Below are 72,089 nucleotides of genomic sequence, written 5' to 3' on the forward strand. Positions count from 1 at the left end.
CCTCAGAAAGCACTCCTGCTGAGAGCTAAGGGAGAAATCCTTCGATTCCATCATTTTGGTATCTTGCTTTACCATCTTCATTTCCATTTTTTGTTTGATAAATTAAATAGATAAAAGCTAACATCTCCTGCTTGGAGATGGCTAATCTTGCAAAATGTTTATTCATTAGGATTTGCAGTTTGTCTTCCCATTTTGGGCAGTTGGCACTAGTTTGAGAAGCTTGCAAAAAAAATCAGATAGCTTCTTTGTTTAGAGTGGAAGAATAATCCAGCTCTAATGGGTCACAGAGGACCCAGTATCCACTTCAGAGGAAGAAAATTATGAGTAGGTGAGTACGTTTTACATCTCTCTCTCTCTAGTTTCTGGGAAGTGCTCTGTTTCTAAATGACCCTTATTTCCCATCTGGGCTTGCTGGAGCTAAGGCCAAAGATATGGCTGCATTATGAACTACGTTTAACAGCTTTCACTGCTCTCCTGGTTCTCGTCGTGAGACTGGCAAGAAAATACACGGCAGCAGCGTGCTTCTGTCACCAAGCAGAGGCAGGTGCCCTGGAATCCTGACTGCTCTTGCCCTCTGACACTAGGACTGTAAAATGGGCATCCTAACCAAGCATAACCTGCTTTCTAAACAACACTTCTCTCTGAGTTCTCTGTTCTGAAAGAGTTAATTTGCTGCCTCAAAGGGGATGGCCTTTGTCCGGGATTGTTCTCTTCAGAAGTTGCCACATGCTGGAGAAGACAGACTCGTTAACTTTGCCCTGGCACTGATTTCCTGAAGCCTCAAATTAATTTTCTTGCTTGCTTTGAGAAATATCCTGTTTAAAATCCATGGCCCTAAAGAAAAATAGCTCATAAACTCAGGACCTTTGTAGTATATAGCGAATGCTAAATTATTTTAAAAACACATGATACACTATTTCTAGGCATGAGTTTCTGCAAATGAGAAGCTCAAATATATTTAATAAGGAAATTAATTATGATGTACAGAAGTAGGCTCATCATCATAAGGTGATGACTTTTTTCTTTAAAAGGTGGTATTTTGGAAAACAAGAAAAGGTTTGGCTTCCCAGTGCCAAAGGAATAGACACATCAGGAATATTGTTTGGCCAAACGGCTGCTTTATTAACATATCTGGGAGTTACATACCTGAAACATATCAAGAACTCATCTAGAACTGATCTTTTTAGTTCTATTTGTTTTACTTGAGGGAGACACAGATTTTAATCTTCCTTCTCAGTGATATTTGACAGAGTGTTGGCATCAGCTGTCACTCTATCATGCTGGCCTTTCATAGAATCAGTGGGATTGGAAAAGACCCCAGAGATCATGCGATGGTTATCCTAGCGCTGACAAGTTCCCTCTGGTGCTTACCCATAAACACTCAACCTTACTGCCACCATCACTGAATTCCAGACAGTCAAGACAGTCCCTGCCATACAGGACTACCCCACTGGCTCTGCCTCCTTGCCCTATCCCTTCTGAAGAATTTATCCATTGTAGCACTTCAGCTTTGTGGCTTGTCTCACCAAGTCTCTGTGATGGCAGCTATGTCCCAGTTTTCCTGCTGCAGCGTGGCTTCCACTTTCTTCTTTTTGTTGCTCATGCTGTGTGCATTAGTGTAGATGCATTTCAGTTGGTTAACAGTTCTGCTCCTCCTTTTTCAGAGGGATAAGCTATAATCCCTGCATGACCATTCTCCAGTGCTTCTGTGGTTTCTTGCACATCAATAACCCTTATATCCTTGCTGCCACATGGATCTCCATCCCCTACCTCTACTGAGGTAACAGACTGACTTTGCTGCTGTGTCCCTTATCCTTCCCTTGTAAGGGACTCACAAGGGGAAAAAGGTGATGGACACTTTTATCAACAGCATTGGGAAAATCAGTCACAGGCCACATAATCTCTAGGATTTAGCTTGCTTTCAGTCTGATTTTAATGTCAGGTCACTTTTCACAGTTGGCCTCAAAGCACCTTTATTATCCAGTACAAATGTAGCAAGGATTCAGTCTCCATTCTGAACATTTACTTTAACTGAAGAACGGAATATATGAAAAGTTATGCAAAAAAAGGTATCTTTAGTAGCAGAGTTACTCAAAATCACCATTTTCTTAGAAAAATTGGGAGAGAGAACCCATTGAATTCCTATTCCTCAGATTGCCTGCTGATATAAGCTCCTGCTGAGAGGCTGATGTTGGCAGCAACATCCACCTGACCTGACCCTACTGAATTTTTGGAGAGATTTTGTACACAATGTTGAAACATTCTCCATTAGTAGAATGAAATATTAGACTTTATTAAGACAAAAGTAACTGGTCTGCCATTTTCAGTGTGAGTGCTGTAAGGCAATGCTGTGATTCAATAAGAACACCAAGATTTCTCATTTGTGCTGTGATAAGTTTTAATAGAGAAAACATCAGAAACATACACCCTGATTTTTTTATCTGGCTGATACTAGGCTTTTTCCAATTAAGTCTATAAAAGGGCTGTGTAAATGTTAAGGCCTATCCGACTTCGCAAGCTGAGTTTCAGCTTATGTCTGACCAAAACATCTGGGACAAAGATATACTTAAATTTTAGGTAGGAAGTCCTGAGAGAACTTCTGAAAATACTTATGTAGATAAAGAATGAGGAAGGATGGGCATTTCTGAAGATACTGAGGGGTCAGTCTTGGCAATTCCACTGAATGTGATGTGAAGAAAACCAATGCAGGGCTTTTAAAATGCAAGCTGTCCAGCCCCTCAAGGAGGAAGGACTTCATGGGGAACAACTGATATTGGGTGCCAAGGGATGGATACCATGCCTTTACATTTTGAGCAAGGAAGCTATGAATCTCATAGAGTCATCAGACTTAAGGAATGGATTTTTTAAGTAAAAGGATAAATCTTGCAGAAGTCATGATAAATATTACATCATAATGTGATAGACCCCGTGCATCAGAGAAATGCATATTTTTCCACCCCAAGTCCTAGTCATGCTAATATGTTTTTTATCTGCTAAAGTGACAATTCAGAGACAATTCAGACAATTTCAAGACCTGAAATATTATTTAATCTTAGTGAGACCATTTGTAATTTTGACTACTAGTACAGATAAAGCAAGAAGGAATCCCTCGTTAGAGGGAGAACAATATTCTACAATAGCTTCTGTTCTCTTTCCTAATAGCACTGCAATAGTGTTCATGGGAGAGTAATTAATATTCTATGCAGTAAAATGATAAAATGTTAGTAACTGAAAAAAAAAACCAAAAACTTTTCAGTATTGAAAAAAAGAAGACCCAGACTTAGTTCTGAGGCAAAACTGAATATCCTGGAAATCCAGTTCACATTTTTTGTTTTGAGGCTCTCTAGGAACCTTCCATACTAACTTGTTGCATCTCTTTCTATGCAGTATCTGATGAAACTGTAGGACGTTTTGTGAAAGTGTGATAGCAGGTCACTGGTGAGCATGCAGGTGAGGAGGTACAGATAATTAGGCTGCCAAACTCAGCAGTGAGTCACTTACTGAAACTAAAACTTTCTGCTGTCTGGACCACTGGAATCTCTATGAGTGGGTAGCAGCCACCTTGCTATGATTAAGTGGTGGAGCTTTCTGTCCAGCAGGAAGAATTCACCACTGGGTGCTAAATGTTGTATTATTAGTGTTTTATAAACAGCTGTTGGAATTATCCTGTGTAAAGGACTGGAGAAGACTGTTTTCAAGCTCCGTGACAGGTTGCTGAGAACTTGGTGGCTTAGCAACAGATACCACATTTTCTTAGACCTAAATAAGAAACAAGACTTGTTATGGGTTTTGGAAAAAAAATGCCTATAGTAACCTCAGCAAGAAGCCAGTTACTACCAGAATGGTTTTATCTGTAGGAATCTGAAGACATGCTCAGTTATCAAAAGTTCAATGTCTTCTGTTAAACAGAATTATGTGTGGTGTGAGGCAAAAGCAAATTCAGCAAGCTTGCTTTATTTTCATATTAATTCAACCAAAATCAAAAGTACGATCCCTAATGCCCTTACTGGGAACAGTAAGATCCCTCATGTCACTGAGCTAAGAGTTTATAGTTATTTATTATCTGGCTTTTTGAAAGCCAAGGATATTTTTGTGTTGTGGCATACTGTACATTATTTGAATTAAGAGTAGTCCAGCTGTTCAAGAATGGCAAGGAAGTGTGTGACAACCACAGGAAGATTACGCAGAGGAAGGTAACTCTGCAGAGTTATCTCCACAGATGTGGTTTAAATTATTTTATAGAGGAATCAAAGGTAGGCTATTATTTTTTCTGAAACCAGCAAATCAGAACATGCATGCCTGGGTAAGATTTGACCCTCAGGATTAAGTCTACCATTGCAAAGAGAAGATCAGTGCTATCATACGCAGCCATGTGTACGTGTATGTTTAAGAATGATTATACAGATATAGAAGATGATGTGTACTTTATTGCCCTTCTAAATGCCCTCCCAGAAGCTTTTCTCAACACTGTCAAACATTAAAGACTTTTGTTTGAATGTGTGGAATTTGCTTTGTATTGCCTTGGAAAGGAATACATCTTTCACTACCACAACCTTCTGTAACCCTCCTGCCCTCTTCACTCCCACACCCCCACACAAAGACACTCCTTAATTGTATTACTGTTAGGCTGACCTCCAACCCCTACTAAAATGAGGACAAGGCTAGTTTTGTGTTTCATGGGATAACAATTTATGAGCAATTAAAAATGAAGAGACACAAAGCATTCATCACAGTCTCAGCTAGACAGGCAGCTGAGGTCAAAGGTTCTAGCAATGAAGTGTGCACAATATATTTTTATTTCTGTTTTCACTAAGAAGGAAACGGGTTAGCTAAAAATTATGGCATGCAGCTTCCAGTTCAAAATAGGTGCACTTAATCTTTCAAGACAGTCCATGCTTGGGCAGATAGGTTATGACAGCACACACACACGCATGCACACAGAGACACACTTCCAGTATCTCAGAACATATTCAAAACATATTATTGGCAAACTCAAACACACAGTTGCTTAAAATGTGAATCACTGAGTACCCTGACTGCTTATCCAGTAGTTACAATTTTTGCATGGAAAATATCTTTTCCTTTGATCCTCAAAAATAAGGTAGGATTTGATACCTTTTGTCTGTATTTCAGGCTGCATGTGGGAGCTCAAGGAAGCTTCATGTGTTAACATTCCCAGAACTACTGTAGATAATTTACATAAATATTGAAATTAAAGTTTCCATGTTAGTATTGTTGTCATGATACTTCTGCATCTCCACGACCACAGTAATATCCTGTGGAGATGTTTTGTTTTATTTCCATTTTTTGTTTTTTTAAGATAGACAATGCAGTTCCAAACCTGTCACTGATTGCTGATTTAGGATCTGTGTCTCAGTCTGGCACAAGCAAAAGTATTGGTGAATCATCTCTTACATTATGCCATAAATCTGGCTCAGTGTGATTTGCAATGTGTCATATTTCCAGCCTGGATCCAAGCTAAAAGCTGAGAGTGAACATTTATGAATTGTCATCCCAAAAGGGCTCGATATGCTTGTTTTATCAAAGCACCTGAATGGCAGTGCCAACAAGAACAAAGTGAAGCGCTGCCTGATGGGTTCAATTTTGCTAGAGCTCTGAATGAACATGGGCATATATATACATGTACAGTTCTTGTGGGATTACTGTAATTGAAAGTTCACTTACACAAATAGGAACATTTCTAGCCTTCTGGAGTAATTTTCTATTAGAAGAGAAAATGTAAGTTAAAAATGTATTTCATTTGCATCAGAATCACACCCATTTACAAGTGGATAAATAATGTAAACTACCAAAGGAGGGCTAGGATCTTTGTACTTTATTTTTGTTGACTAAAGTGGCACTAGTTTATTCAATAAGGAATACCTTTGAGTAAAAAAAAAAGTGATTTGTGTGAAGCATGACATTTTCTGAATTAAGCCAAATGATAAAAGTAAAAAGAGTTGGTAGTGATTTGACTACAGAATATGATGCATTTGTTAAATGAGAGGGTTTTTTCACTAGGAATGAAAGCAAGCCAGTAAATAGTTCTTCAAGAAAAGAGGGAAAAGTTAAAAAGTCAATGATACTTTTAGTCACTGTTGGTGGCTAGGAAAAAAAAAGAAAGCTTAATAAGAAGGCAAGATGAAGGACTCAGTGGATTGTGTCAGAAGGATCTATTTTATTTGTGCAATGTTGAGAGCATTCTTCAACAAAAGAGACGATTCTGTCAAAGACTAGTCAGAACATAGCCATGACAATAGAAAGATGTTTTAAGCATGATAAGTACCTATCATGCAAATATAGTCTAATCAGGTTAAGTGCTACCCTGTATGCTAGGCTTAAACTAAACAGGGGCATACACACTAAAAGCTGATGGGAGCTGCTCTCGTGCTTCTCATGACAGTCAGTTAACACATTAGCTACGTTTGGGACTCATTCTGCAACAGAGCAGTGGCTCTCTTTAAACATCTCCAAGTCACTCACACAGACAGTGGAGAAAATTGAGTATGAGTCTTTGGGAGAGAATTAACTATCAATTTTTAGTTTTTTTTTTTTTTTCATATTAAAGGACAGTAGTGCATATACTTGTTTTCTTCTGTCTGAGTAGGAGCAACGCAAAAGGAGATTGTAGTCTTCCAGGACTTATAAAAAGCTGTATCAGACAGGTGGATTATGTGAGATAAAATACAGAAATTATTGTAAGAATACTGATTTATTTATATAGTATATATAATATAAATATATACAATTTATATAAGAGTATATATATATAGTGAAGAATCATTGCTGTTAAAATGTGCAGTGGAATATGAAATTTTTACTTTCATCTTGAGTGGTGGAAGCATAAACAGAGCATGCAGTCTTTTTATGAGAGATCGCAAACCTGATATTAATGATAATCTAAAATAATGAGTTAAAGAATACAATTTTTGTGTGGCAAATTCCATAAAAATTTCAAAATAAAAAAAGCAGTTTTAATAAAATATTTCTATTTTTTATCATATGTCTGTGGAATAACAGAACAGGGGAAGAAAAGAGAATATAGCCAGGCCTTTGTGGATCCCTAAGATTATACAAAGAAACCTTTCTTACAGCATGTTTTATCATTATTTCGTGGATAGTTCTTGTGTTTGGCCTCAGGAGTTTGTTGTAGAGTTACGTGCACCTGGCAGATATCCCCTGTCCAGCAAGGTGCCTGAATGGCTCAGGAAGCTGAGACCTAATCTTTCCAAAGGATAGTAGGGATACCTCTTTCCACCAAAGGTGGCTCAACTCCTGACCAGAAGAATTTCTGGGATTTGTAATGCAAAATGGGAATTAGGATGTTTGGGATTAGATTGCATTGGATGCTTGTGGAGCTCTGTTATGGTTGTGTCCTCTTCTCTGTCACCTTTGTAATTGCCTTCTTTAGCTCAGTGAGGTTATGTTAAGGTTAAAGTCCAGAGTCTGCATGTTTCATCTTCTTTTCTAGGCACAGAATAAAGATCCCTCATATTCTCTGTTCTTCTACTTATGAATACTTTCATGTGTTATTCAATGACTGGACTGGGAGGAACAGTTTGTTGTTTTACTGGCATGGTGTCTGGAAGTTTATCACTCCCCAGTGTGAGTGTTCAAGAACTTTTTTGCCAGTCTGAGAATAGGTTGCTGATTCTTTCTTCTTGCACAGCAAAATTCGCCTTTGGTGTTGTACCAGATTGCAAGTTGCAGTGGTTATGAGGAAATCTGTTACATGCACTGCCTTTAGTCAGTTTATTTCCTGTTCTTTTGGAAACTACAAGGAGAGCTTGGGGTGGGAGATGATTTGGTCAGCTTGGTGATGGAGGTCCCACTTCCAACTGACTTCAAGTTACTAAGTGAGGAGCAGAGCAGGCAGTGTGGTGGTGAGGTGTCAGTGATGGGTTGTACTGCCTTGATTGGATTCTGAGGCACTCTGCCACATATGGTCTCATGTTTGGTGCTGTTGCTTTTTTGGTGATGGTGCAAAATTGATCTGCCCCAGGCAAATATTGACAAAGGAATAGACACCTTGATTGCTGCAAGTAAGCAAAAAGATTTTTTTTTCCTTGATCACTAATAACAAGGAAGTATTTTCAGGTAGTATGTGTGTGGTTGGATTTCTATCCCCAGGTACTTATTCTTTTTGTAGCCATGTACCCAGTCAAATATTCTTCTGATGACCACATCCTGCTTCTGTCAGGGATCAAAGTCAACAAAGGGAGTATTTTCCTGAAGATCACTGCAGCTAGATTTGGCCCCTTGTTCTGCTAAGGAATGACTGTGAAGGATGGGGGGAGGAGGGACTAGGAAAAGACAGGGGGTGCATTCTGCAGTTCTCCTGGCTAAAAGAGAGATGCACACATGCTCCTGTGAAGACATCTGATATCCTCTGGAGAGAGATCCCTGGGAAACCTCTGATGTGATTATTTATACTGAGATCATCAGGACAGTGTTGGAGAGTATCAAGAGGTCACAGGATATTAGTTAAAGCATCACCACATTTTTGGGGGATTAATTCCGACATTATGCTTTCTAATGTGGAACACTTCTTATTTAATTGAGTTAATAAATTCAATCAAATGTTAACATTTGGTCTGCAAAATAGGGAATCAAGTCTCAAAAGCATCTTGATAAATGACTAGAATCTTAAATAGGTGACTTCATAAATTATAGATGCAGATATTTACAAACACATCCACATACACAGTGGTATGAATGTGCCCTTTACTAAATGAAATGCAGCACACCTGAAGCCTGAATTATCTCTTTGGTGGACCTTGGAGATATGCTTTTGGACAATGCTGGATGACAACTATTTGGGCAGCTTATGTACTTGTCACAAATCTTGGCTACATCTGTTTCACCTTGGGCTTGGCTCAGGCCACTTCACACATTTGCAAGGTCTGGACACAACACCCCTGACCCATTTTCCTTCAAACAAGAGGCTTTTGATGTAATCTAAGGCTACATATTTTGTTGGTAGTATTAGAGTTTACACTGTGAAGAACTGTGAAGTCAGGAATATTAAAATGTTTGTAGAACTGACAAGCAGAAAGCTGAGTGTAAAACAGAAAATAACATCCAAACCCTTCAAAATAGCACACTCTTCCACTACTTTTATATGGAAAAGAGTTTTGTTCTGCATCTCCTCCTTGACTGCTTGATTGCTGGTCCAGTATTACAGTAGCAGTGTGTCTCTCAAGGCTGAGATCTGAAACAGAGAACAGACAATACTTGAAAGGAATGGGACCTTCAGCAGGAGCTTCCTGGGAGCTGAGGATGTTTGGATATCAGCTGGCTAGTTTTGAAAAATCCTGCCCTAAATATTTACAAAAAGTATGGAACATTTCACACTTCTCTTCTGTCCCTCTTTGTGGTCTTGATGAAAAGCATCACAAGAAGAAGTGCCCTGGTCCTGACTGGTTTCCAAGTCTCATTAAGTACAATGGGTTTGCAAGTGCTTCCCTACATACCGGCTGCACTACATCATCCCTTGCATTCCTGGGGCTGAAAGCTGCAGAAGGCAACCAACGGGGAAGGGATAAAGAGTACACTTTTTGAGACTCTCTTTTCCCAGCTTCTATTCTTTGCTCCAACCAAAGGAACAAAATTGCAAAGCCATTACCTCATTTCTGAAGAGTTTGGATGGCAGCTCGCTGCTCTGTTTTGAACTTGGGAAATTTTTCAGTTGCATGGAAAAGTGGAAATTTTGTAACTGATTTTTGTTTATTTGTTTGTTTCATAAGAGTCACATTTTGCCACAAAATAAACATGAAATGGTAGTGAGTTGGAAGTTGAAATGCGAGAGTTTGCAGGGGCTTGTTTCCCAGAATTTGATTACAGGCATATGTCTCCCCTGAGGCTTGTGAGATTTTAGTAATTAATTTTTTCTAGAATTTAGCTTGTGCTCTCTCTTTTTTTTGCATTCCACACCTCTTTTTTTTTTTCTGAATACCACCTGATTTCAGTAAGGACGACATCATCTTTGGGATTTTGTGTGGCTTTCTCATAAATCCTCTGCTTTAATTTGTTTTCTTCAGTACAAAATGTACTAAAAAAATCAATGCTAAGAGCAGGATCATACGGAGAAGCATTAATTGCTCAAGTGATATAACAAAGTTTCCCACACACATAATTACAAATGGAGTACTTTGTTTGCACATTATCAAATTAATTTAGTCATTGTAATGAAAAAAATTTCCTTGAACAAGGAACCTCAGAATATCAGGTAAATGTCAGTACATGCCATTAAATCATAATTAAATAAACAGATATTCATCAGAATTGGTGCTTGGAGATGGTCTAGGCTTTGTATCCATTTTATACAGGATACTCCTTTTGTGGCTACCCAGGCTGAGCAATCATATGTGGTTCTGCTGGCTGGTACCACAGCAAAGCAAATCATCTTGCAATGCAAGCCAAAATATAAGATGACTTCTTCATCAATTTGGTATCTTTTTTTTTGGCTGAGTGTTAATGGCAGCCCTGCCCTGACTTGCACAGTGCATTGTGTGTGCAGAAGCTCCTGTGCCTTTGCACACGTGTGGTTTTGGGTGCTGCTGACCTGGCCCAACTTTTATCCTTACTTTTGATGCTTTGCAAGCATGTTGGCTGGACTTACCCATCTTCACAGCCTCCTGCCCAAGGAATGTAAGACTCCCGTACCTCAGTGTTTGTGATTTTATTTGGACCATGACTCCCTGTTCTAGCCCATCCCTCTCTTTCTATGCACTAAAAGATGCAATGGCCCTCAAATGTAATGTGATCCTTGGCCCTCAGCAGGTAATTATGTCTTTATGATTAGATATAAAAAATATTTACAGAGCCTACTGAAATCTCCTGATGTGCTGTTACATTGCATCTGCCCTTTTTCACATTTTATACCAGCTAATTAAATTTTTTCTCTATTCCATCTATATCATGCCATAAATTAAATGTTGTGTAACATGTACTTAATGCTTTGCTTCCTGATAGCAATATGGTATAGTTTGCCAAGCACTATCTAATTGCATGTGTGAAATCCAGAATTACGTACTTTTAAAAAAAAGGATGAGAGTCTACTGAGGCAGAAGGCCTGATACAAGGTCTGTGTATCAGTCTTCAAATCAGCTTATTGGTAGGACTTTTAACATTATAGAAGTCTTAAGCTGAGTTATTAAAATGAAATACTATAATACTTCTACCTATATGGAGGTACAATAATGAATTGTGCTGAAGACATTGATATCTAAATGCTTTTCATAGATTAAGAGATGTATTATAGGAATATAGAAGAGGAAATCACATTTTATCAAAAGGGTAGTGTACTGATTACAAATGTCAGTTGGATAGAGGAGAGAGAAAAATATTTGTGAAAACATTTTTCAATGGAAAATCAATGACTGAAAGCCTAAAACACCAGAAATCTGAAATAATACCTACTTGTCCTTCAGTTTTTACAAAAATTCAGTTTCCATGATGTAAACTGTTGTAAAGCTCATGAGCTGCCATTACAAGGAAATGTTCCTTTAGCTTTGGTAGCAAATCCAGGGACATGTTTCCTTCAATGACTGACATTAGCCACCCCTAAAAAGTGAATACAAAGAGAGTATAATTCTTGCTGTCTGCAATAAAAATAGCACCATCTCTTTGTGAGTTATGTCAAATCTTTAGTATAACTTTCTTCTCACAGAGGCCTTGATCTATTAAGGAAATTCAGAATGTAATGAATTCAGGAGGAGAAAGTAATCTAATATTAATGAAATTGCTCCCATATTTTTTAAAGTTCAGAGATGGGCTAAAGTGGCACTGGAACCAAAAAAATCTTCATTCAGGGGCAAAGTATAAAACCAAAATATAGTATCTCTTGTGAAAATTGAGTGTGTTTAAAACTAGAAAAATTGTTTCTTCACATATGCATTTGAGCTGTGTTTATGCATAGCAAGCAGCGTTGACTCCTTGAAGATGAATGGCAGCTAGATAGACTGATTCCTATATCACTGCTTCCTATATCATGGTGTTGAGCTGTCCTCTGTTAATGCTTACTGCAGAAGTATCTCATACAAGAGGATAACACAATATCTAAAAGGCACCTCCATATAAATGGTGCACACCATCACATAGGCCATTAATAACATATGAGCCCCCCAGTACTTCATCTTCACTCTTTTGGAGAGTAACCCTTATAAAAAATGCCAACAACATATTCTTTTTTCAATACACTTCTCAATTTTTCTCACATCTGGTGCTAAACTCTTGCTGCTCCATTTATGAAAGCATAGGAAGAATCTGTATATGCGGGGAGACATTAACAGTTCATAGCTGTAAATGGTGCAGATCGATGTATTCCTCATTACTAGAACAAGTGCACTAGTTTTTGCTACCACTGCGAAAGGTGTCCTGGGATACCACAGTGCAGAAACACAAGGGCCAGTCTTTTGGTTGTAACCAAATGTATAATTTTTAGCTGTCATTACTGAACATAACTCTTCACAAAGCATATTTTCCTCTGAATCATGACTGACCTTCAAGACTGTCAATGCACCCTTTCAGCCACAAAAGCCCTTTTGTCTCAGTGTGTTTTGTGTGTCTGTGTGTCTGTGTGTGTGTGTGTGCACGTCCATTCTGCCCATTTCCTCCTTATGGTGAAAAACAACTGCTTGAGTTTTTCTTGGTTTTGTTTGAGAATCACAATTTGATCAAAGGAGATTAAATAAATCAGCAAGTGATAATACAAAGCCATTAATACAACTTTTCTGCTCAAGTGGTTTGGCATCCTTTATCTTCTGGCTTAAACAATTACAGGCTTCCAAACAAATTACAGTGCAGAACATTATAGGATTTATGAAATTTGGCAGCTATCACTTAAAAAAGGGGAAGAAAAAGAAGGAAGAAAAGTTCATCACTATCCATTATGGAAATCTCCAGAAAGTTCCTCAGAACAGAAAGAACAGGGTATTGGTAAAGCCTTGCAGAAGGTTTTAGCATCTTGACTTCTAATTTGTATATTTTTGTTCATTTTTCATGCTTCATAAACAAGCATATGGAAAATACTGTGCAGATCTTATGCCAGCAAAATGTCTTCCGTACTATTTAATTTACAGCACCAATGCCTTAATTATATTAACTAATACACAGCTTGTAAATAGGGTGACAGTTGTCTGATGAAAACCCTGCTGTGGATTCCATCTTTTGCCAGAAAGAACTCTAGTTCTTGTTGCTGAAACAGGTCATAATAGGGAAAAACATGGGGATGAGTAATGGATGGGAATGGAAGAAGTGAAGGTGGCACCAGTGATGTGGACAGTGGGATTGAGTTTAGCCTCAGCAAAATTGCTGGTAACACCATGCTCTGTGAGGCAATTGCCACTTTGGAGGGAAGGGGTGCCATCCGGACAGACTCTGACATGCTTGAGAGGAGCGTCTGTGTGAACCCTATGAAGTTCAACAATGTGAAATTTAAGGTCCTGCACTTGAGTTGTGGCAATCCCAGATGCACCTGCATGTTGCGTGGAGAAGTGACTGAGTGTCCCATAGTGGAGATGTACTTTGGGGTGATGGTTAAAGAAAAACTCAACATGAGCCAGCAGTGTGCACTCACAGCCCAGAAAGCCAATGGTGTCCTGGGCTGCATCAAAAGGAGTGCGGCCAGCAGCGTTAGGGAGGTGATTCTCTCACTCTGCTCTGTGAGATCCACCCAGAGCACCAAGCACAGTTCTGGTGCCCTCAAGGATAAGAAGGACATGTAACTGTTGGAGCAAGTCCAGAGAAGGCCTTGAAGTTGACAAGAGGACTGGAGCACCTCCCCTCTGAAGAGAGGTTGAGAAAGATGGGACTGTTCAGCCTGGACAAGAGATGGTTGCATGGAGACCTCATGGCAACATTCCAGTATCTGAAGGGGCCAACAGGGAAGCCAGAGAGGGACTCTGTATCTGTCTTTGTTGTGATAGGACGAGGAGAAATGGGTACAAACCAAAAGAGGGGAAATTTAAGTTATCTATTAGGAAGAAATTCTTAACTGTGAGGGTGGTGAGACGCTGAACCCCAAGGAGGTTGGGGATCCCCCAACACTGGCATCGTTCAAAGCAAGGGAAGGCGAAGAGCTATATGATCTAGTGGGAGGTATTCCTGTCCAAGGCAGTGGGAGGTGAGACTAGATGATCATTAAGGTCTATTCCAACCCTTTAACATTCTATGATTCTATGATTCAAGGCTCAGCTTTAAACTGCTTTTATTATTCCAGTTAGGGCTATATGCTGTGTAGGCACTATGTATTGCTGAGTGTACACTGGTTGTGCCAGAAGTGAGAGGTGGGAGTCAACAAGATGACAGCTAATTCAGGGAAAGCATGGGCTGGCATGACACAGGTTCAGCCCCACAGACTCTCCATTGCTATCAGTCTCTATTGAAGCAAAAAATGCCCAACACTGTTTGAAGCTATCTGGTCATCCATTCTGTTCTGTCTCAATCAAACTCCTAGGTGTTAGTCTCACTTTTCCCCCACCTGTGATTAATGAAGTGATCATATTCTCTAAAGATTTATTCCCTTTTCTGAAAAAAGAAAAAAAATAAATTGGTGGCATTTTTTAAACAGAACCTTTAGATTTGATCAATGTCTACAAATGTTATAAGAATACTGTAGGCAAAGCAACAGTTTTGGAATTGACTTCCCCCCCCCCGCCCCCCCACATTCATCTAATTCCTCCATGGGGCAAGTCCCAAAAAGAAAACTAAAATCCAGGCTGAGGTGAATGAAAAAACCAACTAGCTGCAACCTGGTGACCAGCACTGAAACTGATTCAGCACAGTCCCTCCAGTACTTTCCCTTGGGGGAAAATGCCTTGAATTCTTGCTGTGTTGTACACACACATGCAGACACACGTGTATGCATTAATATGCACATCCCTACAGACACACATGCTTACAGACATACATAAATGTTTGCTTCTCTAAATATTGCTAAAGAGCTGCTACAGTAAAGTAATGGGATTCATGACTGAGTAGCATAATCTTAATTTGGCTAGATTTAATCTGGTTAATTAAGGTTAGCTCAAGTGAAGACAGGCTTGCCTGTATTTCAGCATGGCACATACTCCAGTGTGTGCCACAGGAAACGACAGACCTTCAGTGGGAATTTATGTTAATTTGGAGTGAAGTGTGCTTAACCATGTATTGAATACTACTACACATGCAAACTAAATTGAAGGCAATATGAGTAATGGTATCCATGTGACTTTCTATCCACACTGCTCTTCTATATATTCTGATATCATCCATGAGAGTATTATGAGGCTGAGTGGATATAAAGTCTTATAAAATACCATGTATTTGTTAAAACATATTTGCCAGATATTTGTTAGAAGAACAATAGTGTGTTCTTTTAGTGCTGAGGTTTACATTAAATAATATAGACCTACCAAAAACACTGGGAATGTCTGTATACCCTGAGTAGTCCATGTTTACTGAAGACTGCTCATGAATCTCCTACTCTGCTTTGTCAACAATTCTTGTTGTGGTCTGCCTTACACTCTGCATTTCCTACTGACCACAGAGGGCTGCTGAGGTACAATAGATCAATTTGCCAGGTCTGTCTAGACTCAAAACTTCTTCCAGAATGCCCAAGCCAGATTTTGGTGAAACATCAAATATGAGCACAATGCCAGTGGATTTCCTTTCTTTGCCACTCCAGCACAGAGTCTTTCTGCTGGCCTATTGGTGGGGAAGATAAGAATCGATGGGGTGTGCCAGATAGCTTTTATGCTCCTGAAAAAAAGTATCCTGTCCTCTCTAGCAAATGCTGGATCCAAATTATTCTGTTCTAGATGGTCGAAGTTATAATCTTAACTTGACACATGGCAAACACTCTGAAACACAGACTGCTGGAGCCAAAAATAGACATCTGGGAATCTGGGGAAAAAAAAAAAAAAAAAAAGAGAGAGAGAGATAACTAGACATGTGCAAGTGGTTTTAAGAAAAATGCTAATAAAAGAAACAGAAACGTGATGATTGCTTCTCCTGGAGGATTGTAGAAATCAATCCCAAGCCTCAAAAAAGGTGCAAAATGTTTGAGAAAGAGGATGAAATAGATGATATGTGACATGACAGAATTTTTAGCAAATCTAAAACTTGAAAGAACTAAACCCTCACAAGGCGATATTCAGCTTTCTCTCAGTTTACACTGCAGATTTTACCATTCCTTCTTTTGTACATCAGGAATTGGGTTCATGGCTTGCTTCAGACTTGATGCTGAGGGTAGGGAATTTTATGACATAGAGGCCTGTCATGCAAGAGAACATGGGTGATGGCCAAATTTGTGGCAGCTGGAGAGAGTCACAATGACTTAGAGTAAGGGTTTGCTCTCAAACTATTGCCACAGTTATGTGTTTGTTCAGCTAGGACAGTACTTTAGGAGATCTCTGTTCTTGCAAATAAAGCATGTGCAGCATAGAGTTCCCTCCATTGTTTTCTGAAGATTGACGTGGACAAGTGCAGGAAGTTACTTTTGTTTCTCAGTCATGTTTTGGTGTATCCTGTGTGATGTAAATTAGCACTAGTTAGCATACAGAATTGAAATAAAAGACCTATCTCCCCCCACGTCAATAAAACTTCATACCTGTAATATCTTCATGCATGAGAGACAATGACCAAAATTTTCAAGGCAAGGGAGTAAGATTAAGCTTCTTAAAACATACCCAGACCCATTAATAGGAAGTGCTGGTGAATACACCCAGTTTCTGTTAACTTCACAGAAAGTAAAGCTGAGGATTGGCTTTATTTAAAAAATGTATCAGCTATCATTTCAGATTGCCTAGTCAGACACAGCTTGTGGCTACAGGTTTCATGGCTCTTAATAATCTGTTGCAGGAAAAAGGGCAAAAGAACAGGAAGCAAATAAAGGTGCAGAAGAAAAGGGAGAGAGATATGAAGGGATTGGACAAGAGTGAAAAGCATGCAGAAAAGGGGGAATTGCAGGATGGAGACCATGAATGGAGGAGAGAAGGGAGAAAGATAAGAAGAGCACAAGCACAGACGATGAAAGAAAAAGCTGGCGTAAAATGGATGGGCTGCAATAAGTACAAGAGAAAGAAATGACTGGAGAAAACCCACCCAGGGACTCTTTCCAGTCATGGACAACACAAAGCACTGACCCAAGGGGAGACGATTTTGAGTCTGGCTGCGAGGCAGATCTGTGGGCCTCTGCATGGGATTTTGAAGAAGGGACCTTGCTGATTTTCCTGAAAAGTGGGTCACCATGGATTTTAAATGTGGAAGAGTATATATGAAAAGGCATTTTTTATCCCTGTCAGAATACAAAAATTGGAAGAGGACTTGAAATGTACCATTCTGTATAAGGTGTCAGATAGCAGACAGACAGAGAACAATTAAGACTGCACAAGGCTCTCCATCAGCAGCGTACAATGGGAATAGGATTTTCTTTTTCCCCAGATGTCAGCCCAGCCACTCAGGCGAGACGAAGAGAATTTCTTCCACTTAAGAAATCCTTTGTTCAGGAAAGAGCTGTTCAGGCCTCTGTTCTCTCCCCAGCCAAATTGTATGTTGTTTTCATGAGAAGACTTCACTTTCTGAGGGCATCGGTAACCAAACTGCTCCTGGACAAAGTGCAAAGTGCAGCAAGTCCAGAGTATCCTTGGAGTCTGACAGGAAGGCTAAAGAATTAATGGAAGCATTTTAAAATGCAAAAAGGTTGTTATTTATTCTTGCAAAATTTGCCATAGTGATTTTTTTTCCTGTGAACCTTGTAGGTGCAGAACTCATGTTTGTTTTCTGCAGGGTGGATGTTTGGTCCTGTTTGTGTTTTTGTTGAATTGTGGTGACTGTATTCTCAGTACAAGAAAAGTGCATGTAAATCTGTATAAAACCTGTCTAGATTCTTGTGGAAGTGTAGATAATTCCTAAGAAGGCTGTTTAACTTGACCATGAATATCCACCATCTTACTAATTCAGTTGCACCTTCCCTTTTCTCCTGGTGTGCAGTACTGCCTATTTAAAAAACAAAACCCAAAACCTGTTCAATAAAGAAGGGAATGAGACATCCCCACTTCCAGAATTTATTTAGCCTTTTTTCACTGAGATTAAAATCACTGGATTCAGCAGAAATTACTTGTCTGATTTTTTTCTCTTGTGCCATGAATACATATGTGCACATACCTGCAAAAATGCTGGAATGTACATGCACACAGACACAGATGGAAACTTGGAATGCAGATTTTATCACCCAGCTAATGACAGCTTTATGTATAAAACATTTAAAGACTCATAAAATTATTACCACAAATGTGTGACTTCCCAGCTTGTGTACATTACTTGAAATTTCTTCTTCATAAGGGTAAAATTAATCCTTTTGTATGCAGAGATACTGCAATCAGCTATCTTTCCATTTTCCTTTTTTTTTTTTTTTCACTCTGGCTATGTATAGTGTCAGTATTTATGTGCCGTGCTCTGTTGGCTCTCACAGACCAGACTAGGAGTCTCACAATTGGGTTTGATACTGGATCCTACTCAATGGAAGGAAAGAAGCCTGTGTGTCATCATTTCATGAAACCATGTAACTAAAATGCACATTCAGGTCTCTATATCATAGTATAAGTACAGAAATGCTTGGGAGTACATTCTGTCAGTACTATCTCCCTTATTGGGTTACTGATTACTGGTAACACACTTTATACAAATCTACATCTTAAGATCGCTTGGAAATTTCACCTCCTGCATACAGTGACTATTCACTTGTTAATGGGTGTTTCTCACCAGGATCTCATTACAGCTGTGCCCCATTTTTTGCCCTCCTGTCCAGTTCATTTTCAAGTGTAGTGTTATATGCTGGTTCAAATTGGTGTGCTTTTAAAGGGTTTAGTTTGTTGATACCCAGAGAAAACACCTCTCTCTTCATGTGTGACCAGAGGCTGAGATCAGCAGAAGGGGATGAAAACTGTAACTTGCTTCCCTAACTGTCCCATCAGAATGTGGGCTGCCTGGCTGATAGGTCATAGAACAAACTTTGGGTTTTTTTTTAAGGGGAAAATAAAGCATGGGCATTAGTGATTGATAAGGGGGTGAGTGGAAGTTATTAGTTTTTTGATATTATCTCTGATTTAGTGCTTCATTTTTGAGTGTGTATTTAAGCATCACATGACTGCATTCATAAATACATCAAGAGGATTCTAGAAAAAATTAGCAATTAAGCAATTACAACAGAACAGAACTTGCGTCTGCAAATGCTTTTTGCTGCACATATTTGACATTGTTTTGCTGGTGCCCTGTGCTTTGTAGTCTGGATATTTTTACACATCCTGAATCTGCCTCTTTCTAATCCTTCCTTATTTTCATCAGTTTATTGCAAATAAAGTTTTGTATTGCAACAGGAAAAACCCCTCACATTCTGCATTGCCTTCTTTTTTTCCTAACCAGACTACTTTTCCCATTGCACCTTATTATGAAAAGCTGTGAAATGCACATAGGGCAGGATCAAAAGTCCAGGTTTTAGCAGAAGACATATTACCATAATTTTTCATCGACAATTAGGAATTAATGCTAGATTAAAAACAACCCAAAAGAACACAACTGAAAAAGGAGAAGAAAAGCCAGAAAAGAATATCAAATGTTTTGTATTCTCTCAGTTATCTGCTACCACATTTGTACTGCATATTTACTAACGCCAGAGCTGCACTACCCAGTGCTTCTCATTTTAAAACAATCATTTATGGGTGTTAAAGTATGCCTGTGAAAGCAGAAGTGTACTATGTCAATCAAAGCTAATCACTGGTACAGGCAAAGTGCTTTTGTTGGCCTCCATGCTCTAAGCCGCGCTTCCACATCTGTGTTTGAAGAGATTAGAGAGGTGCTTCATACAAGAACTGTATTAGTTAAAGCTGATCGACAGTATTTGGAATAAATCATGAAAAAGTTGAGTGCCAGAAAGAAAAAGCATGGTGAGTGAGTTTGAAATGGACTAGGACTAAATTTGACTCCTTCCCATCCTTCCCAACCTTCGTCCCCCAGATGTACATGTATAAATAGCTACACACTTGTTCTTTTGAGGGCAACAGTGGTTATCCTCCTCCAGCCACTTTACAACTGATGTGCAGCTGCAGAGCCAAATTTACCCGAACTTGTTTTTACTGAGGTACATACTGTTTATTGGCCGAGGCATTGATATCATATCTGATGTATTTATAAAAGTCAGGACTGGCAAGGGATGGGAAAATGGGTGTTAAAGGAGAAGAAGAGCTCATGCAAACTGCTGTGGCTTGGAGTTCTGCAGCTCCCCCCACCTCCATTTCCAGCAGCACTCTTGCCTCATGAATGCCATACACTTTCAAATAAATTATGAGTGACAAGTATTTGAACCAATAAAGAGGGCACCATATTTTATATGCAGTAAATTTAATTCCAGATTGTGTTTCACCTCAGCAGTGTGACATGTTTATTGCTGCTGAAAGATGAAAGCACCAGGAGTTAGAGACAAGCGTCAGCAGTTCTACTGGGCACCCGCAAAATGAAGATTTGACAGACTGGTGGCTGAGCCCGTGAAATGAAATGCCAGATCAAATTTTACCCAAAAGGGGTCAGATGTACTGTCATGCCCCCAGACTCTCAATACCAACTGAATAAATGACTCTGGTTCAACAAGCTACCGAGGAAGGTGGTGTGCAATCCATAATTCACTGCTAGAGGGCTATGATGCCTTTCAAAACGCACCGATGATTGGTAGTGCCAGAGCTGGCTTTGAGGATATAATGCAATGAAGTTACTCTGTTGATGCTGAGAGGTTTTGAAAAGTACTATTAAGCATCTTCCAAAATCTGTTGCTTGGTCTGCCTTTGTCCCATAGTTGGTCCTGCAACTGCCTGCATTAACAGTGAAAATCAAGGAATAAGCCTCTAAATCTGCTTAATAAGACATGCATGCATTTGGGACATTTCTTTCTGTTGGGGTAGCCCAAATCCAAGGAGAAATATTTTTGTCAATCAGCTGTAAAATGATGTTTGTGTCGCATCCCTTTGGAGGCTGAAAATAATAGAGAAGCATCATATTTGTTCATTTCTAGCCAAGCTTTGCCACCTTTCATCACATGCAGCAGCACTTATGTGAGTTATCCCACTGGGACTTCATAGAAACTATTTGTTTGAGGGTTACTTAACATAAGTAAAGCTGGCAGAACTGGATCTGATATTTGCATACAACAAATTATATTAAGGGCAACTTGTATGCAGATTTAATTGCACAATGCAGGAAAGACATTTAGAGAATCTTTTGGTTTTAGTTAGATATGCTCACTATAGACATGCTGGTCAGCAAAATAGTCTCTGCTGACTCTTTAAAAAGTCTCAGATCAAATATCATTCATTGCCAATGGCCACAAATGCTAAAACATTTCTATCAGTGATGCCACCAGCCACAGCGCTTCCAAGATTCAGATAACAGCAGAGTGTCAAATCTGAGGGTCAGTAAGCAAAACTTGCTGCTTCTTAAATCCATCCTGTACCTGCTGGTAAGACAAGACATATTTCAAACTGCTGCTGCTTAGAAGTAGTTATAATGTTTTTTCTTCCCATAACAGAAGATGGCTGTTCCAGATGTTTACCTCATTCCTGGTTATAAATCCCCTAGTCTCCAGACTGAAGCTAGTCACCAGCAGTTTATACTTATTTGTTCTTGTGTCAATCTTTTCAAAATAGCTTTAAACCTCTGTAAATAACTTTTCACTCTCTGAGATATGTTCCAGACTGATGTGTATATAGCCAGTCATCTGGGCTTTGTTTTGCTGAGTTTACTGAGATCTTAGATTTTCTTCTAATATGACAGATCGTGAGGTCCCTGACTATCACAGTATTTTCCTGCCACTACTCCAAATACACCAGTAATTGTATATACACTGAAATTGGAGTTAAAATGAACAGAGGTTGAGTAGATGTTTGAAAAGTATTCCAGGTAAGGAATATAAAAATATAGAAAGGTTTGAGCCTCTATCAGAAAGATATTGCTTCATCATCCTCATTTTGCACCTGCCCTTCTCATGCCAATCCCATGCAGTACCTTGTACACAGTGTACCACCAGTACTTGGAAGGGCAACATTTCTGACATGTGAAACATCTTTCTGGTTTCCAACTGGGTGAACACCCAGATGTGATTTAATGTTTCTGGTATTTGTTTAAAGTAACTGACTGCCTTTTCTGTGGATATTCCTGGGTGATGCAGGGTGCTCGTTCCAAGTATTCCCAGCTGCCATCTCCTGTTGCTCCTATGCACCCATAAAGGAGACTCTGGAGAAGGTATTGATAGTGTTTTAGTTGGTCCAGACTCTTAACATAAGTGGAAATGATTAGGCCTAGAGGACCCCAGGGGGCTCCAGGGTACACATATACAGGGTACACATAGCTGAGCCTCAGCAGAATGTTGGCAGCCTTAAGGAGACAAGTGCCAAGTGAGGAACTTGGCACAAGTGCTGCTAAGTCTGATCACCCTCCAAGTCCATTTCTCAAACCAATCAAAGCCAAGAGATTAAATGACACATTTGAAGAGAAAGAAGCAGGTGTGATTTCCCCATCACTCCAGTGAGGTCCTTTGCTACTGTTCTGCATTCTGTCTTCAAGTCACTTGGTGCTTGCTCGAGTCTGCCTTCATCCTCAGGTTGTCTGATCTCCTCATCCCTGTTCTAAGTGTCAGGGATGTGAAAATCTCTGTGGGGGTCCTGCAGAACGAGGCTCAGCAGTACTTCACATCATCTCCAGAAGCTGGAGTCCTTAAGTGGATAGCAGAGCTGAGGACAGAGTTAAGGCAGGAGCAGAATGTTTGCATAAACAAGGTAATGTGCTACAAGGAATGTTAGGCAATGCAGCCTCCATTTGAGGAGGGCATCTTCTCATGTTTCTTGAAGATCAGTTTAACTTCTGTTAGTCTTGTCAGTCCTTTTAAATGATGCCAGTTTGACTCTTCAAGAGTTATCATTTTGAATAAACAATATGGGTTTTATTAGTTTATAGTTTGTTAAACCAAATTTTATTTTAATCCAGCTGTAATAAAGTTAATGAACTACAATAATTGCTACAATAAAATCCCATGCAGTGCATTGCACATAGAGTACAAATACCACTAACCCTTGGGCAGTGCTAACAATGTGCAGATATTCCAAAAAAACACTTCAGCATCTTTCCTCCAAGAAAATAAAACAAAAAACCAACAAAACAAAACAAAGCAAGAAAAAACCAACAAAACCCCCCAAGCCCCCTCAAAAACCCAAAAAACAAACCAACCAAAACAAATTAAAAAAAACCCCAAATCCAAAAAAAAACCCCAAAAAATCAAGTTTATTTAGAAATATAACAGATGACGTTGTGTCAGGACCTCGTGTTAATTAAGGTACAAACTTTGTGACAATGGCTTGGCAAGTCCTGACTGGGCATGTGCCAGGCCTATGAAGCAATCTTCTAGAGCCATGGTTTATTTTATGCCTCTGGTAGATATATATATACATTACACAAGTAAATGTGCATTTAGCTGCATCAACTAATGAAATTGCTCATGCTCTGTTCTGCAAGAACTGTAACACAGGGAGCAAGCATGTATTTCCATTGGGCTCTTTTCTTTCATTGACTGTTATGATTTTATCATTTTCAATATGTAGGTATTGTAGAAGCAATACTTCATTGAATGTCACCCAAAATCTCTTAAATTAAAGGCCTGAGAAAAAAAGCCAAATATTGATCTAACTCCTTATGCAATATTGTATTACAGGATTTGGGTTTTTTTTCCCCATTTGATAGTTAAGGCATCATAGAAGCTTTTCCCCAGAAAATCTAAAGGTTTTACTCTGAAGGACTTTCTGTAGCAGAATTCCCAATGAGAACAGCAAGAAGAGGCATGAAAAATATATTAATACAGACAAGCTCTGTGTTTTGCTTTGGCATCAATAGCAAAATATTTTTAATTTTTTTTGGTATAGACTCAAAGCAGGTATAGTAATTCTTTTACTCATAAAAGAATAAAATTTTTTTTTTTCATAAAAATATGATCTAGCAAAGAGAACTCATATGCACAGGGTTTTAAAAAAAATTATTTATGAGCAGTTGTTTCTACCTAATTGGATTCTTTATCTATCTTTGGTTTTTATTCATCTTTTTGGGAAATGGCTGCAAGGTGATTGAGGGTAGGTTAGATTTTAGGAAGAAATTCTTTACTGTGAGGGCAGTGAGGCACTGGAACACTTACCCAGGGGTGTTATGAACTCCCCATCCTTGGGGAGGTTCAGGGCCAGATCGATGGGGCCCTGTGCACTCTGATCTAGTGAAAGGGTCCCTGCCCGTGGCATGGGCAATGGAGCTAGGTGATCTTTAAGAAGCATTCCAGGCCTAATCATTCGATGATTCTATGATGATTCTATGAGCTGTTTGGATTTTTTAAAATATTGAAAAATATTAACAGACTTTCTAAATATCAGTTAATATTTAATATTAACAGAATCATATTGGAAAATATTAATCCTGAGATGTATCCAGAAGACAGAAATACTTTTATCTGATGTCCATCAAGTTGGAACTTTTTTTTCTTACTATAATTTTCCAACTTACTTTTATTCCCATTGTAATTGAAAATATACTGAAAATAAATGAATTCTGTTCTTCTAATTATTTTGAGCCATTCCTTAAGTTGATCAAGGCTCCTGAAATCCTCTAGATGAACAGATCTTACCGGTTTATTCAAATAAAACCTTCCTTTGAACTTCCTTTTCCACAAATAAGAAACCTATGAAATTTAGCTTTTTCTCCTTCTGTATTTCAAGCACCTCTAAAAGACAGAAATATATTTTTATAGATATGACAGAATTTTGTGTGTGACCCACTCTGGTTATAAATCATATTTCTTACAACAAATGGCTAATAACTAAAACATATATAAGTACTTAATTGTAAGCCTGTTTGTAGATCAAATATCGACAAGGCTATCTAGATATCGTAGACTATGTTCTCATTTGCAGAATTGGACCCTAACACTTGTTATAGTCTAGATCAGTTCACTCCAGGGATTAACAGAGCATCTTACTCTGCCAGACCCTCAACTAAGAATAAGCTGAAATAGGTTCAGCCCCACACAATCTTGATGAATAGTTCAGACTGTATAAAGTTTACGTTATTTTAATATACATCAGGCTTTGGGGAGGGAAAGGTATTGAAGTAGAGCATGAAGAAAATGGGTTCAGTGTCTACTCAGACAGACTTTCTTTGTCAATTCGGGTAAGTCCCTCAGTTTTTCAGCGCCTCAGTTCTCCCTCCATAAACTGAAGAATTAATATTAGCTCTTTTATCTGCCTTGTCTATTCATACAGAAGAACCCTTGGAGCAAGGATTGTCTCTTGCTATATGTATTGCATTATTGAAGTGACATTGCATCCCTTCCCTTCATTTCTCTTTATGTTCATCTCAGTTAGCCTTTAAGGTTCTAAAAGTATGCACTATTTTATTAATTTTTGTAAAGTGGTTAGTCCAATATAAATGAGAAATGATAAAAAATAAAAGCACGTAATAAATCATATTTAGCAATGAAAATACTTTAGGACTGCAATTGATGGTAATTTCAACATTTCCCCAGTCCCTCTCTGTAAAATTATCTCAATTTAAACTCTTCTGACAAACATTTTTTCTTCATTCTAAGCTTTATTTCAGATAATATTTGCTCAATAACCTCAGCTAATAAAAGTACTTTGATCAGAGCACTTATTTTTTAAACCATTTAAATTGTACTCATTCTTTTTGCAGGACAGATCCTCATCTGGAGTAAATAAAAATAATTTCAAAGTCATTTTGTCAAAGTGTGACGCTCTGAAGAGCCTTACTGACCTGCAGGTACTAAATTATGCTGCTCAGATCTCCTGTCTTGCTTTACACCATGGAAATATCTTGGCCCAGTCCCTCTCTGTTATCATAAGAGCAGAACACAACACTGTTTTTCCTCCAGTTTCAAAAGGATTTATCTTCTAAAAAATGTTCTCAGCTATTTGTCCTTTTAAAGTTTTATTTTCTTGCATTCTTAGAAGTTTCAGTTTCGTTTGAACATTTACTTTGTTAATTGAGCAATTGACATTTTGAAGAGAGGGTGCTCTCCCATTAAAATGTTGTCTAGAACCTAATTCTACATCAAAATCTCAATTTTTGCCTACATTTCGCAGAAAAGAATGCATCAAACCTTTGTGTGTGTTAAGCTAGGTGTTAAGGAATGCACAGGTGACATACAGTGATGGAGAATATATTTATTTCCAAATATTCCTTCCTGATAACAAACAAAATCTTACCTGTCTGCATAACCTCTGAGTGGCTTTAGAAGATTAGGACATATTAGCATGTGTTTTCTCTCTGTCAAGAGTGCAGTCACACCCTTTGAATTGTGTAAGTGGCACGGAGGACAGCTCTGATCCCGTGCACTCTTGGTCACTGTAGCTGGACTTGCTTATGAGGAGACCTTCTGCCCAGGAAGACCCATCGGCCCATGCAGGCTGCCTGTGCTTCTGGGGATGGAGACTGAGATATTTGTGTTAGCTTATTGAAAATCTTTTGGTTTCCAAATCTCACAAATAGTTAAGGAAGAATAGTAGCTGTAGAAAATGGTAAGTGGCCACACAGAACACAACTGGGAAGAATATTCCTGAGTGTTTTGTGAAGGAACTTTAAAAGGAAGAGAATCATTATTCCTAACCCATCTTTGAATTTAAATTGCACACTTAAGCAAACTTTGAATTGTACCACACAATAAGCATAACAAGTAAACCTATGCTTTTAATAGTTAATCATCTGATGCATGACAAGTATCATTCTGAATTCTGTGTGAACTGATTCACAAAAATCATTCAATAAATTAATGTAGTTTTGCAATATTATCAGCAAAATAGGCAAGCAGCCAAATGTCTAATGACAAATTGAAGGGTTTTGAGATTTGTCTGTCTCTATGCAATATTGAAATTGTTTTCAAAACAGAAGCACCCTGGAAAAAATTGAGCAACACCACGTGAACCATAGCACTATTATGAAAATTCAATAAATAAATAATGTGACTTATATGCAAATAAATTTATCCATCCTTCAACTTTGCCATCCAAAAAAAAAAAAAAAAAAAAAAATTAGTGGCCCACTTTGACTCCCAGTAAAATAAATGACAACATTTCCTTTGGCTCTTAGAGAAATGGATTTTCTTCTGTAGCCAGCATTTATTCAGATCTGGTGTACTCTTTATGCAATATAAATACCACATTTGAAAAGCCTAAAGAGGAGCCACTCTGAGGATAGGGTAGTAATCTGTCAAAGCAGTGGTTATTGTCTGGAGCATTACCTGTCTTGCAGGTGCTATTCCCCATCATTTATCTTCCAGCCCCGATCTGATGGATTGGGGATTATTGCTCTTTTGGCAATCAGATCCTGAACATGTCTCCTATTTAACTCTGGGCTGTAAAAAAAGGAAAATTAAAAACCATTATGAGACCTCCATATAATTAATCTTCAGATGGCTTGAAGATCAAGCATGTAATGTCCTCAGTATACTGTCTACTATAACAAGTAACAGGAGGGATAAAAAAAGACGACATATCAATACACTTTATCCAAGGGAAGAAATTCCAGTTGTAGCATTAAATATAAATACAATAGTGTGTTGGCATAATGTAGTAAGGTTCTGTACTATTAAAGGCTTTGTTCTAAAGCATATCTGTGTACACAATGAGATGATGAACACAGTGCATCACATAGCTAAATTTAATATATGCAGGGGTATGATGTTTGCAATGCATGCATTTCAGCAGGTCCCATTAGTGCGCCTTTCCCCTCCAGTGAAAACAGAATGAACCACAGCCCCTTCTGGTTTGCATAAAGCAAACAAAATTAGATTTGCTTTGCTGAATTGAAACCCGCTTGGGATTGTGAGCCTCTCTCGGGGACAAATTACTTCAAACAATCCCTTTGTACCATAACAAAATCAAAAAATTCAGGCCAATCAACATGGCTCAAAACCCTTAACACAAGAATTAATAATACAACCTAGTCTATTTTTATTGCTTCTGAGCTACAGATCCTTGTTTTAATATAATTACACTTATTTGTGGTCCACATGTTAAATAAGCTTGCATATGTTAACTAATGTGACATAAAACAACTTTTGTAATTTCACTATTGCTACCAGTTTTGTTCCCCCTAGAGTAACATCCCTAACACAGGACAAGCTAAACTTTAATTGCATTAAATTAAATAGATTTTTTTTGTCCTACATAGATATAATAATAGACATTTCTGAAGTTAAGTAGGTAAAAAATATTTCATTTAAGTTTCACTTTAAGTCATATTTCCTGATGGGTTTCCAAATCTAACCCTTCCTCCAAAGAAATTATTTTTGTTTTCTGTAGCAGAGAAAGCTCATTTAAGGTGGCACAGGGTTTTTACCACTTCTGTAATGACTTGTTAAAGGTATTAACATAATAACTTTACTCTTAGTGGTGTTAATTTATTATTAGTCATGAGCACAATAACTTGCATGCCACATTTCACTCCAAATTATGCTGATTTTTACAATATTTCCTGACCTTTTTTTTAGACTACAATGTTTTGAGCATTGTGCCTACTTAAGCTGAAACACACTGTAAAGGGAGGCAGAGAGTTTATTTGCTTTCTTCATCAGACACACCCAAAAGAAACCATGGGGAAGTATGTTTGTCATTTCTGTTTTCATCAATATTTTATACATTGCTCCAGACAGTATTATTTCTTAGCATTCTTCAAACTTCAACCTTGGTGTTGCACAATATTATTTTAAATACAACAAAATAATGGCAAACATAACCAGCTCTGATTTTCCATCCTAACATAATACAAGATTATGGACAAAAAAGCAGGAGGTCACTTTTATTACTTTCTAATAAGACTTTACCTTATATGAGGCTATAAGCAATATATCAAGATGTCACTTTGTGCCTCCTAATATGACATAGTGGTGATGGAAGGAACCAAGGAGTTAGCAGAATTTTCTGAAGTATTCTCCCCAGAAGCATGTTTCTGCAATGCACAGTCTCAAGCACTTGGGAAGGAAAACGCTGACATAGGGCAGAATTATACCCTGACTCATAGTCCATGTAACCCAACTGATGGATGCATAACGTATCAATCACGACAGCTCTCCTCCTGGAATATATACTTTCTTCACAGAAAACAAAACCAACTTTTTTCCCAATTCAACCTGAAAAAATAAGTCTGGAGATACACAGAAGAAATAAGAGGTTCAGAAAAAGAAAAGCAAAGCAAAAAGTGCATTTTTGTTATAGCCACAGGAATTTCAGAATTAATATTTGCATTTAAAAATGGTGTCAAAAAATTAAGAAACAAAACAACAACTTAACTGTGTTTCATAGTGTCACAGTGCATGCAGATATGACCATCAGAAAATACACTTCAAATCTCAGTAAAACTGACAATGATTCCTAAAGATGGTTTTGCATATTCTGTTTTTGCTCTCTCTTGTTGCTAGAAGATGGACTTAGCTGGACTGCATGTCCCTAATTAAGTCTTTTTTGCTGCTGTGAATTCCTTAGGAGTATAATCAACTCATTAACAACTATTTTCCTCAAGCTTTTAAGAGTTGTTTTATTTGCAGCTCATCTCCTTCCTTATCTTGCTCCAGATAGACATGAAGTTTTGCAATAATATCTAAATATCATTTTATATTGGAAGGAACATGTGTCCAGAGGAAAATCACATGTTTATATGCCAGGCATTGGGAGTCAATACAAAGCATCATTGACTAGAGAGAAATGATATCTGATGGGACAGAAAAAGCAGCAATAGAGACTGATCAAGCTCCATGTTTTAGACAGAGTTTGGGACTCAAAGCAGACAAAGAAAACAGGCTTGCCTAATGCAATCCTTGTTTTAAAGGGGTTAGTCCCAGCACAATCAATTTAATTTTTGGGCACTTGTAGGTTTGTTGGCCTAATTCCACAGGAGATTCAGAAGCTTCTGCAAAATTAAATTCTACTTGGTTTACCAAGATGAGTATGTCAAAAAAACCCAGAGGCAATGAGATGGCCACTCCAGCAAGAGCAGCAGCCATGAGTGGAGGAACTGTGGCAGAGGAACTACTGAGGGAGCCTTCAGCACGAAGGGGAAGTGGGCTAACTTCACTCCCTGCCCAACTGAGAATTGATCACTTGATTCAAAGCCTAGTATTCAGTATACAAAACCATTACATATTTCCTGGTATGTTCCTTGACTGCTGATTTCTCTCTGGTGCTATTCTGTGTCAGATAAGATCCTGGAACACGGGCAGCTCTATGCTATAGTCCATAAAAACCTCAGAGTTAAGATGTTTTTTGTTAAAGTACTCTCTGAGTGCAATTGTGTGGAAGTGTGAATGAGCAGTGCCTCTGTTTAAATACCAGTAAAAACAATGTCTGTGGAAACTTATTGTGTGGTATAACAATTTGATATGTTGTCATGTGCTAAATGTTCTTATTTGTACACTACTGCTCTCTTAAACCTCTGTTGCACCTTGCAGCCACTGCATGTCACTATCAAGACAGAGCAATAGAGGAAGATTTCAGAAAGATTTACTAACTTCTAGTGGAGATGGATGCCACCATCAACCAGATAAAAGCTGCCCCCATACGTATATAGTCATTTATTGTTTAAACCCCAAGCAGCTGAAGTGCACACAAGAGTTCACAGTCCACTCTGTGCTACGCAATTTAGATTGTCTAGGGTTTTTCATGCATTTGTTATGTATTTAAGTGTGTGTTAAACCATTAGGTCCCAAGAAAATCATAGTCATTCATGATTCATTGAGTCATTCATATCTGAAAGTTGTGCCCTAGTGCCAGTGTGTTTTCTTGGGTTGAGATATGTTCCTCCTACAAAATATATAAAGTATTATCCATGGGCAATTACCCGCTTCTACCCATATTTCAGGGGAAGCACTTTTAGCAGTATAAATTATTCATATTATATAAAGCAGCATACAAGTGGTGTACTCTGTCAGAAACTCAGCCTTTTTTGTCATGGGTTTTTTTGATTTTTTTAGTTTAATCTGATGGCAAAATTCTCTTTAAATCCACATGATAGCAGTTTGCTTTGGTATTCTTAAGTATGTAGATTCCCAACTAGTATAAAGGAAAATACCTATGTCAGTATAGCAGATTAATGTAATTAAAATCTATAGAGCAGATCTGAGAGGAAATTTTGGCCTTGCAGGAATATATCACTCTTTCAAAGGAAAGCAAAGTTAGTTAAATTCTATAAGTAAATCAATTATTGATACTAATAAACTGTAGAATCTGGAAAGGCTTCTTGTCTCCATGTTTTGGTGCGTCCCCTCCTGCTGTGGTCTGGCTCCATGCTCAGACCTAGGGCTGCAACATCTCTTCCCCTCATTTTCCATTGCTCTGGGGAGAAAAGCAGGACCTGATCTGGAAGGGGGGTTGATTCCTGCCATGAAGAGAGAAATAGGAATCAGGACCCTGCCTCTGTTAGTTCACACCTGCTGCACAAACACAATGACAAGATCAATGTAAGTTGTGGCTTCTCTTTGTACCATGTTGGGCAAATATAGATTAAAAACATCCCCACTGCGAAATACTTATGCTCACACCCTACACAGTAAACAATATGATGATATTTGATTGTCCCCAGAAGATGGATTATATTTTGTCACCTTCTACCAAAATTTACCTTTTCACAGTCATTTTGATATGAATTGCTTGAAGAAGTGTTCATGGTGATCCATAACAGTACTTTTCTAGGGAAGTTAGGCATCACCCATGTAAGCACTGTTCTAACAATCATATTAATTCACTGGCTTTATACGAAAACCTTGATACTGATCTTATAAATAGTTCCTGTTAATGCATTTTGGGTGAAATGCTGCCAGGTTTTAGTGATGCAAATTAAGATGACTGTAAAATTGTTACTTAGCGATTTTGTTAAATGTAAATTCGCAGTGTTGGATAGTGTCATTCTGTTTCTTGCCGTATGTTCAAGCTAACAGGCAGAACCATGCTCATTTGTATAATGTTAATATCTTCTTGCTTAACTTTTATAACATTCTGCACAAATTAACTTAAGATCCTAATAATCAGGCCAGCTATTAAAGAATTGTGTGATGTGTTCCAAAATGAAGTGTGTAACGCCTATTGGGTTCACACAATAATTACAGGCTGACTGCCGTCTGCTCTTCTCATCACAGTGACACCTGCTAACAAATATGTTGCTAACTGTGTTTGCAGCATTACAAATAGGTGGGCGCTCATTGGCTGCTATGGGGCCAGGGTGCCTGGCCTGTGTCCTTACCAGTGGAAGGTGATTTAGTGAGTCTGCTTCGATGATCTGCTTTTCGCAGTGTGAGACTGTATTTTGCACCCTAGAGTTCGCAGGTAAGGTGTCACAGTGCAGATAGTCCTCTTTTCACCTCTCCCTTTTCCTGCTATAGTATCCTTTTGTGGCTATAGGGTCTTTCAGTTCATTGGCATTTCTGCTAAAAAAAGTATGAATAATTTGGGAAGCTGGAGGCCAAAGTGTTGCTTTTGTGTGTGTCTGTATGCACGAGCATGTCTGTGTGTGTATGTGAGGCAGAGACAGTAAAAGGAAGATATTCTCCTTTTCCATTGCCAGTTTTATGTATACACTATTCAGCTATATGTGGAATGATGTGCAATAAAATATTAGACATATCTTTGCAGAAATAACAGCACTCCCTTTCTGGAAACATGCTAATGACCTAAACTGTGTACTCTTAGACAATGAAAACGATAATTGTAAAAAAATGGTGAAATGTATTCATGACACAGAAAAAGTGTGATGCCTCATTTCATATAATGCTCTGGCCTTTATCCTGCTGCAAACAGACTAAGATTTGGATTCATGTAATGTTGATTTGGGGAAGTGGACTATTCTGATACAAATTTGTCCTCTCCTTTAGTTATCTGTTTATGAGGTCTAGTTTAAATTCCAAATACAAAACCATAACCCAAAAGGTAACACTACCTTCATTAAGCAACAGCTTCATGTTCCTTGCTACACCTTAAAGGGTCAGTGATTAAATAACCCCAATGCAGATACTCATTAATTCTTACTTCTTCTACTGGACTACTAGAAAAAACAAACTTTCTCAAAATCAGTATTTTAGGACTGAAGTATGGACTGACCCAAAATGTGCGACATATGAAAACTAAATTTGCAGAATGAAAATTGAATGCACACTTATACATAGGATGGAAATGTGTTGTTTTATTAAGGGAGGAACAGTGTGATGTCAGGATGAAGACATTCTTAAAAATGATGAAAAGTTGTTTCCAGTGCTTTCATTTTTTTAGGCAGCCTTCTAAAAATGAGAAAGCTGAAATGAAAACGCAAGCTTAGACAAACTGAACATTAAATAAGCTACCAAGGTGTCCAAAAGGGGAACCTATGAAAACATGATAAGTATTCTTTCATGAAACTACAATGTCCTTATACTCTAAGTTTGGTGATTAGGGTACAAAGTGGTCTGAAGAAACAGGTGAGATCTGACTTCAAAAATATCTGCTCACAAAATCTGATGTAGATGGTTTGTTTTCCCAACTCATAATGGATTGGAAAAAGAGCTGAGAAAAAAGAGGTTGATTTATGAACAGTTTGAACTCAAAAGTAACTTTCAGTTTAGCTATTCAAGACCTTCAAGATTTGTCTTGCCTATAACTAGAAGCCTGAACTTTTGTAGTGTGAACACTTAAAAGCATAGTTCAAGTTATTTTGATGCAAAAGTTGCCCTCCTCCTGACTCCACTATAAATGAATCTTAAATTTCAGCTAAATTCTGAATGTTAGAGCGAAGAGGAAAAAAAAAAAATCTCTATATTCACTTTCACCTACAATGGCCAGTTTTTGTGCTATTGTTTGCAGCAAACTTTCTGGAGGATAAATTAAGTCTGTTATTACAGTCCTGCAGCCTACTGTTTTCAGATGATGGTCTTCTAATAAAGGAGTGTCTGGGGAGTCTGACATCTATGGACACTCTGAAAATGATGAAGATTGAACAGAATTGTGATGTCCTTCAGCCTAAGTATTCTCTATTAGTTTGAACTATTTGAGCTCCTTCCACTGTTTCAAAAATTAATTTTTTCCTATGTATATTTTATACTTCAAAAAGGTTTAACATCACTGCAATTGTGTAAAAAAAATTAAATGCCAAAGAGCACCAAAGGCATTTTCTCTTGCCTTCCAAATAAGGGTTTTATAAAATGATCAGAAATGTGTAAAATCCTCCACATGTTCACTCTTGTGAAAGGCCTTTCACAGAGCAGATGTAAACAAGTCCTAGAAGCACAGCTTCCTCGTCAAACAGGTGTCATGGATCTTCTGAACCTCTGAACTTTCCACCAATTTCTTCCATCCATTTCCGGATATTTTCTGATATTTTGTAGTCTGTCCTACATCTTGCCATGCAAAAGTGAATCTGGAAAACGAAAAGGTTTAATTTTAAAAGGCAACAATTTTGAAAGGCGTAAATATCTAAAATACTCCTAAATCTAGTCCCACTCAGGACCAGTACTTACTTTCTAAGAGTCAATCATCTTAACATCCATAAGGTAAGGTGGAAATGACAGATGGTGGCATGCTTCACTCTAATTTTAGGATTGCAGATAGCTTGCCTGCTCAGCCTCTCTTCTGGCTTGGACTGGACCAGGAACAGCTATACCCACAGCCATTGTGTCCACAAGTTTAAAAGACTTTCATGGAACTTGGTGTTAGTAGAGGCTTACCCTCAATACCCAGAGATGCATAAAATCCCTTGGATGTAGAAAAGGCTTGGTGCTGATCCTGATATATATGCTATATTTTATTAAGGAGTATTTTTCATCTGTTTGAACTGCATAAGTGAACTTTCTAAGATAGTAAATGACTCTCTTACGGCACCTCACTTTATGAATATTCTAATTTAACCAGGCTGATTTGTAATTTTTCTATTTTATTACTGAACGATTTAAGATCAAGCACATCAAGTGTGAAAACTAAAACCTAACTAAACAGTTTGAGATTTAGAAAATTCATGATGGATTTTTAAAACCAAGTGAACAATTGGTTTATTAATCCTATCATTTGTTTTTGATTCATATACTTTTTCTAAAAGAGAATTCTTAAAGGATTTAAATTTTATAATATTCAAAGGACAGAAATATTCAGGATTGAAGTGATTTAAATTCACACTCAACAGGAGACTGAATGACACAGGGATTGCTGTTGGATTGTGCAGTCTATCACCTCTGTGGCACTGGGCCTATCCATCTTTCTAGGTGCATAGATATGTCCACAATAGCAGAATCTGTTAGTCCAAATGAAATACAGAACAGATTGTATTATGTAATGGCTAATCGGAGGTGTATGGCAGTCAAAATTAAGAAAACATGCATCAACACTTGCCAGCAGTTTTCACGAGTTAGAATGTGAGACAGCACAGCGATTTCGTATCGTCATCGTAGCTGAAGGGACAAAACTGATGTCAGACTTCACGGTCGGAAGATGTGAGTAAGTGTTGGCTGGTTAATGCAAACAACTCTGGGGCATGACTCGGTGGTCCAACATTTGGTGTCCAGAACAAACAGCTCCCCTTCCCTCTTCTTCAGGGACACTAATTGGCAAGCTCAGCCAAGGGTTGAATGAGCACCGAGGCTGGAAAGTGTACTCCTCTCTGGAGGTGCCACAAGCAGGTCAGGGCTGAGACATGTTGACAAGATAGCTTATGGAAAATTGCACTGCCTTCAAGATATATGTAATTTGGATAAATTGAGGAGCTCAGTCTCATATGATGCCAATCCAGCTTCTACAAGTTTGAAATAAATTTTAGAAGATAAAAATACATTCCAATAAGTTACAGTAAAGTGCCAAGTTAATGCTATATAAACCATTTACATTTTTAAGCTACCTAAATGCAGAGAATATCTTGAGGACTTTTCCTTTATCTTCATTTTGAAGTACAGTAAATATTACTTTCTTCAGAATATATTATTCTTTCATAATTACAGGTATAGTATTGTCTTTTTGAATAATAGCATGTTTGTTGACAATGGCCCTGTACATGCTAATCAGTTATTTCACTTCAGCTACTGTTCCTAAAATTACTTGGGTTTCAGTGATCTCTCTTTATGCAATTGATTCTGATAAAATCAAGATAAGGCAACTATTTCTGGATCAGGTTTTGAAGGCTTCATATTGTAAGAGTTAATTTAAATAAGATGTGTCTTTTTCTGAAGAGTCTTATAGATGCAATTTATCACTTAAAAAAATCAGATTTACTCAGGTAAATCAGGTTTGGGCTTTTTTCCATCAAGAGTTTTGAAGGGTTATTTTACACAGAAAATGAAAAATAATGTCCTCTATTCTATTGAAGCATTTAACTGAATGTGTCTCTCAAACCTGTTATCCTTGTGCTTAGCATCCTGATTTCACAATCTTGCAATTAAATCATGACCTTTCCTGCACGACACAGTTGTTGTCTTTAATAATATTTTTTTTAAAGACTCATGGCTCAAATGTCATCTCAAGTCTTATTTTCTATTCCTTGTCTGTAATTTGGAAAATAAGAATAGAACCCAGAAAAGGTTATCCATTATCAGTTATATCCTTTAGCTCAGAAGCACCACGTGTTGGCAAGAAGCTGACAATTCACCAGATCTTTTCCACCTCCAGCTTCCAAAGTACATTAAGCAATAGAAAGACTCTCTCTCTAATTAATGGTGTAGATGTGTGTCAGATATACTGCACTGCAAAAAATGTTCCAGCCCATCATATCCTTTTCTGATCTGGGGTTTTGTATGCTTAACACTTTAAGAAAATATTTATCTGACTCAGCTTTTTTTTCCCTAACCATGCATGAAGACCAAATTGCAGCTGTATCGGAGGGATCTCCTAATAATCAGTGCCATATAGTCACAGCAGTCTTTCTCCTTGCTTAGTCCTCTGGGGAAATTACAGTGTACTTTTTGGGAGCTTATTTTTTTTCTGGTACTGAATCTGTGATATTGATTAGGACTTGATGGGATGGGCAAAAAAAAAAAAAAGACTTTTAGGGAACTGTGGTTCCCCTTTATTTGTGCCTTGCTGGCTAAACTTGAAATGGTATAATTAGCAACACTAAATACTTGGTCTTATAAAAAAATGTTCCCCTGATTAAAACATTACTCATACACTTGTGTAGGGAAAGTCACAGTCTTTCATCCTTTTCATGCTCATTTAAATCTCATATTCTCCTCCAAATCATCTGCTGTCCTTAAGATATCAAGATGTTTAGTTTAGCTGAAAAAAATATGGAATTCATATGACCACTCAAATCATTCATCCTTTGATGAGAAGGAAATATCCTGAAATTAGGCTCTCTCAAAAATGTCTCTATTACCATGACATATAGTTTTAGATAAAGATACTTGTTAATCTTGTCACACTTTTGGTTTAGAAGACATAGAACCTGGGTGTATGCTAAAAGCATGTAAGGTACCAAGAGGCTGAAAGTTTATATATGCACTATTAAATATATGCAGAGATTTTGGAAGCAGACAAATCTTAGACACAGATTTGCTCTTAATTAAGCTTGGTCTGTTGGAATGAGTCCAGAGGAAGGGCCCAAAAATAACAGGGGGATGGAAAGCCTTTCCTGTGAGGAAAGGCTGAGAGAGTTAGAATTTTTCAGCCTGTAGAAGGGAAGGCTCCGGGAGGACAATATTGCAGCCGTTCAGTACTTAAAGATGGCTTACAAGAAAGATAGGGACAAACATTTTATCAGAGGGATAATGTCTTTAAACTAAAAGGAGGTTGATTTAGATTAGACGTGAGGAAGAAAGTTTTTACTCAGTGGCGAACCTCTGGAGCAGGATGCCCAGCAAAAAGATAGATACCCCTGAAGGGTACTTATCTGAATGAATATACTGAAGGTCAGGTTGACAAGGCTCTGAACAACCTGATCTAGTTGAACATGTCCCTGATTATTGTAGGGGGTTGGATTAGATAACCTTTAAAGGTCCCTTCAAACCCAAACTCCCCAGTGGACTGGGTCAAGTTCAATTATTTCTTGCAAAAAGCAAAGTCTTAATATTGCCAATGACATCCTCTTGCAGGATCCAGCCTTTTTTGGGCCATAATTATATACCTATTATAAACTCAGTCTTAACACAATAAATGCTGCATGATCTTGAGCACTAAGCTACTCATAAATAAATCAAGATTAGAAGAAAATGAATGGGGGAAAATAAGCAGTTAAATGAACAACTCATCACACAAGACCACAAACAGCTCATGCAACCAAAATGCAGACCTGTGTACATGTTAGAATACAGACTTTGCATATTTTGAGTCTTTCTGTAAGTCCATTTTGTAGAAAAATAAAAAGGACCTACAAAATTAGTAAAGCAGAGCACAGAAACCACATTGGTGAAGGTCATCAGGAACAGGTGTGCTGGTAACATCACTTTGTGGCACGAATATTGAGAGTCATACTTGTATTGACAGTCATCGCTGGCCTCATGGTCTTACTACATACTTGTGTGTGTACCTCACAAATACATATCCTTGCCATTTAGCCAGAGGCAGGTACCTTCTAGGGATGTAAATCCCTGTATGTTGTAACAGTGGATGTAAAAAGGCAAAGCAGCCTCAGTTTCCTGGTGGTGTTGTCTATACAAGCTTGGGTTAGAGGACCCTAAACCAGTGGGGGCAGAAAGGCAACAAGGGATCTATCTACCCCAAAGCATTTCAGGGAACTTTAAATATCACAAGACAGTCTGTTCCTCCAGCAGTGGGCCACCTTGATCCCTCGGTATGCAGCTACCTCACAAGAAGGCAGGCAATAAAATGTTTGTCTAATTAACAACTCCAGGAGACCTCATGCAGAAGTTCTTATCCTGAAGCAATGCCTGATGAGCACATGAATTGAACTCCAAGCAGCTGCCCTGCACAGCACTGAACTCAGGATTCCCCTAAAAGAAGCTAAAGATGTTGCCTGAGCCACAGTAAAGTGAGCCCTAATTGAGAGGGGAGGGACAGTTTGTTCAATGCATGTGAGACCCTCATACAAGTTGAAACCCCTCTGAGAGCCTCTGGGAAGAAAAAAAAAAATCCCCCTGGATTTATTACCAAAAGCTACAAAAAGCCTGAGAGATTTTCAAAATGGCTTTGTTCTACAAAGATGAAAGGACATAGCTCTAAGAACATCAAGTGTATGAAGTTTAGTCTCTGTGGGAGAGTCAGGAAGCTTGGAAAAATACTGGCAAATGTATAAACTTATTTGAATAAAAACCTGAAACAATTTAAAAAAATAAAATTCTGGACCGTAGGGAATAAATTGATGAGGGACCTAGCAAAGTCTGCATTTTGCACTTTCTGCAAGATGAAGTGATAACGATACCATAAGTGTGGCTGTTTTGAGAGGTGATGAACTGATAATTTTAGAAAGAAGTAAAACTCCACAGTATTAAATTCCAGATAGAACAGATAAAAATATGTGAATTTTTAAAAAGGAATCTGAATGCAGTGAAATGTGAAAGATCTTAAGCTACGGAAATTTGTGTGGACAGCAGAGAAAACAGTCTAGTAGAGCTGACACAGACTAGGGCATGTGACATGTAATTTACTGAGAAGCATTTCTCAATTCTTTCAGCTTGTTTACTCCTGCCTTCTATAGCTGAACATGTGATCTATGTATGTTTTGTCATATAACTTGCCAATATTTTATGGAAATAGGATGGTGTGGGGAATGAGGATGAAAGAAAATTTAGTTGCATTCTTACCTCTGCAGACTAGCTTAAGAGACATACTGTCTATGCTTTGGTGTCCAAATGTATAAAAAGAAGGTAACAATAATCTTTTTATATGAAGTGTTTCAAGATCTCTAAACTACAGATATGAAATCAAACCACAGCATTATTATTTTCATTATTATTATTAATTTATTATTATTACTTGAACTGATTGAGATATTTTAGCAGTGGTACCTAGTTATTTGACAGAAAAAAATTAAAAATGGGCAACAAAACATCAGAAGATTGAATTCGCCTCTGAATAGATGGAAAGAAAAAGCACTTCTTTAATATGCAAATCTTGCAGACATCTTCTTGTCCTGGATCAAAGCGCGGTGTGCACCTCACAAATAGCAGGCTCTTAGTTAAGTTGACTCTATGACATCATATTTTGAGATGGGGGTGCAGGAATAAGGCCAAATTTATATCTGCAACTTAATTTTTTTTTGAGAGAATCACTGCTAGGAAAAAAATCGGAAGGCATGAATTCTCCTTCTTATGTAAAGAGAATGTAAAGCATACTCTGTATTTCCAAACTTTTATATGTAGCCTAAGAAGAAGGCATAGCAATATGGATAGTTTCAGTACACTAAGTGTGCCATCAGTTTTGGCTAGGTGACTGGCTTATCCAGTTCATTTAACAGGATCTAGTCCAGTTCTGTCTGAGCACAGATGCGGGGTAGCACCACGGCAACTTTCACGGTAGATGGAAGCAGAGCAGAAAGCAGTTATGAACCAGTAGCAAGCCATCACTGAGAAGTGACTTCAGCAACAGAGACACCTCCTTTGACATTTCCATCAGAAATCAACTTTAGATATCATGCTTTCTGACATCTGCTTAGCCAATGACTCATGAACCGAACCGCTCTTGTACGCAACTCCTGACGGCGAGAAAGCCATTCAGCCTCTCGGTGTTCGCAGCCACGGCTGACACACAGGCAAAGCAGATTTTAAACTCTGGAGCTCAAGTGTCAGCCCTGAGACCTGTGTCTCAGCACTCATTTGAGACTCGAAGGTTGATTTGTTTATTCCCTTGAAGGGTTATTGCATTTTTTCTCTCCTTTTGTCAGTAGGCTTCAGAATGACTTGTAACAGCAACAAAAACCTGAAATAGAGCTGTTCCAGGGTGGATAAGGTTGATGAAATTTTCTGAGCTCCTGTGACTAAAGCCTGCATACCTACTGAGGAATCCTGTCACAAATGTGCTAAAAGTCTAAATCTCTGTAACTTGTCTTTCTACAGAAGCAAGTCTTAAGTGTTTGTGTTTGCCAGTCTCTGTACATGTATCTATCTGACCAGACAAGTTTTATAGAAGATTTTCAGCTGTCTGGCAGTTTTAATACTCATAAGATTCTGAAAAAGTTCACAAAAATAGACTGCTGGGAGAGGGGAGACCTTCTTCTGTCAACCTGAGGGAAAAATTTCAGATGCAGTGAAATCCTTGTCAAATGAGAGATCTTGCCTGGGAGGAGAAGTGCTGTGATGCCTCATTGGCAGGAAGAGCATCAGTCACAGCTCCTCCACAGAGAGGTATTGGAAGATCTGACCATAGCATGCAAATCCATGAGAAGCCAAGCTTCACCACTGCTACTTTTCCTGGACCTACTAATGCCCAATAAGACAGCAGTAGGGTGCTAACCTCCAGAATTCCTTGTCCCATTGCAGAAGCAGAGAGGAGAATAGCTCCAGGGGTGATGTGACAGCTGCAAAACAGGCAGAGAAAAGGCCCAGGAGTAGACCTGACACAACTGCCTTGATCAATGTTTGCTTAGAAACGAAGATTTATATTCCTTGTTTATATCAAGAACCTGAAGTGAAATACTGACCACTTTGAAGCTAGTGACAGATCTCCCATAACCAGGATTTCATCACAGCTCCTTTCTGTAGATTCCTCTGTGATTTGTTGTACATTAAGTGCAAGAGGAAGTTAAAATGCTCTGAATCAGGAAAAATATTTTACAGAGCTAGGTAATTTGAAAAACATCTTTCATCTGTTAAGGTTTGAGCTCCTCCCAGTAATAACAAGAACTTGATCAAGCATGAACACTCCCCAGCTATCTATAGATTTGTATGACACAACCTTAGAAATGTCATTGGCACACTTCACAGTATAATCAATACATTCTTTTTAACCTTTACGCAAGAAGGTTGGGATACAGACTAAGACTGATAAAAAGACTCTCCTGCAGTGTGAAAGGTGCAAAACTAGAGAAAGAGCAGAACAGGGATATTTTGTTGGGGTAACACACAAACTGAAATGTGCTGTGTTGATGCCCAGGGGATGCAGGTTTGAGCATGAGCACAAATCGAAACCAAACTTCCAAACTGAATAATTCAGAAGCCTTTTCTTCTCTGGTCCCAAATTTCTTCCCCTTCTTGGGGGCATCAGTGCCTTGCCACTGTCTACAATGTCATGCTTTTTGTGATTTTCATCAGCATTCTGAAGATCTGAAGAGCTCCCGTATTGTTCTTAGTAGTTTTAACGTGGCGGAGAGGACTGCTGCTCCTGTCCTACCCTCCAGCATAATGGGAAATGTTGCCTGTGATGGTACTAGAAATGTTGCCTGTGTCTGGCACTATAGAAGTTCTGCCATAGCTCCTGTACTGAGGTGAGTGAAAGAAGCGCCTCAGAGATTCTGGATCTTTTACCCAGCAAATTCCCAAAGGTTTCCCAGCAGCTGACCAACAGGAAAAAGAAATATTAACATCTCCACAGCATGATGTTTTTTATGAATCTGAGAACAGCTGAAGTGCTTAGCAAGTGTTTTTCTTCTCCTGCTGTCTTATTAGAGGGCAGGGATTTCTTGACTGTTGACCCTGCCCCCATCAAAAAAAAAAAATCTGCTGCGCCAAAGGAAATGTGCAAGTGACTGTGATGGGACCTTGTAATGACATTACAGGCTTGTGTCTTGAATATTGGCATGGAATACTTACAGCACATACAGAGTGAGCCCAAAATGGAGCCTGATCCTATCCAGCTGTAAAGACAGGGTCTCATCCCTATTAACGATTTTAATACTTCTCAGCTTATTTCTTATGTCACCAGAAACAGATTTTAATGAAACTTATTCTGCAGTTTCACTCTCTGATAATGTTCACTACCATATAATCTTTTTCTTTTTATTGTTGTTTTCTTTATCTCTGGTTCCCATATCATATGTCCCAAGAGGAAATATAAAGATTTGAAAATAGAAACGTAGCAAGATAAAGACTGGACGTTTTTTTTCCGTTGAAGCAGAATGATTGTGGCTTGACCCCAAAATTACTCCTTTTCACAAGCAATCCAGTTTTGGCTACAATAAATATTTTATTATCTTAAGCTGTTTTGTGCAATTAACAGAAGAAGGCCATCGCTACTTGTAAATAGATATGAATTGCAGTGATAAAGTGTCTCTTTTGCTCTTTTGTGTACAAGTTGATCTCCACAATGCAGTTGATAATTATTTCCAAAGAATCTTCTTGTAAAACAGAGAGTCACTTTGAGGAACAACGGTAGTACTAACGTGAACAAACCGGAAGGATTGAAAACTTGCATTTTGCCTGCTGACCAGTGTCTGATAGAAACAAGTGACAACAAATACTGAACCAGACCTTGTTTTCCTGTTTGTGGTTTGTTATTGTATTCAGCATTACTAAAATTTTTTATTAAAAATAATAGTGTACAGTGCTGTCATGTTGAAAAGAAAACATGTAGTTTGAGCATTCTGCCTTTTGCATAAGCTAGTTTTCTGTGTGGTCTGTAGATAAATGAAATTAGCTTTTTTTTGTTTATTATTTTCTCTTTACAGGTCCCATTATGTTCCAGTTTGTATGTGAATGAAGGACAATTGGCAAGAGGACCTGTCTGCAAATGAGAACTTCATAAGAAAATATTTAAAAATGTAAATGACTCAGTAGCAACTCACTTACTAAGGTGTCAGGGAGTACCAGAGACATGTTAAGTGACTGAGAGAGAAACAATAGAAGCCAGACAATAATTTTTGGTCTGAGAAGTTTTTCACAAAAGCAAAATGAGTAACTCATTAAGATTTCAGATTAAATTTCGAGGGAACAAAAAAATGAAGTGTTTTAACTTTAGGTCAGTGTCTACAGAAATGAACAAATTAGCCAAGTAACTCGACTTGCACTGACATGTGCAGATAATTTCCTTTTTTAAAGTTCTCAAGAGATCTGCATGTTCTTATACTGAAATATTTTTTACAAGTTGATTTATGAAAGACACAGATTGAGTACATTGTGATAGGTGTTTTGTTATAAATACTTCTAATATATTATAAGGTAACCAAACTATAGAGTACATGTGTGTGTGTGTGTTTGTGCTTGCATATGTGCAGAAAATTATATGTACATGCATGCATATATATATATATATATATAGTGTAGATGGACAATTAATTGTGTGCCTGAATTTTTTTTAAAAGCATTTTTTTGTCTGTAAACTAAAGTACAAAAACTAAAATTGTGAATATCTGCAGCTCCTCCAAAATAAGTATTTAAAAGTCTATATACATTTTAGGTAGTCAAAGTGTTCTGAAATACAAATATCTTAATAAAATTTGCTGTATAAAGTATAAAGCGTTCTGATTAGTTACGAGGAGGAATGAAAGTAGAGGCAAAAGTCTTTGATAAATATTGAAGGTAAACAAGATTAGCAAATGTTTTGTTAATCTTGGAAAGAAACAAATCTATTTGACTACAAATCCTGCATTTAAACGAGGTAATTGTATACAAAGCTGTTTCTTTTTGAATATACCTGATATAAATGCCTGTAGATGCCTATATGTATGAATATGTATGTATATATGTACCTAATGCAGCTTGCAATGTAAGACAGTTGAATATAGGAAGGATGCAGAGTCATGTATATTTTCATCCTATTTTCGTTTTATAAAATTTGCTGTTTCGTTTTCCTGTTGCGCAGGGTTTTGCACATCAGGTAAAATTTCAGATGAAATTAATGGAAGAGCTGCTAGTGACTAAAATCGAATCAGTATTTCACCTCCACATGACATGGTTTGCTTCCTTCCAGCTAGCATTAAATAGCAAGCAACAAATAAAGACACATTGCAGTGGAACCAACAACAATTGTTTCTTCAGTCTATGCACTTGACAAATACCCTAAAAGAAGATGTATAAGGATTCTCTTATACTAAATTTAGTATAGGAAATCTTTAATAACTGGAACTGACTATAATTTCCTCCTTTAGACTGCTGTGTTTCGATGTTTCATAAATCCTTGTATTGATTAACTTTACATGGAATGTTGTACAGCCCTAAACACAAGAAATTAAACTGAATGGCAGGTGAATTTTAGCAGAGTCCTTCCAGCCAACACAGCAAAACAACAAAGGGAAAATGAAATACACTAAGTATAAATCCAAATATATACAAAGGAATATTAATGCCAGTAAATGAGTCAGATGTTAAAGTTCTGAATTTTTTCTTGCTGAGTTTCTAGAACCAAAAACCTAATAGAGGAAAAAAAGACTTTATACATATTTGTGGCACATATTAATGCTTGATTATAAGAATTTAATGTGTATAAGATGTACAAATAAAATTCAATAGTAGAGATCATGAGACGATGAAAAGTAAACAAGGAAAGCTACTTAACTGACATCTGAGATAGATAATTCCTCTGTGAATCTTCTCCATGAAGATTTTCCTGATAGAAAGACTAAATGGAGTGGAATGGAATAAAATGGAACAAAATGGAATTAAAAGGGTTGGAATGGAATGGGATAGAATAGAATAGAATAGAACAGAAATTTCAGTTGGAAAGGACTTATGATGAAGATCTAGTCCCACTGCAAGATTCTTTATGCTTATTTCATGTGACTTCCTTCACTTCAAACCCTGAACTTGGTTACTTGTACTGAGCACATTAAACCATTAAATTTCACTGTCAGAGTCCCATTTCCCCATTTTTGGTCAGGGAGTTTCACAAAATCAATATTTTATAGACTATAAAAACATTTGTGCTTGATTTTGAGTGTATGAGCAATGTGAAATTGATAAATTCCTCCACTGGGATACTATTTTAGCTGAAAATGTATGAAAATAATTTGCAAGAAACCAATTTATGTGAGAGAACAGTCCTGTATCCTGAAGAGGAATGATGCTGGCATGTTGTGGGAGGATCTTTAACAGTGCAACCATCAAGTGCTTTGAAATGCTTTTCAGCTAAATAAAGATTTAAACTGAAAACAACAACACCATGAAAACAAACTGCTGTGCAGATCATCGCTACTTACAAAGACATTTTTCAAAAGAAAGGCCTGTGTGGTGGTCTTTGGCTCAACATGCCCAGAAGGAGAAAGGGAAGGGATTTTTGGGAGCATGGATGGACGTGCTCTAGCTCTTTAGAGACCAGCTTGTTTTTCCTGCACACTGAGCACTGCCTTTGTCCTCCTGCCCTGCTTCCCTGGAGCCACTGGCATCCTTCTAGGTGCTGCTTGGGCTTCATGGTTTGTTGGCCAAGGGGTGCCCACTGCTCATGTTGTTTAGGAAGAACAGTAAAAGCATTATAAGTTTATGCCTCTGGAAGTTACTGAAGAAAAACACTCTGGGCCTGGGTCTCCTTGGTATGAAAGCTTCTGTTGCCTGCTTGGCAGTGGAAATGTCTGTGGAGCAGGTATAGGTTAAAGTTATGTCCCATTTGAAGAACACTACGGTGTTACAACAAGATCAAATGGCCTCCTTGTTTCTTGTGATGCACCCTTCTGGCAGCTCAGCGTCTCGCTTAAAATTAGTGCTACTTTAGCAGGGAAAAAGATAAAATTTAGCTAATTATGTTTAAGTTTCTACTGGTTCACAGGCACAAGGGAAGCAACTTAAGCAACAAGAGAACTTAGAGAAGCCTCCATCCCTCTTGCACTGTCTAATCCAGCAATTCATGCAGCCAAGGAACTGAACAGATTTTGCCTCAGTTTGATATTATATTATATTTTTTCAACAAACTAGAGTGTGCCACAACGTCCTGATGGCAACTGCCTACTGAAATGCTGTTCTGTTTCTGTCTTTGCTGTTTCAGGGATTGAATGTGTAATGTGGTTAAAAACTGACTCGGAGTTTTGGCTTTGGGGAGATTTAATTCATCTTTGGCACAGAGCAGTTCTGTACTGAATAAGGAAAGAAATGACAAAAAAGCATTTCAGGCTTTAAAACAAATTTTTGTTGTTGAAAATTTTGAACTTGGCAAAAAGAGAAACTAGAAGATTTTGAAGAAGAATAGCAATGAATGTTGTTTTCAGAATTTTTCTGCTCTATGTCTGGCTATCTACAAAAGAAAAGTGTTTTCTGAAAAATCCCTTGCAGTCAAGTTTTCTTCTGATCCAAATGATTATTCAGAATAATGAAGGTGTTCAGAAGGAGCAAAAGCAAGCCATTTCTCCGACAAACCAACAGAAAAGGAAAATTAAAATTGTATCTTGCAAGCTTTCAAAATTTCTTATGCTAGGGAATAGTAATCATTTAACTAAAGTCATAGCACAATGAAGTTATTTTGGAATATTGCATTCTATTTTTCAGCATAAAATTGTTTCAAAGATAGGGTAAAAATAGATTTGAAGCTATCTGCTGAATACAGTGATGCAAGTAGGTAAATTTGGCTGCTTCTGTGCTGGGGACTCTTTCAAGCAACCCTGCACAGCATCCATATAACACACAGAAAAGTGCAGGGAAAAGTCTGCTAAGTTTGTTATATTTTCAAAATCAAGTAGACAAAGACAAGCTAATGTTTAGAATCTGTGTTGGGTTTTCCCTTCAGAAGCATTAGCATTGCAATGTATGCACACTGAGCTCTTCAAACTCCAAGCCAAGTACTGTTAATGCTAAACTAGGTGGAACACTCAGTGCCAAGCCTGTCAGTGTCAGTCCTATCTTTCCATGTCGTCTTCTGTAAAAACATAATACTTGAAGAAACCTAAAGCCTGAGTTTATGAACTTAAAATTTGTGACTATTCCCCAAAATTTGTTAAAATTTTGGTTTTTTCAGAAAAAAATTCAAACTGAACCACCATATTCATTGTGGTGCTGTGCCTATTTCCTATTTCCTAGTTCTAGGAAACCTTAAACTGGATTTACTGTGTCATCAAACACTGGCCATCACCTCTCTCTATCCATGCCTTCTGATGCAATCTTCAGTTAGATGAAAAGATGCTGTTATTTTTCCCTGGGATCCCTTTCTCCTTCAGGGTGCAGTGCGCATCAGTGCTGTGTAATGAGCTATTTAGCTATCTGGCACCTCCTCATTGCTTTTCTTGGCTTTGTGCCTTAGTTACCACTTGCTCTTCTGCTCTGAAGACACAGCTATTAATTTACTTGTGGCTTTTTTATTTTACAGTCTGTATGCTTCTCAGATATACATTATATTTATTTTCATTATGTCCTTGGTGTGTGAGGGGTATGATTATTATTCAAACTGTCCAAGAGGAGAATCAGGGTACAGGGACATGAAGGTCCAGGTTTTCCATTAGCTCTGTCTTCCCAGGTAGCAGTGTTTAGGATCTGTTTGGATGTTTTTCCCCCCAGAGATGTTAGCATTGCACCGTACAATGCTTTATGCCGTCAAAGTACAGCTCCTGTTATTGATTTTGGTTGCAGGTGTGACTGCTCCAAAGCTCTGTAAATCAAAATCCAAGGTCTAAACCGAGGTACACAGAAAACACAAAATAAAGGTGGTATTCCTCGGCTTCATAAATCTCTTTCGTCTCCTTCTGAGGCATTGCTTTTCAGAGCAGTCTGGGTCTCCTCTGAAGAATCACCTGTCCAATATTTAGCTTAAGAGATTTGACCAGAACCTTGGAGGAATCCTGTGGTGGAGGTTTGGCTAGAGTTAGGTCTCCTGATCAGCATTTTTTGCCACAACTCGTGTCTTAAACTTTCTTTCCCCACTGTCTTCAGCCTACATGTCTTTACACCAACCAAAACAGGATGTCTAAGGAGAGCAACCACCTTCACTACTTAACTCTGATTCATCCCGGCTGCAGGTGCATCCCATGCCTCCAATGATACAGGGGCAAAAATAACAAGCAATCAGATAATTATAGAGTATATCATAAGGCATGTGCAAGGGGTGTGCATGTGAGCAGCAAGGTTACCCAGGCAGCACTGATTCTGGCATTTCTTACCTTTTGAGTGATTCAGTTTGTAACCTTGATAATTAGAGCTGATCAGCACATTTTTGGAAAATGCTGTTCTGCTGAAAGTGAAAACAGTCTGCATCGACGTGAGAATTTTAACCAAGAGACTGTTGCTAAACAGGCTGCCTGGCCCCTGCTGATTCATTCACCTCGTCACAAGGTAGGCTTGGGTCTCTTACACAGTCTCAGGGGTCCAGGCTCCGCGACTGGCTCCTCAGGCATGTTAACAGCTGCACCAAAGCTACAAGACATACATAGGAAGTAGAGTTAATTACAGTTTTACCTGATTCTGGAAAGCTTGTATTTACTTGCATAAATTTTTCCTGTTTTGTTGCTTAGACACAAACTAAATCCTGCTCCCCTTTCAGTCTACATCAAAAGGTCTCATTGCTTGGTATAGTGCTGATGTCTAGAGGGCTGTAAAGTGACCCTCTGCTCAGTCCTTGACTTTGTGAGGTGAAGCATTGCCCCTGACCATGGTCTGGATCATTAGAGCATCGATCCTACAAGGGAACCAGTCACACTGACAGCAAGTTTCACAGCTACATACTCACGAAGACTGGAGGAGCAGGGACATCCAGAAAACCTCATTTGCATTTCCATCCCAGAAAAAGGCTTTTGCCACTCTCTAAGTGTCTTATTCCTGTCCTAATCTCCTGCCCTCACAAGTCCCACCTCATTCCTCCTGGCTTTTCTTAATCTCCTCTCTTTTTTTCTTCATGCACTTTTGTACAGTGGGAAAATTCCTCTTCCTCATCCAATTGTTATTCCAGCATCAGTTTATCTCTCTCTTTGCTGTTCCCATATTCTGCCATCAATTAAATGGTTTGAAACCTCCTATGCTTGAACTAAAAAGAAATCTTGGGAGAGATGCTCGTAACCCAGCTCCTGTTCCCTCTGCAGAAATCCATGCAAGAGAGTAATGAGCAACGTACACCTCAAATTCAACAGTATTGTTGGAAGAGTTAGAAAACCCTGTGTTGTTCTTGCAGTACCTACAAGAAATAGGGGGAGAGACTATTTACAGGGGCATGTAGTGACAGGGCCTTCAAGTTGAAAGAGAGTAGCTTTAGATCAGATATTAGGAAAAACATGTTTTCTGTGGGGGTGATGAGCCACTGGAACAGATTACCCAGAGGAGTTGTGGATGCCTCATCCCTGGAAATGTTTAAGGTCAGGTTGGATAGAGCTCTAAGCAACTTGGTCTAGTGAAAGGTCCCTGTCCACAGCAGGGGGGTTGGGACTAGAGGATCTTTGAGGTTCTTTCCAGCCCAGGACATTCTGTGATTGTATGACTATGAGGAGGAAGCAGTTATTATCTGTGGCAGTCTGTTATTCCAAACAAATACTGAGAAAACTTACCCCTGATGAAAACAACTGTTTCTAGCACCACCACACATATATCCTGACACTTTCTTTTTCTCAGGAGCTTTAAAAAATATTTTCAGCCAAAAGTCCCATAGCAGTAGAGGTATTACCTGTGCCAGGCTACTTATAGCTGTAAAAGATTCATGAGAGATTTTTTTACAGCAGGCCTTGTTACTCTGAGAAGTCTGTCCAAATCTTCTGTTCTTCATTATTGAGGGATATGCATTCACTTCACACCAGCCCAAGCAGTAATCATAAATAAGGTGAAACAAGAACTGAGAGGAAGTACACAAAGTTACATTTCAAAATGTTACGCATAATAATATCAGAGATATGATAAAATGAGACAATGTGTGTGCAGCTCTAATAAAATTAAGAGCCAATTAATTTATAATAATTGATTTACATTCAATGGGTTTTTTAAATATTGCATATTAATTTACTCTGTTACTCTCATTTTACTTTTCAAGGTTTCACAGCCATCCCACTTTTTCACATCTGCTGTGAAGTTCATCTCTACTGCTAATAAAATGACTAATTTTTTTTGATTTATTGTTTTAAATAGTTTTCTGTCATGGATGTCTTCTTGATGAAATGCTTTTATAATGTCTTTTCTGCCTTAGTACTTCTGTTGTAAATTACAAGCCATACAGTTTCTTCATCTCTCCCCCTAATGCTTTGATATAACTGGGTTTAGTGTAAAGCTTTTCCTTCTGAATCTGTGTGTTTCCTCCATCTCACACTTTGCTTTCCCATCTTCCTAGCTGCCAGTATTTCTAAGCTTCTATATATGTGATAGTTTTATACAACTAAGCTAAACAACATCGGTGGCCTTCTACCTTCTTATGTTCATCCCTGTCATCGTGTACACCATTCACAGCTTCAAAGGTTTCCCCAGGGGTCCTAGCACAGTAGAAAATCCTGATTATAAGTGACATTTGAGTGGATTTTTAGAATTAGTGTATTAACAATTATACCCAACCTTAGGCTCTTTATTAACAGTATCAAGGCTGGGGTCTAGTACAGAATTCAATGCAGCTGTGTCATCTTTTCGTGAAAGCAATTTCCAGTGTATGCATTGATCTTAGCAGTGATCTAAGGCTAGGCAAAGAGGTGGTATGATACGTTTTCTAAATAGAATGAGGATCTTTGGCTTTTTCTGAAGGATGAAACATGGTTAGAGTCACTAAGGCTCGCATCGTTTGTGGTATACAACTTATTTGCCCTACACATTTCCATTTGCAGCATTGAGGGCAGCCTGGGAAATATATAGATTTTATCTATAAGGGGTCCTCCGAAATAAATCTTGAAAATCACCTAGAAATTCACTTGCATGCCCTAAAACAAAATCATCTCTCTATATGCACATGAGACATGTCCCAGTAGAATATCATAGTTATAAGAGAGACAGTGGTTGTAAATTCTCATGGCTTCATCAGTATAGGTGTAATTCCATGGCAAATATCATTAGTAGGGTTTTAGCTGCATGTTACACTTTCATCTGCTGAGACATTTCAGCAATTTCTCCTACCTTTCTAACCAAGGTTAAGACTAAACCAGCCAGTGTCTCTGAAACTCAATATTTTGGTGTCATAAGATTCTTGTTTGCTTGTTTGTGTCCCTGGATGCCAATTAGTTACAATCAAGTGAGACTTTTCATACACTTGGATTAGAAGCTCTAACTGTGGTCTAAAAATAAGATGGACTCTGCTTCCTGCTGCTGTCAGGTTTTTATTAGTACTCCTGCTGTCATGCATAACAGAGAACAGATTTAAGAGCAATGTGCTTATTGAAAACACCTATGACTACAAATGACAATTGTGGCGATTTCAGATATTGATTGACCTGTAAAAAAATTAATAACTAGTTTAACATTTTCTTTCTGTATGAGAAACACAGTTGTTTTTAAGGGCCTGAAGAAGAAAAAATTAGGTAAGTCAAGTGTCAGGACAAGGTGATTACTTAACATCTGTGACCAAGGAAAAGGCTCAAGGAGAAAAATCATCCAACATCTGCACTGTCGGTAAAATACTTGTAAAAAACACAAGTGAAGTGTGATTAATCACCATGGATGTATGATTGAGTCAATTGACTGTTACTTTTTCATGATGATTAATCAGCTACAAAAATTATAATTGTCCCACTTGTAGTGGCTGCATGCTGTGCCTGATGACATCATTTGGGCTACAGATACTCAATGAGTGGTTTTCAAAAGAATATGCAGATGAACCAGGAAGGGTGGGTGAGGTTAAAACTACATTTTGAAGACCATCTCTGTCTTTGGCAACCCAGACTTGAGACTATTTTATCAGCTCAATGAATGGACAAATGCTCTGTTATCTGATGAATATTGTCATCAGATTCAGCTAAAATCAGAGGCATGAGTTTTGTCGTTTAACATTATTAAATAATATTTACATTAGGGATACATTTGGAGGCAGAGAATAGAACTAAAATTATTTTCATGACATTAGATAAATGATTGTTACACTCAGCATATTGTGTAGTGCATCTCAGAAAATAAAGAGCTTCTAAAATGGCAATGAAATCCTTAGATGAATAAATATAAGTTAAGTTAAGAAAAAATAAAAGAGGAGGGAAATGTCTTGCTTTAGACTGTGGGTGAAAAACAAAAAGGCAAGAGCAATAAAGATAAAAAATATTTAGTGGGAAAAAAAAGGAGGCTGGCTGCTTACTGTTTCTATGAATTCTAAGCATGGGGTCAATGAAAAAGAAAGAAAATTTAAATGCAACAGAAGAGACTTAAAATATCCAAACCAACCCAACTGAATTAATTAATGGCAGCTTGGTTTCTGTGACTATTTTAAACTGTGTGATCTTAGAGCCCATGTCAGGTTGGGAACTAGACATTCTTTATCTCCCCGAATCTCTGGGCAGGACTTGGATCCCAGGAGAAAGAAACTTGACCGCACTGCCTAAAAGCAAACTACAGCCTGTCTGGGTCAGCCCTCAACCTGGATAATGATCAGGCAAGTGGGACTGTGCAGTGGAATCTAGACACAGCCTTGAGATCAAGAATATAATACAAATATTATAAGGATAGTGACAGCTCCTGTAATTATAACAAAAACCCTGTACTTTTGAAAGCATGTATGCAGCCATGCTTTAGGGCATAAACCAGTCACTTACTAAGGGTTTAAGAAGCAACTCCCTTTACAGGCAGGTGCTTGCAGAGATTTTTTCTGATGAGGTTTCTCACACCTTCCTCTAAAGCAGCTGGGATTTGGCATCTGTCAGAGACAGGGACCACGCTAGATGGATCACTGATCTAATCCAGTGTGGCAGCTCCTATGTTCCTACGAAGAATGTGCAAGCTTCATAGCAGATATTGGTTTTGCATGTAAGGCTGAAAATGTCATCAGACTGTTGAGTGGGTAAAGTGCAGCATTTTATAAACATACAACCCTCAAGGCTCCTAGGGAAAGATTGTTATGTTGGGATCTTGGATAATCTGAAAGAGATGATGTACTAGGATCTGACACAATAACCCAAATGATGAATTATTCTGGGCAATTTTGCCCATCAAGCTAGATTCATATATACTAATGGACTGTGCAAAGGACTGCGCACTGTAAAAACCTCAACCCCTGTACACTCACTGTGATTTTAAATATCTTTGTGCCTACATAGAAATAGTTTCTTGCAGAGTACAAGCTCCTGCTTTAAACTTAAAGTTCAAAGTCTTATTTAAGAAGAGAGATTTTTTTAATGGAAAATTTCTTTAAAATCCTCAGAGATAACATCCTTGGAGGAATACCATCTTTTACACTCATTTAAAATAACTTCTTTCCAGTCTGTTCTGAGCAGGCAATACCTTTCTGAGCTGTACATAAAACCTAACTAATGATCTGTAATGAAGTGCTCCTTTCTGCACATCCAGCATTTTTGCTCTAAAGTTCAAGGAAATAGCACGGTTTTTCCAGCACTATTCCCCTTTTAGCACACTGGCTTTGCTTTTGAACTATAACACCAACAGCAAAACCTCAAAGTATAATCCTGTATCTCCTCCTTAGGTTGTCACTATGTCTTACAACCACGGATCCTAAAGTTCAGTTCTGTTTTATTCCTCAACTCTTCACCTTTATTAAAGCACATTTTTTATCAGCCACAGAAGGAGAATTTATTTAAAGGTTTATGTTTACAGGAGATCATCTTGGTAACTTGTATTTAGAGAAGAAAGGGAAACATGGGAGCTCTAGTCTCTTGAGCCTTTCCTAGGTACCTACTAATTGTTAATTATTAGAGACTAACTAAGTCACTGAAGTGAGTCGTTTGGCTGGTGTCTCAAATGCTGTCATTTACTACTACACAAATCAGCCTAGTGATAGAGTGTCTTTAAATTAGGTTACAACCATGCAGTTATTGGACAGGGAGTAATTGATAAAACCATTAGTAACACTTGTAGAGATAACAGCTAGCAAAATCATGCAACCATAATTATTCCTAATGGATACATGCTATAAATTGTGTCAAGAAAAAAAATCTTGCATTATCTTTCAATCAAATTTGACAGTCCTGGTAGATTACTGTAGACTAAATGCTCATGTATTGAAAAAAAAAATGACCTATCAGAATATCTTTGCTTTTTTCCCTTCTCCTTTCCCATCAATTTATGTGGGGCTTTTTCCCTTTTTTTTTTTTTTTTTTTTTTTTCCTGGTAAGGTCTTTCTGCATTGGTGTTAAGGCTAAAGAAAATATAGTCCTTCTTATTAGTTGCCTTTACCACAGTGTTTTATATTTTCAGTCAGACACAAGACAGATCAAGACTTTTTTGTAATGTGACAACATGAAAAGAATTACCAGTTTGAATAAATGATTCCAGGTTGCATTACATTTTTACAACAGCAAAATGTATTCTTTAATAATACATAAAGTTTTATCTGTATTCTGCTGTTAACATTTGTTTCACTGAACAAAGGCTCCTACTCTCAGTGTCCTACCCCACCCCCTTCTGACTTTTCTCCCATCAAAAAAAAATCACTGGTTGTTTCAGTGAATTTTCCCTCTCCCTCTGCAAGTGACAAAGATCAGAAACTGCCTCTATTGACTAAAAGATCAGACTTATAGATGAGATATATAGTTTGATTATATATTTTCTTCCTCCCTATGTGCAAGGTGATGCTTCTCAATCACAGGCATGAAGGGTTTAAGAGGTGAATCAGCAAAAAGGAAAAAGGTAAATACATATGAAAATGATCATATAATAACTTCTCAGAAGAGAGTTGCATAAATTACTGGAGTTCTGTTGACCTTTAGAAATACTTTGGTCTTGTGGCTATTATTGTGAACTTCCAAAGTCTCAAAGAGTAATTCCTTTGTCCCAGGGTACTCCACATACGTTAAGTTGCACATTTGTGTGTATACTATCATCCCAGTAAGAAGGAAACAGCTCAGGAGGATAGCTTAGTTAAGGGGTATTCAGAGACTTCAGCTCAGGTCCTTGGTTCAGTATCACCCATCTGATGCTTTATCTTTGAGCCTGTTGGAAAGTCCACATAAGAAAGTCACTACTGCAATTAGCATGCACAGATGGTCTTGAACATCCAAGGGAGGGGGGCTGCCAATGCTGAACTCCTTCCATGCTCAGGAGAGGCAATAATGTGAGAAGAATGTTTGAATTATGATGTTAGGAAGAAATTTGCCAATGAAAGGGTGGCAATGCAATGGAACACTTTGCCCAGAGATGCTGTGGACTCCCCGTCTCTGGAAGGCGATTCAAGGCCAGATTGGGTAGGGCTTTGAGCAACCTGGTCTACGGGAAGGTGTCCCTGCCCATGGCAGGGGGGCTGGAACTAGATGGTAATTAAGGCCCTTTCTATCCTAAACCATTCTATGTTTCTATCAGTTATGGAGCTCATGAGCTATGGCCACTGATGCTGGTGAAAATAGTGCTTTTCTGCAGATTAGCACAGAAATCCATAATCTACCTTGCATTACACCCAAAGGAAAAAAAGAGAAAGTGTCTGATAAAATGGTTTTTGGAAGCATTTTACCAGGCTGGCCATACTGTGTGACTTATCCCAGCTTGTTAAACCATGTACTGTGCATCCTACACCGAATACACCCACTTCCATCTTGTTCCACCTCCTCATTCCTTGTGGGTAGCTTCTCTCCTTGTCATATTCCTACACGCCAGGGCACAAAAACGCAGCACTCACAGAGCATCACACATTACAAATGGTACATCTGCTACTTTGGAGACCTGGAGGAATTTCTGGGGTTAAACTTCCACATTCCTTACTGTGAGGAAAATGCACTGGTCCATTTGTTTCTTCTAGAAAAGCACAGGCATAAAATGTAGTTAAGACTAAAGCCCCATGTCTTACTGCAATTCAAGGAATTGTAAGCAGAGGGAGATTTTTATTTTCCTTCTCTTTCACTGACACATGGGTTGCAGTGTACCTATAATTTTTGCATTAGCCAGACTTAGATAGCCTTAGTGATATTTCCTGGCAACTCCTGAATTCACACTAAAATGAGTCATCAACACGTTAACAGCATGCCAAAATGATTCTGATACTTCTACAAACAAGCCCTCCAACTTCTTATTGATTTTCTGCATGCAGATTTAATGAAGATAAGTCAGCATTTACTCAACAATGACAGAGAGCAAGAGAAAAATGTTTGTCCATGGTAGAAATCTCAGGGTTTGCCTCTCTTTGTGGGAGCAGGGCAAGTACACTTTCCCAGTTCTGAGAGAGGATTTAGCGCCCTGTTGCAGGTAGGATAAGAGCAAGTGTCTTGGCTTTGCTTTCCACTGTGAGTGCTGCTCTGCTGCATGGAGGTGGTGACATGCTATAGTCTTGCAGAAACCTATTGTGCCCAACTCTCTGACTTGACAATCTAAATGGATTAGTTTTATGACTGAAGCAAGGACAACTCCTTATGTATTATATGCATCAAATTTCAAGCAGGTAAATGCCATCCTCATCTTCAATAACCACATCCACTTGATTTTTCTTTCTGAATGATTTGTTGAATGTGCATACAGACCCATACATAAAATTCTGCTTATTACAATACAAAATTGGAATCCAGCCTAGACTTATGTGCATTTTTATGATACCACCCCAAACTATAAAAAATCCATTCAGAAATCAGGTTAAACATACAGAAATGTTTCAGTAAAAAACACAACTGAGCTTTTATTACTGCTTTTAATGGATTGTTAAATGCTTATAAACCAGCTTTGAGTATAACAAATTAGCTCTGTGAAAATTAGTTCGGGTGCAACCCTTTGATTTTCTCATTGTCCTCTAAATTAAAAATTAACCATCCCAGCACATGCACTATACCAGAGCTGTACAAGCTTTTAATATATCCAGTCTCATACAAATCTCTTACTTCCCTTGAGAAAGTTGAGTTTCTAAAGATTTAATTCAAGTTCCAAGGTCAAATTGAATAGATCTGAATTTCTCCTCAAAATGGGAGTTTCATTCTAATGAGGACTCGACTTCAATTTACTGCTTCTTCCGAAGTTGTGACAATATGGCACATAACATCACATGCAGACAGCAAATCAAATGCAGTGACAGCACAATTCCAAAAAAGGTGCCCAAGAGCACACTGTGAAGGCTAGTTGTGAGATGGGATCCCCTTTTTTAAAAAAGAGTTTTAAAAGATACTTCCAAATCACATGTTTGCAACTTTTAAACAAATCCAGTACATTTGCTGTGTCTTGTAGAATGTCACAGGAGAAACACAAAACAAAATCTCTCATCTGTTTTGTAGGCAGTGGAACTATATGACAACAACATTTTCCTTTCTGAACATTTTATCCCTTTTTCAAATTCATTCATGTAAATCTGTCTGCCTCCATATTTAGTTCAAATGACAAGGAAATAACCACATGTTTTAGGGACAGATTCTGCCCTCCATTCAATCTGTTTTACTGAGCAACTTGAGGCTAAGAAACAGAGTCTTTTGCTTGTACATAGAGAATTTGTGGTGATGGAACTTTATGGCTGTCTCTGTGCTGTGCCTCAAGCAGCTAATGGAGGAAGCAGGATGTTGTGAAAGGGAGGCTACTAGACTCAGTTACCAACTGATTCAAGTCAGCCAGGGACAATTTTCTGATATTCAGGGCTCCTCTAAGCTGTGATGTAGGTTGGATGTTCACCACGGGTGAGTGAAGGTCCCCGAGTCCTTTTGCTCCAGCTCAGACTCTGTTTTACCCACGCCGTGACTGCATCTAAGGATGTAGGCACATCTAATGATGTGTGCCTATGCTGCACAGTGCAGTACTCTGTGATGGGTCTCATGCTAGGTCTCAGCAAGCTGGTATGTCTGTGAAGCACAGCAAAACTTTGCAAAGAAACCTTCTGAGCTCCAGGAAACAGTCAAAACCATTAGCCAGGCATTCACCTGTGCTAATGAGCTGTGTGTCTCAGCTGATGGGGCTGCCATGCTGTCAGGGCTGTGCGCTTAGGGACGTGGTTTCAGAGGTAGACTTGGCTGAACTGAGTTAATGGTTAGACTTGATGACCTTAAGGGTCTTTTCCAACATAAATGATTCCATAATTCAGACCTGACTGAATGGCATATGCCAGAATTGTGATCAGTGCACAACTGGAGTACTGTCACTAGTGGTGCTGCCCAGAGCTCAATACTGGGGCCAGTATTTAACTTGTTCATCGGTGACTTGGATGAAAAGGACAGAAGCCTCCTCAGTAAGTTCACTGATAACACAAAGCTGGGAGGAGTGGTCCATCCCCCAGAGTGTTGTGCAGCCCTTGGAAAGGACCTCAGCAGGCTTGAAAGATACAAGAAAGAGAAAAAGTGTCTGAAATTCAACAAGGGGAAATCCAGGGTCCTGCATCTGGGGAGGAATAGCTCCATGCACAGCTACAGACTGGAGGCCAACCTGGTGGAAAGCAGCTCTGTGGAGAAGGACCTGGGGTCCTGGTGGACTACAAGCTGTCCATGAGCCAGCAGTGTGTCCTTGTGGCCAATAAGGCCAATGGTGTCCTGGGATGCTTTAGGAAGAGCAGTGCCAGAGGTCAAGAAAGGTGATTGTATCCCTCCACTCAGCCCCAGTGAGGCTGCATCTGGAATGTTATGTCCAGTTCTGAGCTCTTCAGGACAAGAGAGACGTAGAGGTACTGCAGTGAGTCCAGTGGAGGACAACAAAGGTGAATCAGAGACTGGAGCATCTCCCTTACAAGGAATATTGGCTGACGTAGTTGCCAAGCCACTCTCCATGATACTTGAAAAGTATCATGGCAGCCTAGTGAAGTCCCATGCGACTGGAGCAAGGGAAACATTGTACTCATATTTAAAAAAAGGGTGACCCTGGGAGCTACTGTCCTGTCAGCCTTGCCTCTGCCTGGGAAGATCATGGAACAGATCCTCCTAGAAGCCAAAGCACGTGGAGGACAACGAGATGATTTGAGACAGTCAGCACAGCTTCGTGAAAGCTAAATTCTGCCTGACCAACCCAGCGGTCTTCTATGATGGAGTAACTGCATGAGTGGAGAAAGGAATGGTTACGGACGTCATTTATCTGGACTTCTGTAAAGCTTCTTACATGGTCCTCAACAACATCCTTCTGTCTAAAGTGGAAAGAGATGGATTTATGAGTGACGTGTTGGATAAGAAAGGGGTTGGATGGTCACATCCAGAGGGTAGTGGTCAATGACTCAGAGTCCCAATGGGCATCAGTGATGAGTAATATCCCTCCAGGTCCATACTGGGACCAGTGTTCTTAAGTATCTTCATTAATGACAGAGATGAAGGGATTGAGTGCAGTCTCACAGACTTGGTGGTGGCACCAATCTGAGTGGTGTGGTTGGCACAGCTGATGAGGAGTGGCCCCATGGGAATGTCATGAAGTCTAATGTGACCAAATGTAACGTGCTGCACCTGGGTAGGGCAGGCCCTGGTATCAGCACAGGGTGGGGCATGAACAGAAGATAGAAGCATGTGAGGGACATGTTTGTAGTTACAGAGCACCAAAGAAAGGAGTCTGCACTTGAGTTACCTTCTACTTGACACATTCTCCACAGATGAGTTGTTGTCCTCAGACTACCTCCATGATCTTTCTGAATTTTTCCACATTATGGAAATTGGGCAGTCCTCTGCTGGTTAGATATTGAACTGGAAGTAGCTCCCTGTAATAAGACCTGTAATTTATTACAGTACTGTCACAAATTACATTCTGCATAAACTATTTGTTATAAAATATGAAAATGTACCTGTAGTGATATTTTACTGGAGGAAGTGTATCTGGTTTGGAAATAGTATACAAAGAATTTGAAGGTGTGTAACTATGAGTTTAAGAACCACTAATTAGAAATTGGTAGGTTTCTATAAGGACACAGCATATTAAGAAAGGCTATTCCAAATATAGGGAATAAATAGTAATGAATAACATTAAAGTTATGTTTTGAATTTTTTTCTCCATCCACTAAATGCATATTTACATGATTATAAGAACTAATGTTAAAAAAAATAAATTGCTGAGCACTGGTATCATAAATATAAAGCGCATTTAAAGGTGAATAGAATATAAGTAATGCAGTTGACTTTGACAATGCCCTTTTAAAAGTGATTCCAAAGACATGCCATCTAGGACAGTCAGCCAGGGCAGCAGAATAGATGTCTTTAAGAAAGTTAGAGACAACACTCAATGTTACCTTTGATATGTATTATAGATGTGATATTGCTGTTCTTGAAAAGGTGGCAAGGTTGAAGGCGTAAGTTCTAAGGACGAGCTGAACATCTAAATCTATGAAGTCTAGAAAGAAAAATCACTTAAGAGGTGATTTAATTGAAGTATTTAAAATTTTAAATGGAATAGATAATGTCAACATGAGCTCCTATTTTCAGACCAGCACAAGAAGCTAGGACAAGAGGAACATAAATGGAAATTAAAGGAGAACAAATTCAGAACAGATATAAATACTCATCCATGATGAGAATAATAAACGTGCAAAAAATTGGCATGGCCAGCAAGGATTTGAAGCAAAAAGATCAGAGTTTTTCCGATGGGATATGCAGTGTCTGTTCTTCAGTCAGTAGTAGAGGCATGTGCTGTTGAATAAAAGCACTCTGCTCATCTTTCCATCTCATTAAAATTAAATACAACTTAAAAATAGTTTTAGAGTTCACAAGCCTTCATTGCTCTTATTTACCTCAAAATAATTTTTAAGGGTGAGAATTATGAGGCTGCAAGCTTGTTGAAAGCTAAAAGCAAACTTCATGCAGAGAATGACATGGAAGACGTTCTTTTTCATTCAGTTCTTCAAATTCTATCTTGAGTCTCTGTTATGCTTTTCCCAGAAAGCACTTTGGAACCAAATCAAGAAAAATTATATATAGATCTATACAATAAGTAGTATGTGATTCTTTAGGACAGATATTTTTTATTCTTTTGAGTGACTATAAAAGTGAATGTATTTCATACACTGCACATTTTTTTAAGAGGAGATATTAAAGACTTCTCTGATAAGACAAGCAAAGATTTCAAGGGAATGTTGTGTATGTGTATATTCAATGCTGGAAAAAAATCTCAAGGAAGCCGTTAATAGTCTTAATCAGAATAAAATATGTCCAATCACATGGCAATACATGTCATAGTAAACAAGCAAACTGTGCACGAGACTTACCATGAGAGTATTTGACAGTATAAAATATGTGGTGACATATTCTATGTGTTGCTGTTTATCCAAAAGATTGTCAGCAAACAAGGAAAGATTTTTACATCCATGCTATTAAAATGTTAGCAAGAGTCTGGGATTTTCACTGAGGTGAGCATTGAACAACAGAAGAGTGATAAGCTGTGGCTTAGACATAGAGGAGTTAATTGGAGAAAAGAGTTCTTCAGAGTGCAGACGAAATGAATAAAAGCAGTTGGACTAAGATCAGTGCATAGACAGACTAAATTAGAGGCTATTGCTTGAACTTTTAAAAAGCATGGCCATAAAATGAAAAATCTCCTGTCTGCCCCATGTTTAAAGGGAAATCACAAGTGTCTGAGTAGAAAAGACAGAAATACTTAAGCTAGGAATCTGAAAAACTGCCCAAACTGATGTAAGTAATTACGAGCTACAGCATTTACTGATAAAGGTGATTTCACTCCTTCCTTTCCTCCACCCCCTAGTTATTGTAGTTTAATAAATTTGGTGTGTTTATATCTATGTGAATAATTAATTATTGGAGTGAATGCTGTCTTCCTTCCTCTACAGAGATGAGGCTAGCTCTTTTTCTGGAACCTATAGGTAAAACTTTGTGGGGGCAGGCAAGCAGCTCAGCAGCAGCAAAAGCTGAATTGCTGCTATTATAAATATTCTTCTGTCAAAATTCCCAAATAAGTAGCTGTAGTATAACAATTTTGAAGGTGAGACTACTGATCCATCTTTTAGGATAGATGACTTCACAGAACTGCTGTAAAAACCCCTCCAAACCACAGTAACTATCAGGCATTATACATCAAGGGCAGTCATTATTAATTTTAAATTTGTTTAGAAATGGTAATGTACACTTAGGGTATCAAAACAGCCTTAAGTGTGCCTTTTGATAATGTTACACAATAATCAGGAAGTCAAGCTTAATGGAAGCAATTTCATGCTTGCAGTTTCACATTAAAGTGTTTTCTGCATTCCTCTCCGTCCCCCAAACCTGGAAAGTCTTCTCTGCAATGCCACTGCCTGACAGCGCTAAAACTGTTTTATTTGCTTCCCTCATGTATGCACCTCAACAACTCGAGATCAATTCTTTAATCTTGCTTATGCATTTCATGGACTTACAATATTTACACTGAAAATTGGAATAAATAAATAAATAAATAAAATGTCATCTAACTTGCATGTGCACACACACACGCACACACACAGACACACACACACACACACTCCCAACTTCATCTCCCTGTGGCAACTGGGGATTGTTTCAGACCTGGTTGCCCCAAATCATCAAAGACTTAAGGAAGGAGGTCACTCATCCAAAGTTTCTGCAAGCAAAACAGTGAGGGTCGAGGCAGTGACCCAGGAACAGGAGGAACCCTTACAATCCCTCCCATGATGCAGCTGCAGTGGTCCAGCTCATTCCCTCCCACCTCAGAATGCGCTACATCATTTACTTATTTATTTATTTCACAGCCAGTAGTGGAGCTGTATCACAATGTAACAGCTCAGTAAGAGTTTAGACAAGACCCGTATTGCTCATAGTAATTAAACAGATTTACTTGTAAATTCTCCATAAATTAATTCAGTACTTAGGGAGTAAGTGCTATAATATTAGGAAAGAGATCATGTGGGTGTTTTTTCCTTTAATTCATAACCATGAGGTTGAAGTAATAGCTGTAAGGGTTTTTTTTTCTTTAGCTAAGTCAGTAATTCTAGTTCATGCAGGGGGTATTCATTAAAGAGACTGAATTTTGTGTTTGCCCTCCTTCACTAACATCTATATTTTCTTCAAATAACACAAAGCAACTGGTTGATAAGGGGATGTTTCAGTCATTTTCAATTAGTTGTAAAGTATTTTTTTACAGTAGCCTGGTTTCTGGTTAACTGACCAACAGAACAATGATGGCTATTTTATACTGCAGAGACAGTGCTGACAGGGGGTATAATGAGAGAAACTGTCTCAGATTTTCTTATTAACAACTGTAGCCAAAGCCCCCGTCGGCCTCGCTAAATGGGTAATAGCATATTACTCTCTTGGTGGAGGCCTCTAGGAGATTACAGACAAAGTTGGTTAATTAGTGGGATCTGAAGTGTTACTTCAAATGCTGTCCCAGCTCTGCAGTTTTCCTACAGTTTCTAATTATTTGCCTTTGAATAAGAATACAGGACTAGATTTCCCAACCTGATCATTTCATAAAATCTGAATGGATAATCAAGCACTACTTATTTCAATCAAAGTACGGTCAAATTGAACTTAACCACACATGTATGAATACGGCAGATTTGGTATTGATATTGATTTTCCAGTAAATCATCTTAAGTTCAAATGATCAAAAATCAAGACAGGTCAACATCAAAGAAACAGGAATATTGGCATGAAAGCAAGCTCTCTTGATTGGTACAAATTAAAAGATCATTTATTAGTGATTATGCTGTATAATACTGCCAGTGCCAAATGAATGCAATTAAGATGAAATGGGCCCCTGCAGCTACAGGGGTTAATAAAGACTGAATTCCTAATGATTTTTCCATTAATTATGAAGATGTCCACAAAACAGCTTTAACAAAGCTGTGGCCACCTCCGACAAATCTTTGTAATCTGTATAAAATGCCTCCTTTAATTGACAGGTTGTTGGGATAATGTAAAGATTTAACAGCTACAAAATCATTACTCGCCAAAGAAGGGTACTCTCTGAAGAATGTGAAACTTGGAGTTTGTAGGAAGTGCAAATGGTTTGAATGGCTTGAAAACTCCATGTTGTTTCAAGCCTTAAATGACATACATCCTTGCTAGAAACATTGCTCCTCTCTGCCTGCAATGAATAAACAGTTGCCTCCTCTGAGTGCTTGTGCTCTTCATAGGTTAGGGAGGCAGAGTATTAACTGAGAGAAAAAAGTGCCAGGGGACTGGACCAGCAGCCTCTACAGACTTTACTATTATGAGGACAAATTTTTTCTTTTAGGACCAAAATTTGGCCCTAAAACCTGGGAGATAAAGAAGACAAAATGCCTTACTTTTGAAATCTTCTTGCCTAGACATGTCTGCTTCTCTGGACTCACTCTGGGGTTGCCGTGGGCTGGTGTGTGCACGAGCAAAGGAGTCTGACCTTTCTGTGAGAAGGGTGAAGCCAGGTAGTGTCTTTCTCTCCCTTTTTTGTTGCTTATCAACTTAGATAATCCCTCTCTGATTGCTGCTGAGAGCAGGCTTGCCAGTCTTTTGGCCATTTCTTGCTTATTTATAGGATTCCTCAGGTTTTATAGCTACTTTTTTTTCATCAGTATCATCATTGCCTCTCATCTGTCAGTTAAGAAGGAAAAACACCCTAAAGACCTAAAAATGAGGAGATTGCTTGGATGCTCGATTAGGCACCTGTTGCCTCTCAGCATTAAGTTAATTTCCCTGCTAATTATACATGTTTTCCATACCCTCTGTCTCTTCGTTTTCTGTTTTGAGGATGACATCAGTTTGAATGTGGATTTTAAAGCAATGGGAGCTGCATGAAGGGAACACCAAAATATTTGTTGTTGGGTATTCTCAAGCAAAAGGTGGTTTAGACATTGCAGTAGATGTACAGAAATCTAAGTCACCAAAAATCTGAATGCTTTACACCAAAGATGGCTAAATGGTCGTTGTTTGCAGGACTTTGTTATGGAAGTAATCACCTAAAATGGAATATTGGGAAGGCAAAATCATCCCAGGGAGAGTAGAAGAATGAACTCACCAGATAAAGACAACTGAGTCAGTAAGAACAGTGATAAAGTAAAACATTTCAAAATTCTTTGCAGTCTTATCTAGTTAGGAAGTTAAATCAAATGTTTCATGTGTAGACATGTAAAAAGAGAGAAGCTGAAGAAGGTACAACAATGTAAATACTTTGGATGCAGTTAGGGTTAAAAGTAATCCAGAGAGGCCCCAAAAATAAAACAAATGTTCATGTTTTCAATGGGTACATCAGCTATACAGGCAAGGAAGAAATATAAAATGGTAAATAGGAATACGGTTTCCACATCAGGAAACAAAACATCCAGAGTAATATATTTTGCAATAAAAATATTGATTCTAAATTTTTAAATGAGCAGAAATGTGAAATTCTTTAAGGTAAGATGTGTGTCCAAACTATTGCTTAAATTTCATTGATGGGAGCCAAGTTACAAATGTGTGCTTTTAAAGGATTTGTGGGACACTTGAGAGTACAGACTATTTGAGTCTGAGCCAGCAAATTACTTCAAGTTGTAGCAAAGAGAAGAGATAGTGTGGATAAACAAGAAGAAGAGTCAATACCAATTTTATAGTTGAAGATCACTGCTACAAAAGTTCTTCAAATAAATCACAGACACATGGATTAGTCTGCATTTATGAATATGATAGACATGGATTGCAAAAAATATTTTGATAAGTCACATTTCAGATGAATTACCACCTGAAGTTTCCTCTTTCTCCCCTCTCTCTCTACAGGGAACCTAGATACTTCTTAGGTTTGGACAAATGATTTCTACAATCCCAGTCCAAACCCGTAGTATTTCCCATGTGGAACAACCTCTGATGATACACTGGAAATTAGACAAACCCACACCACTGAATAGTGCATGTAGTAACACAGGTTATTTTGCAGGTGGCAAGCTTCCAAACATTGCAAAGCAGGATGAACCTAACTTTATCTTCTGGAATTTTTCCAAAGCATGAACACTCAGTTTCTCAAAGAAATCAGGTGTTTGTGACTTTGGTGGACAGTAAGGTTTTTAAAAAGCTGTCTTTTTACAAATACAGATTGCACAGCAGAAGTAATTTCTTTTTAGCACAAGAAAAACCTACCTGCACACTAAAAACCTTAGTACTGAGAAATGTCCTAGCACTCTGAAATAGGTTACTGTTTAGATGTAAGGCCAATTCTAATCAGATTTGAAAAAGAGTTGTGGTAAATGAAGACTGACAGAAAATTTTTGAATATATAGAGAGATTGGTATTGGAGGCCTAAATCTTCACTCTTAATTTGAAATATTTTGATCGCCTCTGATTAAAATTCATAAACATTAAAAGTGATATAAAGAGACAGGAATTGCTACAGATGATACCTCCAAATCCTGTACCTCTAAAAAAGCTAGAGCAAATCCAGAATACGTGCTTTACCATAAGGATTCTTTACTTGAAATTGTTTAGGAAGAAACAGTCAGAGGAGGATGCTCAAGAGGAAATAGATGAAGCACTAGTTTGAATATAAGGGTGAGATGTGACATATTTAATGAAGAAAGAAGCCAAAGACAATGTTGACAGCAGCACTGGAGACTGAGATTTTGGGAACACTGACTGCAGCTGCTCACAGTTTCCTCTGTGGAAAGGACTCCAGGTGCAAAGATAGAAAGACTGACCACTTTCTTTGACTACCCATTTCTCCATTTGCCTTTGGCTCATTATTGTACCTCTGGGATTGTTGTTGTATCACTAAAATGTGCTTCTTCTACTTGCACTTCCTTGTTTCCTAAATCTTGCTGATATTACGTCTTTATTATGGAACAGCCACTGTTCTTTGCTCAAATACTGTTTCCTCTAGCTTTCAGCTTAGTCCAGTTTTGTCCCAGTGTTTTAGTGATCCTGTGGTTCTTCCATTTTCAGAACTATATTTCCTCACAGTTCCTGACATCAGTTCAGCTTTTTGATTTTTCTGAATTCTCTCTAGCTCAAATGTCATATCTCATCTAAATCCCTAATCTTCACTAATTGGACTAATGATCACTAATTATATGTACTGTGCAAGTACATTGGAATTTCCTTGACATGAGTTGCGGGGATATATTTTGGAAAAAAACAGATAGTGTGTTGCATGTGTAAAAGTTACAAGTGAATATCACTGGTTTCATCCTACAGGGTATCCCTACAAGAGCTGGTACTAAACAAAAAACAAACAACTCTGATATAAATAATCTATTTAAGTGTGAAATTGGATTTTCAACATAAAGATCAAATTCATTGACTTTAGTGATGTTACATGAGGGATGAATTGGCCTTTTAGTCATTTTATTGCATCTGCAAACTCATACCTCACGCCTTATCTTTGTCTGATCTGCTATCAAATACTTATTCATACAGCAAATAATTTATTTGACTCTTTAGCAAAAAAAGCACCAAATTCAAATGATATTTGCTACACCAATAAATACGAAAAGGCTGCCAAATATGCGTGCATAAAACCCCATAATCTTACTTAGATTTCCACCTATACAGGAGATGTTGGGAAGAATATTATAGAGGAACTGCATCTGATTTTGATCTCTGTGGTATAAATCAGAAATAGCTCTTTGGTAGTCAATAAAATTACACTGTTAAATCAGAATAAGTGTTCATTTTTCTTTTTTAAAATGTTTCAGCACTATTGCATCAACAAACATCTTAGAAGTAGCAGAATATTCAGATTTCATTATGATACTTTTCCTATAAAATTACAAGATAGACTTTTTCCTGCACTAATTTAATTCTTGGATATTATAGCCACTGATTTTAGAACACAGTTGGGGGAAGTTTTGCATAGGTGAATCATCAGAGAATGAAGAATTTGGGAGAAGAAAAAGCCTGTTATGAAACAAAGAACCTGCACTTTTCTGTAGTTGTATATGTATGTCAGCTTCAGGAATATTTATTTATTTATATTTTCTTTACAAATTGCACACACAGTTTACAAATTACATACACAGCTGCATTTGTATCAGGGTTAAATTTGTGGTGATTTTCATCTCCTTGGTGGTTTTCCTGCATTTTTCTAAGGTTTATAAAATAGTTGTGAATTATGCAAAGAAATGCTATTTGTTGATGATACAAATAAAAAGACTGAGGAAAGGAATTATGGCCTGACCTTTAACATGTATGTTCAGAGCTGTGCACATTTCAGTCATACAAATCAAAAGTAGGTGCGTGTACCTGGCACTGCACTTAAAATGCAGCTATAAACCATTCTGTAAACTATTGAAGGATGTTAGAGGGGTGAAAATGAGGATCTACAGCTGAATTAAGCTTCCAGTTTCTGTAGCTCAATGGCTGCTTTTGGTTTCTACCTATTCCACCTACCACAGTTTCATATTTTCATGTATCTTACAGCCATACATTTTATTCAGTCATCAATTCTACTTTATCTAGTCCAGGTGATCAATACTCTGTGATACAGCAGCTTCTACACAGAGAAACAACCAACCCTAATTGTCTTAGAAAGATCTTAAAGATTTACTTCCTCACATCCTCCTTTCCTACATAAATTTAAGAACTAAGAATCAATATCAGCATAACGCAGACCTAAGGATGCTTTGAAATATTCTCATAACCAAGCTGAAAGTATATTTCAAGTAGCACCTGCAATGCCTACTGTCATTATGTAGACCTAAAAATACCCTCATAAATACATAAAATAATGTCAGACATTAGTGTTATTTCTGGTTGGGCTGCATCTTGAGCCACGGCCAACCCAAATTTGCTAAGTATCTCCTGTCTGAGACCTAACCAAAAAATATGGTTACATTAATGTTCATTGCTTCTTTACCTTCTGGGCTTTGGCGCTGTTGTGAACAGATCTTCTGACTTGCCTCTTATTTTTTACCAGTGTTGTCATTCTTGTTATATTTTAATTATAAGAGTTTTTGCTTCTCATGTTTATTTACATATAAAATCTCTTATATCATCTCTCCATGAGAGTTCTGTCATCTTTCTACAGAACAAAATTTGAGCAGATGACAACCTCTGCTTCTGTTGCTACAACTTGGCAATTTCCTAGTGCCTTATACCATGGCTATCCAGCTTTCTTCTTCTGACAGTGTGTTGCTGTATCTGTAATCTGCTGGAAACTTTTAAACAACAAATTTACCCAGAAGCCATGAGAAACAGAAATCTGACTTGTGGGATCTACTTTTCTAAGAATTCCCCTTTGCAGTGGGACTATCCCAATTCTCTCCAAGTATTTAATATCTTTGCTTTTTTAAAAAAGAGCAAGCTTCTAGGAATCTTTGCCCTTGGTTTGATGAAATGAATGCAAATTTCTTGATCAGAGAAGCGGAGATATCTGTGTAGAGCCAGAGCCACTGTTCGGGATTTCTTGCCTTTTGAAACTCTTGCTTAGAAAACTGTTTTCCATTACAGATCCCTTAATTTATTATGGTTTACCTCTGCATGACCTTAATCTTGCACAGTGCGCAGAAAGAAGGGAAAGCACAGTACCATCTATTACCACTAAGAATAGGTGCAATGTATAATCTCTATGATGAAGGTCGTAAAGGTCTACTGCCTTAAGTTTTGGTTCCCTCCAGAATTTTCACAGCTCTAAAACAGTAGCAAAGAGTGGCTGAGTGCAGAGTGCAGAGTTGCTATGGAAAGACTGCAGATCCTAAAGAAAACCATACAGTGAGGAGATTACTGAGATCCCTGTTTCCTGATGCCAGGAAGAATATTGATGATTCTGCACTCTTGGTAAGAGAGAGGAGTTAGATTTTTCTGCTCTCCTTTTCCTTTCTATCAGGGTCTGCGGTGAGAGGACAAGGTACAACAATGGTTTTCAGCTGAAAAGAAGGCAGGCTTAGATTAGCCATAAAAAAAAATATCATTTTACAACAGGGGTTGTTGAGACCCTTATACAGGTTGTCCAGAAAGTTCTGGATGCTCCATCCTTGGAAATGCTCAAGGCAAGGTTGGATGAGGATTTGAGCAATCTGGAAAAATGAGGGAATTTTCCAGCAGGACATCCTAGAAGCAAAGGATTAAAGGTTGGGTGGGGCTTTGAGAAACCTAGAAGAGTGAAGGAATTTCCCAGCAGGGCATCCAAGAAGCAAAGGATTAAAAGCTAAATGACTGATTTACTAAATAAATAAGGAAATTTACACCATAATCAGCAAAAGTTTTCTCTGCAGCTTAACATTTAATCTCATATCTGTCAACATTCACATAATTTAAAAAGTTGGTGCTGGATTGTAATATTTTATTTTCCTGTACTGTACTTACTATTCAGCTATGCTCCAGTTATGCTAATTGGAGTTCCATGCTGAAATTAGCAATAGAACATGCTAATAAAGATGGATAGTATCTCAGATGTCCTGAAAAATAAAAAAAAAACCAAAAAAACCAAACCCCAGCATAAAGGAGATCTGTCCTAGCATATGCTATTTCAATATTTTATGGGAAGTTATGCAACAGGCTAAAACCGGTTGATAACAGGAGAAAAACAGTTGTTCTGCAGTTGAGACAACCATCAGATATCCTTTAGGATATAAATCCAGATTTACAGTAAAGGTAGAAAATAGGTAATGAAGTAATTTCAATAAGATGATTCCTTTTCTTTTCTATAAGTACAAAGAAGTCAATCACTGACATCTGTAAGGAAATGCCATGGTTTACCAATTTCAAAATTTTTGCTAAATCTTGAAAAAAACACATTTTTTTTTCAACTTCTAAAATTATTTCAACAGATTTGAAGAAGCTAAAATCAGAAGAAGTGCACTGAAATATGGACAATGTAGAAATGTTGCATTTAGAAACAGAGTACAGATTCCTTTGACTACAAAATAAGCAGATAGGATACAAGAGACCCTTACTTTACACAGAAAAAGAAATACAAAGGTATTCTGAAAATAAGTGCTAAAACAATGATATGTGTACACGACACAAAACATTAAGTTCACAATTTATGGAATATGAAGTGAAAATAATTCAGGCACATCCTTGATAGATCCTAGGTAAAATATTGTTGGCTAGACAATAACAACAACAAATTCTTTACAGAGAAAGATATGTTAAAGCAGTAAAAGAGTTCTAGTACGTGGTTAATGGAGTATCTATTCCATCTTATAATTCCGGGGTCTGTTGAGCTCCATACAACTCTGAGTCTTTTCCAGGAGCTGATACAGAGACAAAGGTGGTAGGTGTCACTCTAAGTTGCTGCACTTCCACCCCAGAAGCCTAAGTCTAACAAGAGAGAGGTGAATAACAAAATAGATTTGAACCTTTCACTGTGCTAAACAATTAGGTCCCTTATCAACGGCTAAACAGTATTCAACATTTGTCCATATCCTCTTTTCATGTGAGGGACAAGTATCAGAAAGATTTATTTTTAATAGAGGTTTTTCTAAAAAGATTCACAATCACTTGCTTCCTGTTTCTCTTAGCCTTCTGTCTTATTATTTTCATTTAGG

This window comes from Onychostruthus taczanowskii, unplaced genomic scaffold (assembly GCF_017590055.1).
Source record: "Onychostruthus taczanowskii isolate IOZ18803 unplaced genomic scaffold, ASM1759005v1 scaffold48, whole genome shotgun sequence".
NCBI classification, from domain to species: domain Eukaryota; kingdom Metazoa; phylum Chordata; class Aves; order Passeriformes; family Passeridae; genus Onychostruthus; species Onychostruthus taczanowskii.